This window comes from Oryza brachyantha, chromosome 2 (genome assembly GCF_000231095.2).
Source record: "Oryza brachyantha chromosome 2, ObraRS2, whole genome shotgun sequence".
Lineage (NCBI taxonomy): Eukaryota > Viridiplantae > Streptophyta > Magnoliopsida > Poales > Poaceae > Oryza > Oryza brachyantha.
In genome coordinates this window covers 11,545,205-11,617,293 of record NC_023164.2, presented here as the reverse complement: position 1 = coordinate 11,617,293, position 72,089 = coordinate 11,545,205, and the positions used below count along the sequence as shown (strand labels likewise).

Here is a 72,089-nt window from a genome sequence, read left to right as displayed (position 1 = left end):
AGAAGGGTGCCACTTGCCTTGCTTAGACCCACGAGGAACTTCGGCGACGACTTCGAGAACGAACGGCGCTGCGACGGGGTCAAAACCTACGACAAACAAGGCAAAACAAGAAAAACAGGCTAAAAAACTACTGAAACAGAGAAAGAAACTATTTTTAATGGATTCTTGGTATTTTTCTGGATTTAATGAAACTTGAATGGACCTAAACGGAGACTAGATGAATTACTTATGAATTTTAAAACTTTTCTGGGTTTTTTAACTAAACAGAAAAGTCCTAAATCAATTATTGCGCAATTAATGGGGCTGCTGACGCCAGCGAGGAGAGAGGAGCTGACGGCTGACAGGTGGGGAGTGGGAGAGAGGGGAAGTGGGCGGCTGACACGCGGGCCCGGGGAGGAGAGAGAGGAGGCGGGCGCGGGGACGACTGACAGGTGGGGCCCACTCGTTAGCAAGAGGGGAACAGAGAGGAGGGGAGCGCGCGGGCTCGGGCGGACGGCGGCGACCGGCGGGAGCGGCGGGCGACGCGGCGGCGGCGGCGCACGGCGACGGCGGCGCGACGGCGACGACCGGCGAGCGGCAACGGCGCGACGGCGACGACGGCCGGGGCGGCGACGCACGGGCGCAACCCGGCAGAACAGCGGCGACGGCGACCGGCGGGAGCGGCGGGCGACGCGGCACGCGCGGGCGCAAGCGACGGCGGCCAGACGTCGGCGACGCGGGGGCGACGATGACGACGGCGGCCGGCGGGAGGGGCGAGCTTCGCACTCGTCCGGCGACGGCGCGCGACTCGGCGGCGGTCGGCCGGGGGGGAGAGAGAGGGGAGGAGGATGCGGGTGCTCACCGGCGGCGGCGAGAGCGCGGGCGGGTCGGCGAGACCGAGGCGGAGGTGGCGACGTGGGCGGAAGCGGGAGATCGGCGGTGGCGGCGGAGATCGACGGGCGGTGGGAGGGAAAGACGGTGACGGACGCCGGCAGCGGGGCTTGGCGACCGTGCGACGATAGTGACGAAGGGCGGAGGTGCGACGGCGACGCAAAAATGACGATTGCGACGAAGTGGGGAACGGCGGCGTGGAGACACGGCCGAGAGGGAGAGGGATCGGGGCGGCGCGGCGGTGAGTCAGCCAGCAGCGCGGCGGGCGGAGGAGCTCAGCGACGGCGTCGCGAGGGAGAGGGGGATGGGATGCGGCGTTCAGCCGGGCAGGCGGCGACGGCGCAGCAACGACGGCGTCGGCGACGACGTCGGGCGGCGACAAGCGGGCGGCTGTTGGGCCGGCGCAAGCGGAGCGGCGGGATCGGCGGCGACCGTTGCGATCGACGGCGCGACGGCGGGAAAGCAGAGCGATGGTTGCGTGTGGGAGGAGGTGGCGCGGTTAGGTGGCAGGCGGCCGGGCGAACGGTGGTCGGCGACGTCGGCGCGACGGCAGCGGACGGCGGCGACGACCGACGGCGCGGCGAGGCGCGGTGCTAAGGATCGGCGGTTAGGCGGGGGCCGAGGAAGAGAGGAGGCACATGGCCGACGGCGCCAACGGCGCGGGACGGAGGCCGGCGGCCGGCAGCAGATGCGTCGCAGCGGCACGACGGGGACGCCGGGCAGCTCGGGGAGACAACGACGGCGCGACGAGCGCGGCGGTGCGGCGAATGGCGGGAACGGGCGGCAAGCGGAGGGGCGATGGCAACGCCCAAGGCACGCGCGCGCACGGCGGCGGCGGCGGCGGCCTCGGCTGCATCCTGCGGAGAGGAAAATGAGGGGAGGAGGGGAGTGGAGAGGCTCACCGGCAACGGCGAGGCGGAGGTGATGACGCGGGTGGGCGGCGACGTCCGATGACCGACGAGGAAATCGGCGGCTGACGGCGACGGAGGGGAGCTTCGGGCGGAGAGGGGAAAGTGGCGGCGGGGCGGAGGCGCGGGGATTTTATAGGGTGGCGGCGCCGGCTAGGGCGGAGCGGCCGGTGGAGACCGAGTCGACGACGCGGCGAACTCGGCGGCGGCGGTTGCGGCGGTGGTTGCAGCGGCGGTGCGGCGTCCGGAGGAGTCGGGCAGAGGCGGAGTCGGCTGGCGCGGCGCGGCGCGGGTGCGGACGCGTGAGCGGGCGAGCTGGGCCGAGGCGGCCCGGCCGGGAGGAGGCGCGCGCGTGCGCGGGGACGGAGCGGAAGGCCGGCTCGGCTGGGCCGGCCGGGCGGGGAAAGGTGAGCCGGCTCGGCTGGGCCGGCCCGGGAAGGAGGAGAGGAAAAAGAAAAAGGAAAAAGAAAAGGAAGGGGGGAAAATTGGACTTCGGCCCAATTTGAGAAGGAAGGGAAAAAGAAAGGAAAAAGGAGGGAAAAAGGAAAACCCAACTTTTGCCGAATTTTAAATTATTTTGTTTGGCCAAATTTTATACTTCTGCAATTTAAATTTAAATCCTGTTAGTCGATTTGCGAGCCTCGATTTAATTGTATTAATTCCTTTTAGAGGGATTTTTCGTGAGTTAATTAAGCCAATTGTTATTTACGAATTTCTTTTTACGATTTACGCTTGGGATAAAACTCCGGGCGTGACAAGTCTGCACATAATATACAATACTAAGGAAATTATTTTCATTATAAAAACAAACTATATCTACATTAAGCACTCAATTTGAGTATGCATATGTATATATATATGTGTGTGTGTAGGCTATGAGCATCACAATCACAATACTTAGCCAATAAGGTGTTTGACAATTTCTAGTGCCTGGTGAAAAAAATAGAACATATAACATAACTGACCACCGTAATTGCCCATAAGGAATGGATCCAACTGGTAGACATTTTGGTCCTGCCGAAGATCATATGATATATAAGGTAGAAATCTACGTAAAGAGAAAGAGAACTATTATTATTGGTAGTTACAAAATCAATAAAAGTATATAATCAACATTTTTAGCTTGGAGACATTTACTTGATGTCCATCCTTTCAAAAGACAACATAATGTTTTATAGCTTTACTCGATGAGAAACTTTTGATTGGAAACATGATATTATGTCTTCATTCGGAACTTGTAGAAAAAATTCCCGTTCAATAAATGTTACCAAGCAATCATTCAAGTATTGATCTCCCATTCTATTTCTTAACTTATTCTTCACATAGTTCATTGCTGAGAATACTCTTTCAACACTTGCAGTTGCTACTGGAAGGACTAACACCAATTTCAATAGCTTGTAGACAAGTGGGTAATTGATATGCTTGTTTGTGTCAACAAGCATGATAGAAAGTTCATCAATATTGTTCACTTTCCTAAACCTTTCATCTCGACTCATATCAATAATAAAGCGGTCAAGTTGAATACGTAGATGCATCATATTGTTGGCTAAGAAGTCATTTGGATAGATTTGCGCAAGTTTTACTAAGTTGTCCTTGTGAAAAGAACCAAATGAATTGGTTGGGTTAAATGAAGTCATGCAAACAAGTAAATTTGTGTTCACCTCATCAAATCTATCATCCAGTTCTCTAAGCTGCCTATCAATAACACTCAAAAACATCTCAATTTTAAAGCAATGATGATTATGCACTTTCCCAAAAAAAACCTTCCTAATCTTCTCACTAGCTTGTATGTGTCATCCATCTTAGGTACTTTTACTTTGTTCATACAAAAAGAGGTGACTTCTTTTAAAAAAAATCTCAACCATCATCTTGCCGCAACATATCCAATTGTAACTTTGTCAAATAGATGAGCTCAACAACATTCACAATATATTGATCCCTCCTTTACAAAGTTGCATTTAAGTCATCTGTGTATCCAAGAACAACATTCAATAAGTGTGCCATGAAAACAAACTCAAATTACTCAAATGATTGCAATGTAGTTTGAGACTTTATAGCTTTTGTGCTTTGTGAACGATCTTTTCCAACTTGCAATAGGACCTTCTAGATTGAGCGATACAAATTAAGAATATGTTGTATTGTCTAATAGTGAGATCCCCAATGTGTATCTCCTGGCCTATCTAAACCCATCTCTTGATTCAAACCCTACCCACTTTCAATGTCACCCAATTCCAATGCTTCTACAACCTCTTGAGCTTGAGCTACCCGAAGCATTTGATGTTTTTTTACAAGAAATCCCAATAGCATTCAATAAATACCCAAGTTGCTCAAAGAACCAAACACAGTCACCATTTTCCCTAGCAACCTCCAAAAGAGTTAACTGTAGTTGATGTGCAAAGCAATGGATATAATAAGTAGAAGGAGACTCATTCATAATCAACTTCTTCAAACCATTAACCTCACCTTTCCTGTTACTAGCCCCATGATATACTTGACCACGAACTCTAGGCAAGTTTAGTGATTGTTGCATGAGTAAATTTTGGATAGCGTCTTTAAGTGTCAAAGCCGTAGTATTCTCAATATGCACAACACCGAGAAAGTGTTCAACAACCCTCCCTTTCTTATCAACGTAATGTAAACAAAGAGCCAACTTTTCTCATTTCGGTACACATTACTTGATTCATCGACATGAATTGCAAAAATGTCATCCCCAAGATCTTCCTTGATAAGTTTAGTAGTTTCTTTAGCACAACATTCAATAAGTTGTTTTTTATTTTAGGGGATATCATCTTACAATTCTCGGGAGCATTCTTTAGAACAACATTGTTGACATCTTCACAATTTTTAGCCAACCAATTTAAGAGCTCAAGAAAATTTCCCCATATTTTGGGATTCTATACTTTCATCATGTCCACGACAAGCCAACCCTTGTCGTAGAAGAAATCTCAAGCACTTAAGTGAATAAGTCAAGTGAGCCTTATAAACAAGCTTATCATGTTTGCTTCGCTTATGCATATTCTCTCCAATTGATACATTTAGCCTAATGAACATATCATATTTTTCTTGAGCTAAATTATGTGCAATATTAACAGAACCAACATGTTTGTCAAATCTAACCAAATGGATCCATTGTCTAAAATCTTCATTCACAAAACTAGCCAATCATCCTCTTCAGAATCTGAACTTGCAAGTTGAGGTTCTGATACTTCTATACTTTCATCTCTAACTTGAGTTTATATTTTTGCAATAACAACTTCACATGCTTTGTTAAAACCAATCTCTTCATGATCAAGTGCAAGAGCATGTATAGATTCAAGATCTTTGCTTGTAGCTTGATGCTCCAAAGGATTATTGTTGTCAACAATAGACTTCTGTTTTTTCTCAGCTCTAACCCAAATAGATTTCAAATCCATGAACTTCTTTTTTTAAGGATCTACCACCTAAATCACAAATTCATATGTAAAATTAATCAATGAACCAATTAATTCACCCATTTCTAATATTTCGAATCAATTAATCATCGCAATGAATTAATGAAACCACTGTAAACTGACCTTCATCTTCCCTTTGCCCTTCTGAGATGCCTGGTCCATCTACATCGTTGATTCCGGCCTTGCCCCTTCCCTTGCACCTGCAGTCGACCCATCCGCTATGTCGGCTGTGGTCGCCATGACCAGGACAACTCCAGCTCCCCGATTGTTGCCGGCGATTTGAATCTGTGACTGCGAAAGGCATGGGAGATGGAGCGGCCTCCCGCAGAGGCGAAGGAGCCAAGTCAGCGTCTCGGTGCGGTTCGCTCGGAGATGGAGAGACCTCCTGCACCGGTGCTACTACAACCACCGCATGTAGATCTAGCGGATGCGCTCGTGCCATCGCCTCCGGATTTTTTCCCCATGCCATCAATGTTGTTGTGGCTTTTCCCTCGATCCTATGTTGTCGTACATAGCTGCCTGGTGAGTGCGTTACTGCATAATGAGGTTGTTGGCTGGGCCAATGGTGGGTTGACGGGAAGTCTAGGAAATTAGCAAATTTAGTAGTGGGCTGGTTTTTTGAAGGCCTATTAGATCTTTTGGCCCAATTATTTATATACATATTTAATATACATACATATAGTTTTTTTAAAAAAATTAGGGTACAACTGTACTCCCATGTTCAATGGTGGATCCACAAGGCATAGTCAATAGACTAACCCTAGTGCAATAGCACCGGGTGCAATACCAACAAGTGATTTTTACCCAAGTGCAATATCACCGAGTGGTTTTTACCTTAAAACACTTGTGTCAAATTGTTGCAAATCATAACCCAAAGATTACTAGTCATAGGTGCTAGAAGGCATAGTCAATAGACTAACCCTGAATAAGTCAAATCATCTTCCATTCTCAAGTGTTGTAGATTGAGTGCATCTTATCCTAGTGGCTTTTTATGCAGGTGGTTTTATCCCTCGTGGGGCATAGCAAAGTTGAGACTTTGAGTGTAGGAGATAAGCTTATGAACATGAATTCCTATTATGCATATGTTGATCGAGACCATGCAGTGTAAACGGGTAGGGTGAATAGCATTAATATATTAACTTGGGGAAAAACTAATTAAAACAACTTTAAAAGCTAGTCAAGCAATTTGTATCTTTTGTCATTGCTCCATTATTTACTTAGCACCTCGTGTTATATGTCCATCCTATCAGAGCCTTATAACATAGCCTACCAGCGAAGATGAAGCAGCCCATGTCCCTAATGTTGTCATCTTCTAGCAGGTTAGTCCTATGGTCTGCCAGGGAAGATGAATCGTCGCATCGGTGCCAATATAACCCACTCCCTTGGCCATGTCGCCTCATCTCTTATTCTTTCTCTCTCTCTCCCTCGCTTCTCTCTTCTACCACCATGATTATTAGGAGTGGCCGAGGGTACTCGTTCAACCCAAAGGCCATGGCACGGGCGGCACGAGGGGCATAAGCCGTACATGTGGAGCAAGTCTAGTCATGTCGGCACGTGCAGCCACCATGTAACATGTCAAGTTTTCCCTAAGCCAAATAAATTGATATCTAAAAAGGAATTAAAGAAATCATGTTGTTAAGTTAAGAGTTAATTAAGTAAATGAAATTATTTAATTAATTTGACCCAAAGGCCATGAATACGCATGTCATTTTCATCATGTCAAAATTGACTAACTGAACATACAGTTGAAATCTTAGAAAAATCAGCTTGAAGTTTCAACAAATAAAAGTCGTTCAAAGTTTAATTGTAGGTCAGCAACCCATTCTTTTCCTTTTCTTTTTAGCTTGAGGTCTTCCTTTCCCGTGGACCAAAAGCGTGCTTTGCATGCCATGGGTCTAGCCCAAGCCAGCCAGCACCGCCGCCCCTTTCCCTCCCTGGGCATAGCCGATCTCCCCATCTTTCTTTTTTCTAGTCATGTATGATTCCTTTCTCATGCTCTTCCACCACTATTTCAATTGGATTAGTGGAAGGATTTGAAGTAGCCGTTGTTGTCGCCACCTTCTTTTTTGCATCCTTCTGAAAAAGAGATGCAATGTCCCAACTTCTCTTCATAACTATATAAAAAATACAAAGAACATAATGCAAAACAATTAAAAAAATTATGCTTGCATGATTGAAATATCACATGCGATTATGTAAACACTCACATGATACGTGTACTCAACAACAAATCAATCGATCGACTCTAAAAGTCTAAAGTGGGGACAAGTCCTCAACCTCATTGCGTCTGTGTGATGGATGAATGTATGATGTTAGCGTTTATCAAATATTCCCTCTGTTCCATATTATAAGACTTTCTGGTCTTGTCTAGATTCATATGTGTGCTAATAAATCTAGACACATATACAAAATATATAGATTGATACATGGATGAATCTAAGCAAACCCAGAAAGTCTTATAATATGAAACAGAGAGAATAGCAACTAAACTAGACATGATTTTTTTATGAAAAGATGAAGAACAAAGATTTAAATCTCACCTTAATTCTTAATTTTCAATATGCATAACTGTGATTTTTTCCGTGCCACTGCGCTGCCCGCTAATGCGGTTACGGGATCATGGCCTAGCCTTCGATATGATTATACCGTTGTTGTCATCTGGCATCAAGATTCGTAGGGCACCGACCGGCTAACGAAGCAAGTTCATGTTCGGCCATCCCTTGCTCTCCCCTCCCCCATAGCTGATCTCCCCTTCGCGTATGATCCCATTCCTTCATACGACTCCCTCTTTCTTTTATCTTTATCCTTTCTTTTTCATAGGGATTGGACTTTTGAAGCTTCTAGGTTTCCCCCTATAAATAGAGTCGACCTCGCCTCTTTTCCACCCCCACTTCCGTCTCTACTCCTTCCCCACGCAAGCGCCCTGCCCCTGCCCTGGCCATTGTGCACAGCCGTCGCTATCATCGCCACTCGCCGCTGCTACTTGCCCTTGTCGTCGGTCACCTATCACCACTACTGAGTGTTGCCGCTACCGTTGCTGCTTGCCCCTGCCAGGAGCTGCTATTTAGCCACGTGCAAAGTCACTGCCCTAGTCGTAGCCAAGTTTAGCAAGTTATTGTTGGGTCACTGCTAGGTTCAGCACGAGTTGTTAATGAATCATTGACCTACCGTGCGGATTCTTCATTTCATACGCGTAAGTTGATTATTCGTTAAGCTATTTTACCGAGTAAATAAATTCTATTTTAGCTGGTCATTAATTCTATTTAAAAGTGAAAGTGCATCTAATGCGAAAGGTTCAAGTGCACCTAAAGCGGGTTTTGGATGATTAATGACAATCCTAGTCAAAGCATGTGTGAGCTAACGGTTTGTGATTGCAGAGAAGTAAAGCGAAGCTTAACTTGCACTCTAATGCGAAAGGTTCAAGTTAAACTAGAAGTGACCCGAAAGACAAAAAGCGAACGGATTTGAAGCTTAAGAAAGGAGTTTTTCTTTTTCGCTTTGAGTCATAGGATAATTCGTACTATTAAGAGGGGTCACCTAGTCAACGCATGCATCCGTGAGTGATTTTAATAAGTGTTAGAGGCTAGGAAAGGAAATTTCCAGAGAGCCTGGACCGGATAGTCCGGTCAGGACCGGGCAGTCTGGCCCCTGGCAGCTTCCAGAACCCAAGTGTGGGCCCGACGGTCCGGTCCCTAGGCCCGGACTGTCTGGCCCATGTAACTTTATCCAACGGCTAGCTGACGTTTGACAGCACTATATAACCCACCTCGGGATTCTAGCCGTTGGTGAGGCTTCCAGTTCAAATCATAGGGTTCCTAGGTTGGTTCTAGCCCTCTCCAAGCCTCCCCCACCAATCCCAACACCTACTAGAGTGATTAAAGACAGAATCTAGCCTAGGTTGTGTTGAGGGATTAGTAAGTGACATTGAGAGTTGTTGAGCCTTCAAGAGAGTGATCAAGTGATCTTGAGCGACCAAATGGATGCACGTGGAGACGTGGAGGCCTATTACTCTTAGAGCTTGCGCTTCTAGATGGATAGGCGTCGCCTACAAGCCTCCAAGCTTTGTGGATTGCCTGGGATCAAGTTTGTGAAGGTTGGCGCCTAACCTCCGCAAGGAAAAAGGCAAGTTGTCTAGTGGATTCTTGTGCTTCTTCTTAGAAGGTTGCAGGGTAGAGCGAATTGCATCCAAGGACTAGGCAAGAGGTTGATCTTGACCTCGGTGGTCGATCAAGGACTTGCTAGTGCCTAGGAGTGAATTTGGAGACCCGTGTCATTCTAGTGTGAAGAAGCCAAGAAAGGAAAAGGATCGAGAGAGATCCTGCTCAGTGGAGCGCCTCAACAGAGAGTAGGATCGAAGGATCCGAACTTCGGGTAAAAATCTCTCGTGTTCTTATTTGTGTCTTCACTTCGTTTTTAGTTGTTCCTGTGTTCTTCCTGAGTTCATTTTCAACACACATACACTACACGTTTGCAGGAACTCCACCAAGAAAGGAGGACTGAAAAGTCCTGTCTTTCACTAACCGGACGGTCTGATGTTCATACCCGGACAGTCCGGCCAGAGCTCTCGGGGCAACCCGAGAGCGCCGACATGATGGTCTGGCCCCTAAGCCCGGATGGTCCGACCCTACTAACCGCTGCATTTCGAAATATTTTTCAGGTCGCCTATTCACCCCCCTCTAGGCTATTTCCCTGGGATTTCAAAAAGGTTGTTAAATTATGTTTTTAGTTAGTCATTAATCTTGTCTCTAATCCTATCATGTTTTTTTGATTGTTTCACAACCCATGTTTCAGTGTAGTTTTGTCATGCGAATCTTCGATTTGTGTGCGCTCCGTCCTACCATGCGATGTCAAGTTTCGTTCAAATTTTAGTTTGGCCGTTAACAGGTTTGTATCTAGGATTCGTACGGGAGTCGTTAACGAGTCATTTGTTCAAGTAAGGTTATGTGTGTCCATTCATTTACTATTTCATTCAGGTTGCCGTTAAAACGACTTTAACTCGCTTTTTAGGTTTAGCGAGAAAACATCAGAACCTCTAAAATTCATAACCAATTAATCCAAATTCTATTTAAGCCCATTCAAATTAGAGTGGGTCAATAATTTTGTCAAGTATCATTTAAAAATAGTTTATTTTCCTTTTTAGTAGCTCTTTGTATTATTTTGAGTGTTTTTAAGTGTTTACTTTGGATGGCAAAACCCAAGATCTGGCCTATTACAAGGTGATATCTCTAGCCGTTTCTGAGTCCCAAGGCAAGTCACATTGCTAATCCTTGAAGCATATTGATCCTAGCATTTAAAGTTATTTTCGCATGGTTAGTTTATCAACATGTATCTTTTCACAATTATATATATGCTTATGGGAATTGCCTATGCTTCACTATTAAGTCCTTATGTTGTATTTGTCCTATTTACCTTGTAAACTGGGTTTTTCTTTTTGTTTAAGCTGATATGCTTAGGCATGCTTAATTCTCTACCTCACTTAATTTTGGTTGGGACTTTATCTCACAATGGAAGTTGTTGTGTTTAGGGGGTTTTCACTAAATAACTAAAACATGACTAATGGTGGACTGTGAGTGCATGGTTTTGATGAAAGTGCTAATGGAAATTATGTATCAGTTCACGGGAAACCCTTGGGAGAGTTATTTGTAATTACCGCAAGCCATCATGGGCTACGCCTGGGCTTTACATATAGCTTTATCCTCTCATGGACACCTAGGTAAGGGAAGACGTAAAAGAGTTGGGTCAGTCCGGGAATGGATTGATCGGCTACCAAATCTACCGTGGCACAAGGATGGTAGTCTACCTAACCTAGGTGAGGTTGTGGGGGTGGCAACCATAGTATGGTGCGAATGGTTAGGAGTTGGTTATGTGAATGGTCTTGTCACATGCTATTCACGGAATATCATGGTGACATGCTGACATACGGATACATACATGGGGTTGTGTCTTGTGTGTAAAGTTGTACACCTCTGATCAGAGTAAAACTATTTAAACAGTCATGCCCACGGTCATGGGAGATCGAATGGGATTCATCGTGATTACTTTCACAGTTTCATAATTAAATGAATTCGGTAATTGCTAAGATAGATATGTTAAACTGGTACTATGTGGTTTAGCATGGTATTAATGCCACTGGTATTGTGTGGTTTATCACAATAATAGTGTTGCTTGGGTCTGGTTCAGTGTGGTTTAGTATTAACTAGTGGTTAGTTTTATATTGTTCTCTAATTGTTCAATTGTCTTTTTTCTATATAATTGCTTTGTAAATATTGTGTGCAAAAGTTACCCATGAGCCTTTATTTCCATTGTACACCGCTATGCATCTATTCTATTGCATTTGTTGGTGGTGTGGCTTGTTGAGTACGATAGTTGTACTTAGCCTTGCTCCCCTCTTTCCCCAGATGTCGAAGCTGTGTCCGACGAAGAGTTGTTTCAATATTAGGAGAGTTGGTACGCTCAGGTGTTGCGTGTGGGTTTGTGCCACGGCTATTGCTTCTCTTAGTTACATTAGAGTTTTTCTTTCTCTGTTGTGTTGTTAAGTCTTTGTTTATTTTTGTTTAATTAAGACGATGGATTCATATTAATTCTTCATAGTGTGTACTCGGGCCGGTTCTAGACCAAGATTCAATGCATGTTATTTTTTAGAAATTGGTGTAAGTTATGGGTGTGACACATGGCCACATGGGCCTTGTGGGCCTCACTCGCGGCCTGCCTTTTGTCTCGCCGCATGGTGCTACTTGTACTCATGTATTCTGGTGAATTTTTTTCTTGTTTTGGAATACGTATATATACTGATAGCTTCCTTCCAAATCTACAGGATATGCCAAGGCATACCAGGTATATCTTGTAGCTCTTCCTCTAGCAATCATAAAGATGATTGTATCACATATTATGCATACATATTTATCATGCATTGTTCACTGAGATGGATAACTTATTATTGATTAATGGATATGTAATTTGTTCATGAGACTCTTTATTTGTGTGTTACTATTTCTTGAAAGGATCCTAGATCAAATATCACATATGAAACAAATGTGATTATATAATCAACACATGCATTTATGGATGTTCATATCTCATGAATCATGGTGTGGGCATACCAAATCAATAATGTGGAACCATGTTGGAAAACACGATATTGGATAGATCTAACATGAGACACTACGAGAGTTATACGTGATATGGCATTAGTGTCACGCCCAGAAATTCCTCACACGAATTTCTGAACTTAATTGTGTATTAAAATCCCTGTCTAGGACCAGTCAGGGTACACAAAAAGACAATGTTGATTACATAACCATCGTTCTTAGAAACAACTAAAAATAACACTTATTCTAACGAAAATGCAGCGGAAAGAAAGATAGACTAGCTCCAGCGGGTACGGCTCCAGTCCACAGGCAAAGCTTCAACGGTAGACCAGCTTACTCCTGAGAGTCACCTCCATCGGACTCAACTTCTAGCTCTAGAGGTGGAAATTGAGTAAGGCTGAGTACAAACCACCGTACTCAACAAGTAACACGGAAAAGAGGGTAATACATGATACATAAGGATCATCAAGGACAGGCTTAGGGTTAGTTGCAATAAAGCAGCACTTAAATAAATAACAGAGAATAAACCAAATAAAGGTAATTAAATACATTAAAGGATAAGTAAATAACAGTTATAAAATACCACAACACTGTCCAACGTTACACCACGTTGCAACAGGCCCAACCACTACTCAATGTTACACCACATTGCAGTAGTCCCAAGTGAAAACCAGTTTACCCAAGTTATTAAAGGTTCACTAATCACAGTGAAGCTAGGAATTCGCCCTTAACCGTGGGCACGGCTATTCGAATAGGTTATACTCTGATCAGAGGTGTACTACTGTACCCACAAGACACGACTCCATTACACTTGAACATGTGCTGACATACCACCATGGCATACCGAAAAGGAGACCGTGATAGGACCCGTCACATAACCCTCCCTATTTAATCGCACCGCACTTCAGGTTTCACCCCCTCCTTTACACCAAGTCGGGCAGTCCCCTCTTGTGCCTTGGTAGATCCGAAAGCAGCAGAGGCTTTCGTTACACCACGATTGCCCGTCCATACTCCATCACGCCTACCCTTGCCTTGGTACGTCAAATAGTTTGAAGCCATGCTTCAAATCCCACCTTACCCATTTCGGCATGTGGTTAGCACTAAATTACTTCCACGGTTTTCCGTGAACCGGTCCTTAATTGCCATGGGTGCGACTCTCAAAACCATGCACCCACAGCCCACCATTAGCAATATTTTAGTTGACATTAGCCCGAACCGGGTAATGAATCATTATTACAGCTATTCAGAACTGAGCATGATTAAATGTGATCTCATGAGCTACTTGTTCTAAGCACGGCTAAACATTAACCTAGGCCTAACTCTAATCAAGTTACCCGTGGTCTAGCATGAATAAAGTTGGATAATCAACGGCATAATAATAAGGATTACCCGAAAAATAAATACAGTAAATACTTTAATTAAAACAATGCATATTTGAATAATTAAAGCGGGGAATTTGCAATAATGGGTTCAATATGATCAAAGATGAGTGTCACTTGCCTTGCTCTGGCCCCTGGGGTACTTCGGCGACGATCTCGAAGTAAACCGGCTCTTCGGTGGGGTCCGAATCTAAGCGACAAAGCACAAAAACAAATAAAACAGGCACCAACTCTACTGCAACAGTAAAAGAAAGTATTTTTAATGGATTCTTGATAATTTTATGAATTTAATGAAATTTGAATGGGCCTAAACGGAGACTAGATGAATTAGTTATGAATTTTAGAAGTTTTCTGGGTTTTTAACTAAACAGGAAAGTCCTAAATCAATTATTGTGCAATTAATGGGGCTGCTGATGTCAGCGAGGAGAGAGGGGGCGCTGACGGCTGACAGGTGGGGTCCACATGTCGGTGAGGGAGAGAGGGGAGGAGGGGCTGACAGCTGGGCCCGGGAGGAGAGAGGGAGGGGACCGGCTGACGCGCGGGACCCGCGGGGAGGAGAGAGGGGCGAGAGGGGCGGCCGACGACTGACAAGCGGGACCCACTCATCAGCGGCCCAAAGCAGAGGACGAGGGGGAGGCGGCCTCGACCGGGAGGGGAAGACGGCGCCGACGGCGAGTGAGCGGCGACGGCGAGGACCGATGGCACAAGGGCGACGGCATCGGCCGGCAACCGGAGGGCAATGACGGCGACGGCGGCGGCCGGCGCAAGGCGATGGGCGGCGGCGCACGGTGTCGGGGCGATGGCGATGGCGCACGGGAGGTGGAGGCGGGCGCCGGCAGCGGCGGCACGGCGACCGCGTGGCAATGGCGAGGAGGCGGGGCACGATGCCTGGCGATGGCGCGAGTGGCCCGGCGGTGATGCCGTGGACGAACGAGAGGAGGAGAGTGAGGTGGGGACGCTCACCAGCGACGGCGATGGTGGTGGCGAGTCGGCGAGGACCGGGAACGTGTGATGGCGCAGCTCCGCGGTGGCGAACGGCGACGACGCGAGGAAACGGACGTGGCGGCGAGACGGGCAGGTGCGGCGGCGAAGGGGACGGAGAGGCGACGAAGGGCGCGGGGTGCCCACCGGCGGCGATGAAGGCCGGAGGAGGGTTGGCGACGTCGAGGCGGAGGCGACGACGTGGCTGGACGGCGACGACGGGCGGCAGAGGGCGAGATCGCACGTCGGCGGCGAACGGCGGGGCACGGCGGCGGCTCGGTGGCGGAGGGGAAAACAGCGGCAGTGCGGCGGCGAGGAGGGGATTTTATAGGGGGGTGGCGCGGCTAGGGCGGCGAGGTATTGGAGACCGAGTCGGTGACGCGGCGGACTCGGCGGCGGCCGTTGCGGCGGTGGCGCGGCGTCCGGAGGAGTCGGGACGGAGGCGGACTCGGCCGATGACCGGGCTCGGTCGCTGATAGGCGGGGCCCGCTTGTCAGCGGCGCAAGGGAGGAGGGAGGTGGCGGCGGACTTCGCGGGCGCGGACGCGGCGCGGCGCGCTGGGCCGAGGCAGCGGCCCAGGAAGGAGGGAGGAGGGCGCGTGCGCGGAGGGGAGTGGCCGGCTTAGCTAGGCCGGCCGAGCGGGGAGAAGGCCGGCTCGGCTGGGCCAGCCCAGGAAGGAAGAGGAGAAAAAAAAATGAGAGAGGAGGAAAATTGGACTTCGGCCCAATTTGAGAAGGAAGGGAAAAAGAAAGGAAAAAGGAGGGGAGAAAGAAAAGCCCCACTTTTGCCGAGTTTTAAATTAATTTGCTTGGCCAAATTTTATACTTCTTCAATTTGAGTTTAAATCCAGTTAATCGATTTGCGAAGCTCGATTTAATTAAATTAATTTCTTTTAGAGGGATTTTTCCTAAGTTAATTAAGCCAATTATTATTTACGAATTTCTTTTACAAATTTAGGCTTGGGACAAAACTCCAGGTATGACAATTAGTGTTCTCATTGTGAGTGTTGATGTATAAACCGTAGACTTAAGATTATCACAGTTCCCAACATATGTAGTGGATTGCTTAGGTACTTCTAAATGCTACTTTGTGATTGGGTAGTTTGTAAAAGTACTCTTTGGGCATACTATGAAACATGAAGTGGGGTGGGATTTTCCACTTCATTAGAGAGATATCTCTAGTCCCCTCAATGTTATAGATTATGGAAGTGCATGGTCGATGATTAAGGAGTCAATCACAAATTTATTAATCTATTATAGGAGTAAAGTGAATGATTGAGCTATTGAAAAGATGACACATATCTAGCCTTGAGCTTAATTGATATCGTGAGAGAAAGGAACTAATACAAAGATACACTATAGGTTCAGCCGATGTGATCTTTATGTTTGCCCAGCGGGTCAATATGTTCTACTAGAAGTTGTGGTCGACACATGGACCGAAAAGGAGTTTTTAGGTTATAATCTAGTATGCATATGAACCAATGGGCACAAACTTGATGGGCTTGAACAAGGGAATTGAATGGTCATCCAATAGAGCCTCAATTCGGATAGGGATTGATGTGGAACTCATGTGGCCTTGGTGGCTCACTTGTGGATCCTATAAATTGATGAGCGAGGAGGCTAATCTCAAGAAAGGAAAACCCTAGTTGTCCTCCTCCTAGCAGCAAGCAGACACTAGCACTTTTGCGTACAGCGTTCCTTACCTAAACATGTGGATACCAGCAGAGGCGCTGCTAGATTGCGGTACTGATCGGCACAGTTACATGGCGAGGTGAATGTTTGTGGAGGAGGATTGGGCTGTTGCAATTGACTATTTCATATAATTCGATGCACACTATATCGCTAACATTTCTTTAGTTTTTTAGCACTTTATTCCGCTACACAACATGTTGAATGGTAATGATCTATAATCTTTTGCTTACATGGTTCCTTGTTTCATGATAGAAAAGTTTTGTTTTATGCCTACATGTATCTCTTCGAACACATGTTACCACGGACTATCTAGATAGTTTTGATCAATTCATTCAAATAAACCCCTAGCCTCACTAGAGTACTACCATGACAGCACACCATACGCAAACACAGACAATTAGGCGATATCACTTCAGGTTTGTTTGCTTCAAAGACCAACGGCCATACAATTAAATGAGTAAAACTAGTGAGCTAGTCTATTCTAAACTGGTGGTTTTTCAATATTCGGGAATTCGGCCAGCATATTGGGATGGTCCACTTTGCTGGCTGAGAACAACTTGAGTATAGCCTCTAAACAAAACCCTTAAATAATTTTTAGAATACAAGACAAACAAATCTTACTTGCAAGGTCTCTAATGAAGCCCACAAAATTATATGGCCCCTAAATTTTGTAGGATCAAAACAGAGTTAAACAAACCTACCAGAGGAGGGTGAATGGTAGAGAAAACCAAAACCCAAAAATCTTTCGCGGAATAAAAGATTACCTCTGTCGAAAAATATCTTGATCGCCTCACTCCTATGCCACCGCTACCTTGATCGTGCCGCTCCTGTGCCGCCGATCAGATCGTTAGATCCTCACCACTCCTATGCCGTCGATCAGATCGTCGAAATCCAGAAAAACACTAGTAGATGAAAGTCGAAGACGTAGATCGAATGAACTTGACTTTATTGCATCAACTAGAATTTACAAAGCGCACCAACAACGCTCCTCTCAAAATTATTGATCTAGAGCCAACAACTATTCAACTCAAATTTTCTACTTCTAAATCTCACAAAAAGCACACCGGGGGCATACCCCTCGGTACCTATTTATATCAACAGAATCTTTCTCTGACTAGTAATCAGACTCCTTATCCTAGTAGGACTCATCTCCAAAATTATCTCCAATTAGAACCCAAAACCAAATCTCGGTGCTACAGTAACGCGGCCGCTACAGTATCCCGATTTGCTACAGTATTCCGGGTCCGCTACAGTAACCCGATCCGGTTCGCTACAGTGCCCGAACCCGTTTGCTACAGTACCGCGCTACTGTAGCGATCCGATTCATGTAGCAACTTCCTCTTTTTTCTTATCCGATTTACTTCGCGATTTTCTGGGGCTTACACAAGCAACATGTGAAGCCCGTTACGATTCCACCTTACACGGTGTTCCTCCACCATGTGTCACCTCGTATTCAACATCGTCACCCGGCATTCTCGATCGTTCGGACCTCAGCTCCTCCCTGAGCTTAGTCACGATCCCACCGCTGTTGACCGATATTACTTCCGAGAATCACGACTCCAGTCCAACTATATCACATGGCATCCCGACCATCCAGACCTCGGTTCCTCCCTGAACCTAGTCATGGTCCTTAATAGCCATTGACCACAGTTGACTTCAAGTCACCTGCACACATAGAGACAAACCAACCGCTTCCGGGCACAGATATCGCAACCTGACCCACATTACACACTCACACAACACCATACCCGTTTCTAGACCAAATTCTGTCACTTTACAAACCAATTGTTCATCACAATATATAGATCATGACTATGATCTTACAATCTCCCCCTTGATGAACACATTGGCAACAACTCCAAAATGCAACTCCAAAATATAAATTTGTTTTTGAAAAATAAAAACAAATAAATATGTCAAAAAGCTTAAAATCGACTATTATAAAATCGAAGCAAATTTTTATTTCTCCCCCTTTCAAGATGCATTTTGTATATTTCTCCCCCTTTCACTGCAAGAAGAACCCCTCTCTACCAATACATGCTTAGCAACAAATTAATCAAACGTTGCAAACCTCAACCTTAGCAATGCTTATTTGGGGCTAGGCCTAGTTTGCAATAGATAATATGTGTTGCACTGTATGCGTTGCAAATTACATGTGCAATTTTATTTAGAACAAGAGATAATAATACATATAGTGTGCAATGTATTGTTAGACTGAGTTGAGCTACTCCAGTGAGACGCATCTAAAAAAAGATTAATAGATGCACCAAATGAGAGCCAAACTTGTTTGCTCCAGCAATACACAACTGATACACGCCACTGCCTAACCATCTGAGCACTTCGCTTATTTGCTACCAACCGTATCTATTATACCTTTTTATATTATTAGACTAGCACTTCATGACCTACAAGGAGCTCGGCCCAACAACATATTAGCCCATCCATCGTCACGCACACAGTCAACCCTAGTTGAAGCATCTCCTTGCTGGCCGCTGGCAACCCTAGCCCCCAGGTGCCGTCACGATCGACCCAGCACGTCGTCATCGATATAGCGTGCCATCATTTTCCTCACTCATTCGCCGTCGTGTCGTCGGCCTATCCCAGACCACGATCCCATTGCTGATTACCAACACAGGTAAGCACTCTACTCCGTTTTTCACACTACCGGCAAGGGAGCAGTAGAGCTGGAGCTCTGTTGGTGGCCTCGCCTCCCTCCTGTGTTGCCATGCCTCTGTCCATTGTGTTGGTCACACAATATTTTTACTTTTTCAAAGAAAACAGGAACACAGGAATCGTAAAACTTATGACTATGCAATTTGATGAATTTGCTTTCAAATAGCTATCAAATTTATGGGCAGTTGTTGCTGAAATTCTATGCGTTTTGTAGCTGAAATTGATGTCTATTGATTCATGGTGTTTTGTTGTTAAGAATTCTACCAATTGGATGCTGATACTTTTGTTAGATTGTTTGAGAGCTAAGCTGTCAGTACTATAGTTATATTATGAAATTTTCTGTGATATTGCTGCAGAATACTTTCTACACCTTTTCCCTGAATTTTTAACTGTTCTTGATTTTTCTTGATATTTGCTCAAAATCTGCCAAATCTGATCAAACGTTTTCAAACTCTCGTTGAGATTGACTAAGATTTACAGTGAGCTAACTATCTCGGAGATGAACGATATTTCTGAAAAAAAAATGAGAAAGTGATCCCTGATATGTACTGCATGTTTTAGAATAGATATTAAAGAACTTATTTGTCCTGCCTAGATGTCTAATTGACTTAGTAACCTAGGTAACTCGACTTAGTAACCTAGGTAACTCAACTTGTCTCTACTATATCTGATTATGTACACCATATAATGTCACTTGCATATGTATCTTGTTCATCCCAACAAAAATTTGTAATATAGGTCTTGAACGTCATGTGATTTTGGACAATAATTATCTCTACCTTAGCTAGAGAGTAGTTATAGTTAATTAACTTAGAGACTACAACTTTGACATTAGATGCCTAGATATTTTCTTTCATGCCTATTTAGAACTTGATTGAACTCTTCTCTATTTTACAAAGTAATAGCTTTAGTTACTGGTACATTTTTAGTTGCCTTGTTGCCACATTCACATTCTCATTTTGTTTCAACTTTCCTAAGACAATATTGCGTGATTGTTATTGTGTATAAGACATTAAATATTTTTTTTATTGTTATACAGGTTAGAATGGATTTAGAAGGCATTAAGATTCTTTTGAGTTGTCCTAGAGGTTCTATGGAGTACTTAGCTGGAGTAGATGGATTTCTTAAATTTGCATATAGAGATAAGTCAGAAGATACCAAGATTCATTGCCCATGTGAGATATGTGTACACACTATGCTATTGTCAAAGAATGATGTTTATGATCATTTGGTGTGCAACGGAATGCTTCAAAGTTATATAGAGTGGGATTTTCATGGTGAATCTTCAGAGGGGCATACTCGGAATCAACAACCACAACCTCACAATGAAGAAAGGAGCACTAATATGCATGAACTAATTAATGACGCACTCAGAAGTGTGTATGATGACATGCCTATGAGTGATGATCCAAATTTGTCAAGTTTAGGCACCGATGGGCCAAATTTAGAAGCTCAAGAATTTTATAAGCTGGTCAAAGATTCAGAGAAGCCTTTGCGGGATGGATGTGAATTATCGCATCTATCTCTACTAGTGCTTTTGTTCAACATGAAATCCATGAACAAATGGAGTGACAAATCATTTGGAAATTTACTTGATATTCTTCATATGGCAATTCCAAATGGAAATGAATTGCCAAAAAACTTCTATGAGGCTAAGAAGATTGTTTCAAAATTTGGCCTAGATTATCAACAGATTCATGCATGTCCAAACAATTGCCAGCTATTTTGGAAAGACAAGGTAAATGATGATTTTTGCTCAACTTGTAAGGCATCTAGGTGGAAAGATAGAAAACCAGAAACCAAGTTAACAAAGAAAGAAAAAAAGAAAGCAACACCAAGCAAAGTTTTACGATACTCCCCAATAAAGGACAGACTGAAAAGATTGTTCATGTGTAGAGAAACAGCATCACTCCCACGATGGCATGATGAAGAGCGCTTAAAGGATGGTGCTCTTCGGCATCCAGCTGATTCTCTAGCTTGGAAAAGTTTTGATGAAAGATTTCCACCATTTTCATCGGATTGTCATCATATTCGATTTGGGTTGGCTACTGATGGGTTTAATCCATATGGTATGTTGAGCTCTACTTATAGTTGTTGGCCAGTTGTTTTAGTAATATATAATCTGCCACCATGGCTTTGCATGAAGGAACCATATCTGTTTTTGTCATTAATTATTCCTGGGCCCAAAACTCCTGGAGATAATATTCATGTTTTCCTTCAACCTCTTTTAGATGATTTGAAAGACATATTTGTGAATGGCATTCCCACATATGATGCATCTAGAAATGAAACTTTTAATCTAAGAGCAGCTGTGCTATGGACTATAAATGACTTACCAGCTTTAGGAATGCTAGCTTCACATATGGTGCACGGAGAATTTGCATGTCCACCTTGTGGTCAAAATGTATGGTCCAAACGTTTGAAACATGGGAAGAAATCTTGTTTTATGGGTCATCGTCGACTCCTACCACCTGATCATGAATTTCGTTTTGATAAAAATTCTTTTGATGGAACCATAGAGACTAGTACAGAACCTATAACTTACTATGGACGTCCAGTACTGGGTGAAATAAATGCTATTGATGATTTTAAGAAGTCAAAAACTTATAAAGCAGTAAGTAGTCTATTCACATTACCTTATTGGGACGGCAATCTTCTTCGACACAATCTTGATGTGATGCACATAGAAAAAAATGTGTGCGACAATATTTATGGAACTCTTCTAAATTTAGAAGGTAAGTCAAAGGATAATCTCCAAGCTCGTCTCAATCTCAAAGAAATGAACATTAGAGCAGAGCTCCATCCACAACAAACAGCATCAGGCAAGTTTTACTTACCACCAGGAAGCTTTACTATGTCCAAAAGTGAGAAGCAATTATTCTGTAAAAATATTCGAGGTATAAAAGTTCCCGATGGGTATTCTGGAAATATATCTAGATCAGTGAATTGTGATGAAGGAAAAATTCATGGGCTCAAGACACATGATTGTCATGTTCTAATGCAACAATTCATGCTAACTGCTGTGAGGGGTATTCTTCCAGATGATGTCACATCAGTCCTATTTGACTTGTTTGCTTACTTCCGTGGGATATGTGCAAAAGTTCTTTGCGAAGTTCCTTGATATTGGAAGTCCCTTGATGAAAATTGTTTAGGGCTGTCCAAATCTCATTCGCAGTTTCAAGATGAGAAACACGATCAAAATCAGAACGAGATATTCCATTAAGTAAAATATTACGAGTTTTGCAATTATTTTCAAATTGAGTTTTTCGAGCAGCAGTATTAATCTGATCAGGAATTTCATAGGGATTTTCAACTTTTAACCAAATATCATAATCCTCAGCCATAATATAAGATTTCATCTTTTTACACCAATAGGGAAAATCAGTACCATCGAACACATGTGGCTTAGTTGAAAATTTATTAGCCATAGCAACTCAAGATCAAATAAAAATCAGAAAAGATACAAACGAGGCTCTGATACCACTTGTAGGATTGAAACAGAGTTAAACAGACTTACCAGAGGGGGGTGAATGGTAGAGAAGACCAAAACCCAAAAATCTTTCGCGGAATAAAAGATTACCTCTGTCGAAGAATATCTTGATCGCCTCACTCCTATGCCACCGCTACCTTGATCGTGCCGCTCCTGTGCCGCCGATCAGATCGTCAGATCGCACCACTCCTATGCCGCCGATCAGATCGTCGAAATCCAGAAAATCACTAGTAGATGAAAGTCGAAGACGTAGATCGAATGAACTTGACTTTATTGCATCAACTAGAATTTACAAAGCGCACCAACAACGCTCCTCGCAAAATTGTTGATCTAGAACCAACAACTATTCAACTCAAATTTTCTAATTCTAAATCTCACAAAAAGCACACCGGGGGCATACTCCTCAGTACCTATTTATATCAAAAAAATCTTTCTCTGACTAGGAATCAGACTCCTTATCCTAGTAGGACTCATCTCCAAAATTATCTCCAATTAGAACCCAAAACCAAATCTCGGTGCTACAGTAACGCGGCCGCTACAGTATCCCGATTTGCTACGGTTTTCTGGGTCCGCTATAGTAATCCGATCCGATTAGCTACAGTGCCCGAACCCGTTTGCTACAGTACCGCGCTACTGTAGCGATCCGATTCATGTAGCAACTTCCTCTTTTTCCTTATCCGATTTACTTCGCGGTTTTCCGACGCTTACACAAGCAACATGTGAAGCCCGTTACGATTCCACCTTACACGGTGTTCCTCCACCATGTGTCACCTCGTATTCAACATCGTCACCCGGCATTCTCGATCGTCCGGACCTCAGCTCCTCCTGAGCTTAGTCACGATCCCACCGCCGTTGACCGATATTGACTTCTGAGAATCACGACTCCAGTCCAACCATGTCACATGGCATCCCGACCATCCAGACCTCGGTTCCTCCCTGAACCTAGTCATGGTCCTTAATAGCCATTGACCACAGTTGACTTCAAGTCACCTGCACACATAGAGACAAACCAACCGCTTTCGGGCACAGATATTGCAACCTGACCCACATTAGTTACACACACTCACACAACACCATACCCGTTTCTAGACCAAATTCTGTCACTTTACAAGCCAATTGTTCATCACAATATATAGATCATGACTATGATCTTACAAATTTCACCGACCCCCCCTCCCCACCCCTGTTTTCTCTCGTGGGAGAACTTCTTGGGGAACACGTTTGTTGTGCTTGTATGTTGCATAAGAAAAAGAGAAAGAGAAAAAGAAGTTGGTACGTTAGTTTATGGTCTCCAATTTAGGTCCTGTTTGGAGAACTTGAGAAACCAACTTCTCAAAACGTGAAAGAGCTGGTTTTCCAACTTCTTATTTCAACTTCATTTTCTAGATTTTATATCTACACATTCTCAAAAGAGTTATTGACTTATGAAGATTTTATTAGAAGCCGTAATTGTCAGAAACTCTCTCAAGCACGGCCTTAATCTAGTCAGTGTATGCTAAAAAAAAGAAAGAGAAATTTAGGGATGAGAAATATAGGGTTGGATTTTGATATACGCACCCTCACCTTTTGGCTTCTGCTTATGATTATAAGCCAAATTTTAAATTTTTAAACTGATTTTGAGATTTTTCACTAAAGTTTATTTTATAGTCTTGGCTTTTAGATCGCTATAAACACATATATAAAAGTTTTATTCGTAAATTATTTTCCTTCTATAAATCTGTTGTTTTACTTTTCTTTTAAAAACCCAAAAAAACGATACAACGTAGTTTTAGAATCTTAAAATTAAAGCATCCCCTATTTAACATTTGGGGCTTTGAAATAAGGCCTATTGTTAGAGATGCTCTGAACGCACGAGAGGATCAAACCTATGTGTGGTTTGGAAGTTGTAACTCATCAATTTACCATCCAGCCAACTTGGGCACCTTGTCTAAAGAGGAAATATGCATAGTGAATAAATATTCGAATTCAGCAATTTTACCAACCAAACCGGCCATCCAATTTCACCTACTGTAGTACTATTTTTTTTCTTACTATGGTTTCGATGTTGATCTTAATTTTGGAAGTTAAACTGTTGATTTGTGGAGGACTGGAGACTATCCTTTTTTCAATATGCACCCTTTGATCTGTTTCTGCAGAAGACACTGTTTTGTTATGCCGGCGTCGATCACAATGCAGAGTTCGCTAGCATTGTTCTGCTTTTATTGATCACAGTGCGAAGTTGTGTTGGGGGAGGGGTCTATGTACTTTGCAATCGTTTTCTGTTGCTGTAGATCAATCAGCGATATCACAGATTATTTTCCTGATTTCTGTTGAATCAATATGAAATCAACAAGGTTGTTGGCATTGTGCATTTCGGTTTTCTGTTTCAGAATGGTTATCGTTGCCGGTGGTGATACTTGGGTATCATTGCCGGGTACTCACTGCCGATTTGAAAAGTTTGCAGTGAAAGCCAGTTATGTAAAAATGTTGCAGTGAAAGCCAGTTATGTATAAACAGGTATTGCTGTTTCTCTACTGATGATGCATGCGGCATGCCATTTGATAAGTAAAATGTACAGTCAGTCAATAAGCCAAAATGGCATCTACTTGACAAGTAAAATGTACAGTACTAAGCCAAAATGTCATTGATTTCAGGTGACTTAGAAAGTGAGAATTAGCAAACTATAAAAAAAGTGACGTTTATTAAGACGAGTATGTACAACATAGTGTACAGAGAGGTGATAATGGACCTAACTATTTTATCTATAAACTTTAAAGGTCAGGTTGAAAATAAAATTATATAGAACTTTGAGCTATTTTTTTAAAAAAATTAAATAAGGTTATGAAAAAACCTACGGGCCTTAGCTCATTCCCACCCCTAAGTGTACATGATGGAGAGCCTCTAGAATTTGGATACTTTCCCTTTTGTACGTGTAAGGGTAGGGAATGAATAAAAACATTGAAACGTATATAATTACGACTCTGTATATCTTGTCATGAGCCTACGATAGTAAAATGAGCACTCCAAAGTAAAGAATAAATACTCAATTACACAGAATAACAGCAGGTTATCTTTAAAAAATGTAGAAAAGTGGTATGGTTTTTATTTGAAAACTTATGTTTACGTGGTTAATAGCATATTGATCCTAATTGCTGTTTCGCCAAACATATAACATCACTGTTGCGTGGCATGCTGTGGTACAGACAATTATTGATCTCAAACAGAATACCAATTCCACTATAGTTCAGGCATCCTGGTTTCTGTTCATAATCATATATACCAACCAATGAGAAAATCTGGGACAATAATGAAAAGGACAGTTTAAAGAGTGGTTCATAATAAACCAAAAACAGTAAGAGGATACATACAAGTGTAAAAGACATTCTAAACAAGAGACTTTACAAGGTTTCAGCCGTGAGGTCTTCTAGGACGTTCTCCATTTCAATTCCAATTGGATGCGGCCATTTTTCGAGTCAATCAGATGGAATTTCTCATTGATCCTCTTATTGTTTATAACATCTGCAAGACTGATGACAACATATCCAAGATTTTCCTAAAAAGAAGCAGCATAGAAGGGCAGAAGGATCAATTGAAAAATAGAACATGAATATAAAGCAATGAATCAGTGACCAATAAGGTTGTAAGTATTTAAGGAGACATCTGCTATAGCATCCAGATGTTATGATGCATTCTTCAAATTTCATAACTTTCAAGTGGATATGAACTTCACAATCAACCCTAAGAAAACCATCTCTAGTCAGGTTAACAAATCTTAAGCCAAACATTATTCGGATGGTTATTTTGGATCAACAGTATTATTGGCGTTTCCTTCCACATCAAAAAGTAACTCATCACTGAAAACTCTATTCAATGCATCCAGTGATGGTTGCTTACTAGTTGTGTCTAATACCAAATAGTTAGCTTTCTATGCCTGTAGGTCACTATTTGGTGTCTAATACCAAATAGTAACATATCTTTGTTCTAGGCTTCTAGCCCATGACAGCTTAAGGGGATTGAGATCTTCTGCAGTCAAAGTCACCGTACCTTTGCCACTGACATGTGGGCCCAAGGCCACTAGGCCCACGTGTCAGTGGCAAAGTCACGTGACTTCGACTGCAGATGAACCTGATCCAGCCTAAGGGGCCCTTAGGCTATCTTCAAATTCTTGATTAGTGGCAGTACTTACACATATCAGCATAGCAGAATGCATACGCCCAACCACCAAACAAGACATTGATAAGCAGCTAGCAACAGCATATGCAATGAGGAAATTAGGAAGATTTAACAAATTGAAAATATCGGAACTCGGAAGCGCTAAGTAGGCCCTCTACTCTAGGCTTCCATGACTGTAAATGCTAAGTGCCCCTCCTGGGCAACTGTAAACACATTCCTACGAAATAGTAAATGAACCCCTACAAAGCAGTAAATGTATCACATGCTGTAAATACATTCCCATCACAGTAAATACATTCCTCAAGGTAGCAAATTCAAATCTTGGTTGTGCCCCTTAATGTTAATGAAACAGTCTGTTCCATTAAAAACAACTCAATCTTACAGGTCAAAAGAATTTGGTAACTTCATATCAATAATAACAATTAGACGCTGAAAACTGCATTTTCCACCAAGTTTCCTAAGGGTTCTCTCCTTACTGTTTACTAGATGGATACCTCACGCGTTGCTGCGAGAAAAATGTATGATAATATAGTAGATATGAATTCTAAAAAAAATTCTTCCCTACCATACGATTTTTTTCATGTGTTTATATATTTTTGTGCCTTTATCAATTATCCATAAATTATAATAGTTGGGTTGTATGGTAAATTATAATAGTTGGGTTGTATGGTGTGCCTTTTGGGGGAAGAGATGTAATTTACACTCTTCATGAATCATCCAAATGCTAAAAACAATTGAAGTGATATGAAGAGATACAATTTACACTCTTGATATATCATCCTAAGACTAAAAAGAATTAAGATGTTGTGACTTAATTTATACCCTTGATGTATCATAGTAAGGCTAAAAACAATTGAGATGATATGGCTTAATTGACACCTTTAATGTATCATCTTAAGGCTAAAAACAATTTAGATGATGTGGCTTCATGAGAGAAGAGAGAATGGCATTAACTTTATAGAAAGTAGGGATTAGAATTGCAGCTAGAATTGTCAGACACTCCCTCTATTTCATATTATAAGTCATTTTGGGTTTGTCCTAAGACAAACCCTTTCAAGTTTAAGCTTATAGATATGTTGCTATATTTTTCTATGAATTTGATGCAACTTGAAGAGGTTTGACTTAGGACAAAACCAAAGTGACTTAAAATGTAATAATATGAAATAGAGGAAGTAGAGCTTTATTTTCCCTGAGCAGCTGCTGTTCTACAGTGGAAACTGGAAAGCATGTGTCTAGCAACAATGTTCAGTATTTATAGCTTGACTCTTTTCCAATAGAATCACACAGTGACCAAAGTACAAATTTCCATGAATTTTTTATCACTATATGTCGATGTCACAAAATAAATAGAGATGATCAGATGGCAGAATGTATACCTTGGAATGTATACCGATGCTTGGTGGTCTGCTAATGACTTCAATTTGCATTTTATCATTTATGGGTGGTTCCTCGCAGACAAACTGAAATTCTTGCTCCCAACGTGGGTCGCGATTCTTCTTAATATGCTGCATAAACAAGATTACAAGATCAAACATTATATTTTGTAATGTGGTGACTAAAACTATCAACAGATTTTAATATTTGCTACAATAAATGCCAATGGTGAAAGTTTATTACACATGTAAACCTGTTATGCGTACCTTGGTCTTCCTTTCTTCACCTCTAAACCCAATTCTTACATATGGATTAGTATGGTGCTTTCCTTCAACATCTTGCGCTTCATGAACGATAACTACCAGCAAACCACCACCTTCAGGTGTGCCTTCAGGGGCTTTTTCAATGATACCAGACTCATCACTTGTATCAACATCAGAATCACCCTCCTTGAAAGGTCTATATGTTACATCAACTGTGAGTTGCCCCCGGAACTTGTCATTTGCTGGGTCATTAGCATCCATAGTCTTGTGCAAGTCAAGTGTAAGTGACTTTGTTTCATCAGGAATAAGGTCCTTCAACGGGATAACATTCATTCCAATCTTGTCGTGCTTCCCAACCTGACAAGAAAGATATATATTGGATTGAAAGCATAGTGCTGGTTTAAACAGCTGAGGGGGATGTTTAAAATTATTAACCATTACCTGCTCCCAATCATAAACAGTAAGCTCAAGAGCCTGAGATTCTGGGTCTTTGACAACTAATTTGAAATTTTCATTCCATTCAGGGTTCAAGTTGCTTCGCTTCACTGAAGTTTTCTTTGATGGGAGTTTGTCCTCTGTTAACTTTAACTTCACATATGGATCTGACTTTCCCAGAAAATCCTTCTTGGTGAGCTTCACAGCCCGTACGATGTTAACATCCAAAATTCCAACAGGCTTCTTTTGTGCTCTTCAATATGTTATAAAAAGAAGATAACAAATTAGCATCCAAAAGGACATGTCTCGCAAAGCAATTAAACAAATTATATCCTGCATTACTTTTCTGGGTCCATGATTGGCACCTCAAGTACTTTTGGCCACAAGTACATGTTTGCAACCTGAGTCTTGATAATCTCCTGCAATGTGGGGAAGAGTCAACAGTTGCAGACATGTCATGAGTATTTGTGAAGAAAAAAGACCACATATTAACTTAGTGGACAGTTCAAAATTTAGACTAAAATGTAGTAGTTGAATAATCAAAGAAAACCAGATTGCTGAGTGCTTAGGCCGAAAACTGTGAATTGTTTACTACAAGAGTAGCAGCGCTATATGAACAGTACGGTGTGGTTATAATAGCTTTTGTGCAGTACCACTGTCACATCTGTTTAGCTGGACTTATTTTCTAGCAACACTTTCACGCATATTTGTCAGCTGTCACTTCTGACCTTTTCATGTGTTTACAAATACTTGTCACCCATGTTTCCCGATGCATATTTTTCTACTCCCCCCTTAGTAATTTTCTTCATCCTAGTCTCTCCAGCACAAATTTTCCTACACCAACCAACAGAATGTTCCTACTTCCTCATTAGTTTGGAGGGCAATGTGATCATTGCATACCCAGGCAAATGATTGGCTAGATATGAGTGCTATGATCAAAAGCGACAAGTAAACATGATTGGAGGGAGTATTTCTGAGTTATATATCTATCTATTAATTCAAAGGTCGCCAAACATTGTCTTGTTAAGACCTTCTCTATATAAGGGATATGTCAGATCATTCATTATTCTACAAATTCATTAACACCAGAAATTTAATTGAGATAAATGAAATATAATCCTATTGGCTATATTCTAAGAACTCAACAAGGAAGCTCTGTTACCTGAACAAATACATAAAGACCCGGTATTGCCATGAGATCTGCTCCTATGAGTTTCAGACCAAAATCAACATGTGGCTGCAAAGAAGAATTTATGAATTGATGATTCCATCAGAAATGGCTAGACTGAATATATGCTTCAGGATTTACCTTCTCCATGAGTGAAACCGCTATCTTAGCAAAACAAGGAAAGTTAGGCACCAAGGGCTTCAACGTTATGCGTGGTAGGGCAAAAACTTGCAAATCAATAACCTACAACATTAGATATATAATACTGGATCAGCATAACTTATGAATGGAATTTTAAATCTGTAAATTAGCTTGATACCATGGAGACAAGAGTCTACAAAAATTATATGTGCTACATTCTCATGAATTGCTGTACCTGTGCAGTTGCTTTTAGCCCGAATGCTTTGACTACAACAGTGATATTTGGATTTCCAGCCCACTTGACGGAAGGTTCCATTATAAGTTCTTGCTCATCTGTAGTGTAAACCTTCATCCCTATATCAAGGTTATGCAAATATGGTATCACCTCATCATATGAAAATCGGAAAAAAAAAACACGCCATACGCAATTACAATATCTAGTTGCATAAGAGATTCTATAAAATCAGGTTACGTATAACAGGAGCCATCAAAGTCAACAATGTGCTGTATATCAGCTTATTTATAGATTGGCACATACTGGATTGGATTTTAAATTACATGGCAGGTGTTGCGGCAGAAAAATGTTTTGAGAACATTTTCAGGCTGGAATGCAGATGTTGAATGCATTAAAGCATTTCTTTTTCTTTCATAAAAGATATAACATAAAGTGGTGACTTATCAATCTAACAAGTTTGCACTCCCTCCCTCCCTCCCCCCCTCCCTCCCTCCCTCCCTCTCTCTCTCTCTCTCTCTCCCTCCCTCTCTCTCTCTCTCCCCATCCCCGCTTTACCGGGAACAAAGTTTCCAACTCTGTTTAAATTATTAGCTTTCACTACAACTGGCCATGCATAAACTTCTTTACCATTAATGAAATTATGTTTCTTTCTTGAAAATGGTAGAGCTCAAAACAAAAGCAATATCAGAACCAAGGGGAGTGGAACTATCAGAGTGGAAACATGCTGGTATAGACTATAGCTCGGCAATTCATATTAGAAATACCAAAGAGCAGAACCATTCATGATTGCAACATACTACATGCAGAATACCTAGTAATGTTGCTCCTGAGGTAATATTTGCTTTTTACTTCTCTTTTTTATTCTTTAGCCACAAATGAGTTTCTCCTGTAGTAAACATATTTCTGTGTAGGTTATTGAAGATAAGGGCTAAGATGGTGCTCTTGGTCATGTGCAGTAAGCTAGTAATTCCTTTTGTGCTGCTTGCAGGATACCTGCCATTTGATGATGAAAATATTATCTCCCTCTATAATAAGGTAATTTTTAGAAGGTTAACCAAATCTTAAACACCAATATACCAGGTTATGATACATTCTTTTGTTTTCATTCTGCCTGGAGATTTCTGGAGCTCAGATTACTTGTCCCTCTTGCCTTTCTGCTGAAGCTAAGGCTAATTGTTAGAATTCTGGATCAGAATCCTGCTACTGGATCTCAATGGAGATTAGAGCTTCAAAAGGTATCATCTATCAATGGTGTTACTCTTATTATGGTCAACTGATGATTTTCTGTTTGTTTGGATTAGAAAATATTACTATGTAGGGATGAAAACGGTACGGAAATTTACCGGCAATACCAATACTGTTTCCGAAAATAATAATATAAAAATGATATATTGCCGACCATTACCATTTTTAAAATTTAACATTTTCAGTTTCTGTCTGAACTTTATTGAATTTCGCACTAGTAGTGCAATTCATAAATTTTCATAAATATGGAAATTTCCCGACTGAACCGATACCGGTTCCGACCATTTTCATCCCTATTACTATGAACAGTTCTACCAAAAACTCTCAATGCAGCCAAAGGATGTTTGGGAATGTGAAGATGCAGCTGAGTCCATGAGCTAAGCAGCATGAGGTTCTCTGCAGACTAGCTTTCAGAGCTTAGTGCTAGATTTCTCAGTTTCCTCTCCTACCATCACATGACCAATGTACTGAACTAAGAGACTAAGTGGCAGATTTAGATAATCATTCTCAGCATGTTTCCCCAAACTTGATCTTGGGGGGAATTAGGTTATATATGCTGATGATCAATCACCATATTTTTATGCAGGTCTTTGCAACCAAAAAAATGGATTGGGTTCAAGAAATATATTAAACAAACTTCAATGCTTTCCTATAGATTTTATGTAAGAAGTTATCAAGTTATAGGCCCGCTTCAACATGGAACCTTGAGTCACACTGTACATGTGAAGATTTACAAGTTCAATGCCGTACAAGGCTGATCAAAATCTACATAACCTTTTGGGTGCAATATTCAATCACTGATCCTACTTGGCTTATATTTGTATAACTCGGCTAACATACAATTTACCTTTTAAGCTAGGCCATAGAAGGAGCTATATCATAAAACAGGTTAAATGGCACCATAATCCGACATGTTTTATAGGGGTGGGGGAAAAATACCGAAAGACGAACCAACCCAAACTGGAGGTTTTTTGGGTCGCCGGTTTTTCCTTTGGTTTTATTTTTCCGCTTGTTCAGTCTTCGGTATTTCTCAAAAACTGACGGCGCCGAAAAGCAAAAGTGTGTACGTGCACTGCTACCCATCTCATGACATAGTCCCTTTCGAAAGTAAAATCTCAATGCCCATTTAAATCAACTAGGCCAAAGCCCATTAACCCAACATTGCTCCCCGTGGGCTTGGATGGGTGCTCACTTGTGGCTGTCCCAATGACCCCAGGAACTTGTGCTAGTTGAGTTCTTCGGTCTTCCAGGTAAACCGAGTAACCGAACCAAAGACACTCCATTTAATTTGTGTGTTCTATGTTTTTTGAGAAAATAGTTTGATTGGCATTTATAAGAAACCAAACTTATAGATAACCGTGCAAACCGAACCAATTTAACCAGAAAAACCGAATGCACAGCCCTAATGATTCGCACAACAAGTGAAAGTGAGTGTTCAAAATATGTTTGGATTTATTTATATTATATGATTATTAAGTCTAGCCAGACAGTTACTTATTGCTGGTTTTATCTTTTTCGTGATGATTGATAATCCCATATCCAGATAATAACTGGTTAAATGACTTAATGTACTTTTATATGAAGGTCAAACATTTCCCTAGGAAGTACTTCAGTGAGATTAAATTGATCTGAAACGTCTGTAACCAAAACTTCAGAGTAGAACTAACCTTGAAATGTCGGTGGTAATGAACCTAACGTTAATGTCTCAAATTCAACTGAATCAATCTTATACTTGGCAGTGTTCTCAGCGATAATTGGCTTAGTGATTTCCTTTGCAGTTTTACATATTGCCTGTAAAAGACAATATTTACAAAACAGCAAAAATAAAAACTTGGACAAACAGTATTGCGCACATATGAACCTACCTTGTCAAGATAGGGCCACATGGTCTCGACAAACTTGTTTAGCCAATCAATCTTTATCAACAAAAAGGGAAAATTTGCAATGTTAAACAATAGGCTTATTAACACAGAAACATATGGAATGGCAAGAGAATATAAGTTACATGTTCACCAAAGAGTAAGCATACCCGGTCAAAGTCTGGATTCTTCACCCAATGAGGAACCTCAGGAAGCATACTTTCCAGAAGTTTTATATCAAGTTCAACAAGTGGCCGCACTACAGGTTTCTGTCCAATTACCATTCAAGCAGGAAGTGGTGAGATGGTTAAGGGTAATTCAAGGTTGAATCATGCTATCATCATGACAGTGACAGAAGATACTGATTGATCAATCTCAAGCCGGAATATCAAATAATGGTTAATATATCTAAGAGAGTTCAAACCAATCTTTGGACCTCCAAGTGTGCTAATAAATTTATACATTTTATATGCAGTAAGTATGTACAATCTGTCCGGTTTTATTGTATTTCTCTATTAAAAAAGTTCAACATCAAAAAGTGCACAGTAGTAACCCAAAAATACAATGTGGCTGTTGTTTAGGACATACAAGCATAAAACAAAAATTAAGTCTGTCATCTGAAACCACTCCACGAGACGAAGAATTTCTGTGAAATTTGTAGTTAGGTGTTTTCTATTTGCCAAGTCAATTTATCTAAACCATTGGAACAAAGGAAGAATATTCAATCTGAAAAGGGAAGAGAAGTATAGCACCCATGAACAGATTTTTTTTTTAGACCAAAGGGCGAAGCCATGCTTCTATAGAAAACAGAGTACTAGACAGACCTTTATGAGATCGCTACAAAAGGCATACAAGCCATAGTTTAAAAGAAAAGGCCACCTCCATTTATAAAGTTGCTCTAGCAGATAGCAAGAGCATTTGGTTTGCTGTGATTCAAAACAAAGCCCTTTATTCACCCCAACTGTGCATAAAGAAAGATCGTTTATTGGCTATTGCAAACTGATTTTTTCTCATAGAACAACAACAATAGAGATACAGGGAATGCAGCTAAATCGGAGCATCCAATTAGACCAACCATCCTTACACACAAAAGCTAACTGCAGCTACACTAGACAAAAGGCCCAGACTAAACCATGAGTCTTTCAGAACTGCATGTCACTCTATCATCTCTACACGGACTTCAGAACCTCCCGAAACCATCACATTTCTCGCTTCCAGTTCCAGGCATTCACCCCGACGAGGGCAAACCACACGGAAGCATAGCATCCAAAGAAGAGGGAAGGCGAATCGTACCTTGACGTCGGTGGGCTGGAAGTAGATGAAGAGGTAGTACCCAATCACAAGCCCCATGGCGAGTCCCACCCCAAACCCGAAGAATCCCAGCACAGTGCTGAAAAACCCCATCTCCGCCGACGACAGCAGCAACAACAACAACAACAAGCAGAAGGAGAGGAGGAGGAGCAAGATATACAGGGCCTCAGCTCAGATCACATGAGGAGACCGGAAGGAAGCAGGAGCGGCAATGTCAACCCGAGGAAGAAGAGGACGGGATCTGGGAGAGACGGAGCCGGAGAGGAGGCGTTGCAGCGGCGCACAGTAACAGCCAGGATGGCATTGATGATAGCAAATCCCTCTCTCCCTCGCCCTCGCTAGTGGTAGGGAAGGGGACATGATTACTTATTAGTATCATCCTAATAATGGTGGCGCAAATGGGGCACCGGGGCCAAACGGGAAGCGAATCAAGATCAAGGAATGAAATGGTGGGGTTTATTGTATTATTATTTTCTGCCCAATTGGTCACGCAGAATAGATGGAGACGGAAGATGTTGAGGTGAGAGGAGAGGAGACGAGACGAGACGAAGGAAGGACGAGGTCGCCGGCTGGTGGTGTCGGCAGTGGAGCAACGCTCCCTCCTCCCGCATGTAGCGGCACAAACGAGTGATTATTTTTCAGGTAGGCTATTTATCCATCGTTTTAGAAATTTTTAATATACTAATCATTTTTTATTTATTATATTGCTTGAAGATGTGTATCGGTTGTCCATGTATTTGGTTTCCTTGATTATTGTTCGATTTAATCTAACTTCTTGTGAGTTTTTTTTTTATGAATGGATTGACTGATATATATGGTCCCTTTATTTTTAAGTCCGCTTCTCGTGGGTGTTTTTTTCGTTTCTAGGATGCGAGTCCTGTCTCTTTCGACCAACCTTTTGTGATTATTTTTTGGTCGCTTTCCGGTAGAGCACTGTGAGGGTGAGGTCCACGAGCTCTTTATACTTTCCCGTTCATCCACCGTTGTTATTTTACTGATATTTTAACAAGTTGACTCGGAATGAGTTTCTCGTGAGTAATCAAAAAAGTCATATAGCTGAGTTATTAGCGTTAGCGTAATATTGCTTAGAAAGAAAGGTCATGCTTGAAACAAAGGGCGCCTTCACCTAGTTTATCTAATTAGCGTACTTAAAACCAAAAAAGATATTAGTGTATGATTAATTAAATATTAGTTACTATATACCTAAAAATTAATCTATTTTTTTAAAGTAAATAAAAACAAGTTTTCTAAATCATTTTATAAAAAGATACATCGTTTATCCATTCAAATATGGACAGGAGAAAAGAGAGAAAATTAGTCCTATTTGTATCTGCGAACATGGTCAAAACAGACAAATGGTGAGTGTCGTGAACCACATTTGTGTTCAGTTAAAGGGATACACACGTCATGATATCCCAGTGCACGGTAAGAACTCTACGGTCCTTTGTGTTTGCCAGAGAGCAGATATTAGGGCAGATTGTCGTACTTAGTTCGTCTACCGTTTAGACACACGCTCCTAATTTATATACAATCTTTTTCTAGTAAAATACTTTATCCATTGGTTACATACAACAAATATAAATATAAAAAGATAAAGTATTAAATATGCTACATAAGTTGTCTATTTAGTTGTTTTTATATATTAAATAGACAGCAAATATATACTGTGGTACATGTCCTTAGTATAATAAGTGTTTGCTTGGGACTTGGGAGTTGGAATTATTTTTTCACGTGCAAAATATACTACAACAGTAATTGTGTGTGGCCAAAGTTACTGGTGAATGAAAATCTAACCAGCATTCGCTAACTGAAATATTGCAGAGCACAAAATATAAACATGGGGAGCTAGAATCAAAATCAGTTGGAAAAACAAGTGTGGAATCTGAAATAATGCACCCAAATGTCACACCAAATATCCAGATGGGACTAGAATCAGTAGAAACTCGGCGTACGGCACGGCGCCGGCGCTCGACGCGCCCGCCGCGCGCAGCCTCGTCCACGCCTCCTCCATCTGCGTGGCGCACATCACCTTCCGCGCCTCCGCCACCGTCAGCCCCGCCGCCGTCGATGGCGGCGGCTCCTCCCTCACCACCGGCAAATGCTGCAACGGCGCCGAGCCTGGTTGGATGCGCGGGAATGCCGGGTGGCAAGGAGGGAAGAGAGCGGTCGACGCAGGGCGCGGCCGACGGACGGCGGGGAGCGGCGACGGACGGCGCAGGGCGGGGTGTGGGAGGAGGAGATTGGCTAGGCGTGCGGCGCCGGGCCTGGTTGGATGCGCGGGAACGCCGGGCGGCGAGGAGGCAAGAGAGCGGCCGGCACAGGGCGCGGCTGGCGGACGGCAGGGCGCGGCGGCGGGCGGCGCAGGGGGGTTGGGGGGGAGGAGATCGACGAGGAGAGGAGATCGGATGGGCGTGCGTCGTTCCAGCGTTTTCTCGTTCTTGCGTTTTTTTATTCGGATAGCACGGCGTAGTTGGGGATAGCGCGGCGTCGTCGGCTGAGGATGAACACGGGGTGAAAATCTAGACTGTAATCGGACGACTCTGATTTAACGATGACATGATCTTCTAAAAATCTGTCTATGTGGGTTACCTATATAGGAAGAGAGGATCGGCAGGAAGAGAGGATCGGCAGTAAAATCTAAATATAAAATCAAACATACAAGTAGAGAATTAATGAAGCATACAAAACCTGTGTTGTACTTAAACGCTTGTGAACCAAGTTAAATGTGCACATTGTATCCACCACCACTCCCTATGCCACAACACCACCAAGCAACATTCTCTTGCACGTAGCTTAGGTATTCAGAATACTCCTACATGCTATAAGTGGTCTTGTCGGTCCATATAGAATAACTACTATTGTTAAAAATTATTGGCTTCATAAATATCCTTGTGTTTTAGTATGAGTTTCTTCCTGGTAAACAATGGGGGATGGATGGTTCATGTACCTTGAAAGGTATAAGCCCACTAAATTTTCTGTTTTTAAAGCCTAATAGGCCCAATAGACCAGTTATTATAGTATCATATATAAACCCTCCAATCTCAGCTAAACATAGTTTCTCCTATTTTCCCCTCTTCCTCAACTCGCTACCACCATCATTCCTCGACCTTGGCTCCACGTGCGCTCCTTGCTCACCCTTCTGCGCCCATCACATGCCCTTGCCTCTGCATGTCGTCCACCCGCGGGGCCCTGATATGGGACAAGGGCTCAACATGAGTCCATGATCGGGGCCATTCTTGACAACCTGGTTCCGATGCACCCTGTTGCCAACCCGAAGGGGGAGACCACTTAGTGTGAGGAGAGACCCAGCGTGTGATCCCTATCTCAAGCCATTTGGCATCATTTTTATTTCATGTGTATATTTTTTGTTTTTTCACTTTGTTTTCTAAATTTTAGTTAAAATTTATACGGATATAGTTTATACGCACACAACTTATATTATATATATATAGGTAATTTGTGCAAAATTATTATGTGTTATTTAATTTTGGATTTGTTCAAAATCTATGCCTATAGAGTTTGTATCAACGAACTTTATGTATGCATACGTATAAAATATTTACTCCATCCGGTTTTTTATACCATGCAGCTAGCTTTTGGATCTTTTACCGTTTGTCTTATTTAATATTTTTTGCAAATATGAAAAAATATAAGTCTTGCTAAAAGTGTTTTTAGTAATAAATCAAATCACCATAAATAATTATTCATTATGTAATTTTTCTAAATAAGAAAAATTGTCAAACGTAAGCACAAGGGAGTACATATATAAAGCTTGTATGTACAATATTTTTATGCATAATTTGTTTTAGACCCGATTAACATGTTATTAATATATTTTTAATTTATAGGTAGAAACATTATATATACAATTCTTTTAGACGTAAATTTTTCATGCACAAAGTACCTATGTATTAAATTTGATGTATAAGTTTTTATGTGTATTGTATCACATATATATTTTTATCTTTGCTACTAAAAATACAGTAACCCATTAGGCTTACTGTAGCGCGCATCATGGTACATCAGCCCAATTTGGCCCAGCAAGGTGTCTGGCCTTTGTGGGCCGCTTTGCCCCGCCAACCTGCTTGGCCGTCTCATCTTTGCATGTAGTTTTGGCATGTGCCGCTGGATGTGGGAAGATGGGGCTTATCTTTGCTGACCCATGAAGGTGTATTGAAGGATAAAGTAACTTATTTTCGGCACGAAAAATATAGTAATAGATTAGTATATGATTAATTAATTATTAATTATTAAAAAATATATAATGAATTAATATGATTTTTTAAAACAACTTTCCTATAGAAAATTTTTGTAAAAAATACACCGTTTAGCCATTCAGGAAACGTGCACACAGAAAACGAGAAAGATAAGATGACTAAAGGAGCTGTCGAACGCAGCCGAATATATATACACCGCGTCAAGTACTGTATTCCTTTGCATATACGCGTAATTACCTTCACTAACTACACATTGTTCAGGAAGACGTACGAAACTGTCACCCGCAAAGTAACGATGCCCGTGACAGGGACGACCAAAAGAGAAACAAATTTGGTCATGTACTTAATATCTGTATCTTAACTATTTAATAAATAAATAAATAATACAAAAATACGAACAGTCGCAGTCTCGGTATGTCATGGGCCCAGGGCCCAAATTCGTGTAATCGCTCATGGGCCTAGGCTCTCGTGTAATCGCTCATGGGCAATTCTAGAAGCCTAAAATAATGAGGGTGCGTGCGATGGAAGAAACACCGATGTGATGAAATATCAGAATTAGGAATCAGACTCGTGTATATGTGTGACTTGGAATCAAGCTCATGTAATCTCTCGTGGACAATCGCTGAAAGCATGTAACAATGAGGAAGTGCATGACAGATGACATAATCATCTTTGCTTTTTATAATATTAGTGGAATTTTATATAATAATTCTTTATAATCCTATAGCAAAGCACGGGCACTGTACTATGTACTAGTTCTATAAAACATGTAAACATGTGTATATTTTATTTGAACAGGGAAAACACGTTTGTTGGGCCTTGACGGTATGGCCCGTGTCGTAAGGCCCGAGGCAGGACGAATGACGGGGCTCGCGCGAGATAAAACGCAGGTGGAGAGATGGGTTGGCCTATAATTTGTCCAAGAAAAAACTGGCCACGATTTTTTTATTTCAGGATGGGCTCATGTGGGCTGGCCCTATAATTTGTCCAAGAAAAAAGGAATAAGTTCACTTTTGGTTCCTCAAGTTGTCACGAAGTATCAAAATCGTTTCTCAACTGCAATACCAGAAATGTTGGTCCTCGAAGTTACGAAAACCATTCAATTCAGATCCCTAGGCAGTATTGAAGGATGGTTTCGCTGACGTGGCATCCCAATCAGCAAAAAATAGATTAAAAAAATTTATGGGGCCTACCTGTCAGCCTAATAAGAACACAAAAAACCCCACTCTCCCCTCTCCATCGAGGCCGGTGGCCGGGCATCGGCGAGCTCGGGTGTGGGCGCGGGGAGGCGATGACACTAGGCGCGAACTTGGGGCGGTGACGGCAGTGGAACGGCGGTGGCGACAGCGGGCACAGGCTTGGCCGCTTGAGGCGGATGCGCCGGCGAGCTTGACTCCGTCGCGGCGCCCGAACAGCCTTCCCTGTCCTTACTGCAATCGGCAACGACACGCCCGTCCCCGTCTCCGCCGTTGCCCGGGCACCGACACCGCCCGCCGTCTCCTCGCCCCACGCCCGCGCCTAGCTCCTCCCGGCCGGCTGCCGAGTCGCCCCGTCGGGCTCTCGTGCGCCACCTAGCCGCCGAGCCGCCGCAGCAGTCCCGCGCTGCCGGCTGCCGGGCGTCGTTGAGCCCCAGCCACGCCGCTCGGTCGCCGAGCCACCGCCGCTGCTGCGCAGCCGCTCCCGCCGACGTGCCGCCGTGCGCCAACTAGCCGCTGAGCCACCGTCGCACCACCCTGCGCTGCCGCTGCCACCGGGCGTCATCGAGCCCCAGTCGCCCCACAGCGCCGCGCCACCCGGTCACCGAGCCGCCGCCACCGCGCGGCCGCTCCCGCTATCATGTCATCGTGCTCCCGTGCGCCACCTAGTCGCCGAGCCACCGTCGTCGCCGTGCGGCTGCTCCCACTATTGTGCTGCCGCTCCCGTCGTCGCATCCCCAGGCTCCCGTGTGCCACCCGGCCGCCAAGCCACCCGCCGTCGCGTCACCGGGCTCCCGTGCGCAACCCGGCCGCCAAGCCATTGCCGCGCCGCCCCGCGCTTCCGCTGCCGCCGGGCGTCGTCGAGCCTCGGCCGCGCCGCCCGACCGCCGAGCCACCCCCGCCGTCACGCCGCCGGGCTCCCGCGCGACTCCTGGCCACCAGGCTGCCCCAGCCGCCACCGCCGCATGTGCTCTGTGAGGGAGAGAGGAGGAGAAAAGGGAGAGGAGAGAGTAAAAGATTAAAAAAAATCTGACATGTGGGACCCACCGGCCGCCACGTCAGTAAAACCGGTTAAAAATATGTCAATACTGTCGAGGGACCTTTTGTGAACGGATTTGGTGAGTTTAGGGGTACATATTTATGGTATTGCGACTAAAGGATGAAAAATAAACTCGCAGTTAAGTTTAGGGACGAAAAAACTGGCCACGATTTTCGAGCCGAGGAAAAAATTATGGACCTATTTCTTCGTCCTCATCTAGCACCTCTCCAAGGTCCAAACGCGCGGATTGCCCTAAAATTGCACGCTTTTGGGCCACAATATTAGGCCTGGATCCTACCGGGAGTATTTAGCGACCCAGAGAAGAATTCACATTAGCCGCATAATTTCACACGAAACGAACACGTGGGCATAAATTGTGGAAAACACCTAATTTACAATCGGGGTCAGATAAGGACCAACAAACACACGCGATGAACGAACCTCACCGTCCTGTATCGAACTTCCCTACATGCTACTACTGTTTAATGGTCTGCTCTGCTTGGAAGAAATTGCCTAACCAAAGACAAGTCTTAAAATCTCAAAGCAGAAAAAAAAGCCTTTTCCTAACCCTTTTGTTTTCCTATTACACTTCTCATAATCCACAATATAGTCAGCTGGCGTTAAAAGGAGCTGACATCTGGTAAACCTCTAGTACGGTGTTTCACCTATCATCCTCTCCAAGGTAAATAATCTGAAGAAAGATCGTGCACCAGTGAGAAATCTTGAGCTAGACCTAAGTATAGTGCCACATGCACCATACCGGTTTACTGATACTATGGTTTGTACCATACTATGACTACTATAACTAGTAAGCTGCTACTTGGATGCTTACCAAGCCATCCACAGGGTCAGGTCATGTACAATTACAGGTTAGTAGCCTCCAAATCCTTTTTGTCACCCTGCCAATTTTATCTAGCTTCTTGATGACAATGGCAAACAACTGGTCATGATTTAGAGCAACAATCTGTTGTCCTCCAAAGCTCTGTGCAAATTCACCACTAATCAAATTTATATCAGATTCTTCACTCTGGAGGTAAATCCTGTTATATCCATCATTCTTGTGTAGGTAGAAATTTCTGCCTCCCACGTCTCCAATCTTATCATTTTTGTCCAAACCTGCCAGCAAAAGATTCAACTGTTACTTCTATAATCAGACCACTCAACTATGTAGTGGAAATGGACCATAATGGATGACAAAATAAAGCTGAAAATTTTTACTTAGGCCGCGTTAGGCAACACCATATTATCAAACTATATTCCTTCTTTTTCCGTGCGCATGCTTCTTGAACTGTTAAGTGATATATTTTTTTGAAAAAAAAGCTATATATGAAAGTTGCTTTAAAAATTCAGATTAATCCATTTTCCAAGTTTTTTTATAATTCTAATCATATATCAATCCATTGGTACATTTTCCGTGCCGGTTAACAAACCTACTAAAGAACATGGCCTTAATAGTGAGTAACCTGGGGTAAATGAAAACATTTTTTAATAGTCACTTTTGTTTATATCTTTTGCTCCATAGAAGATACAACCATATGTCGATATAATTTGTAGAGAATTCATCATAGAAAACCCATTGCAAACTTTGTAGACCTATTAACTTATTTATCACGATTTACCTAGATTCATATATACCCCACCAGATTGGTGAAACAGGTAACCATCTGTCATATTGGTCTGAGAATCTTAAACAGTTTTTTATTTACATGCGACCAAATATTCAATGTCCCATTAAAATGCTTCCATAAAAAGCAACGGAAGTAGATTAGATTTTGAAATATCAGTACTCCACATTATGACAGGTGGCAGAAAAATGAATTAGCTCTGGCAGGTGGTGGAAAAATGAATTAGCAACAGTCCATCAATCACGATGCACTTATTTTCTAGAACCAAAATGTGTGCCCATACATCAAGCTGGGCCCAGAAAAAAATAACTTCAATTTTGCATTCTGAACTGAGGTCATGATGTCAATGTATATTCTAAAGCATAAACGCAACCTGCCCAAGCTCATTGAATAGGTCTACTAACATTTATAGACTAACAAGATGATAGAACCTGTTGGTTTCATCATGGTGGGCTTGAATTGCTATGGCAAAACTAATGATGCAATGAATTGATGTCCTGCTACTTTCTTTATCTGAATAGAAAGCTCAGAGAAGATTCGTCTGAACATTCATGTTTAAGTATGTAACCAGTAATTTATATGGTCCAATGTGCGACATAATAGGACTCGGTATATTCGGTACACATAAAAATCTGCAACCTCCTTAATTAACTACATTCGCAGTCCCCATCAGTATAAATTTACCAATTATGAGTTCAAAGTTGAAAGTTCATACTACTCATCATTTTACTGTGTTCAGAAGTACCTGAATCAAATTTTCACTAATAATAGTAGGTAATCAAACTATCATGCCTTCAGTATTTAAACTCAAAATAATGGTACAACTCTTTTGAGTGCAATTCTTACTAGATTCAATTTGTTCCTTAGTCACGAAAGTGCAATTCGACATGTATTAAGCAACGAATGAGAAGGCTCATGTTGAAAAAGTCATACTCTGGAGGCAGAAATGGGAGTGATGGAGCTGGAAGGCCTCGGCGGCAGCCGGATCCAAACGTGGGCTTCTCCCCTCCTTCGCGTACCTCTCTACCACGGCGGCGATCGCCTCCCCGACGCTCCCGTCCAGCCGAACCATCGCCTTCACCGGCCCAACGCTGCCTTCGACAGTGACACTCACGACCACCTTCGCCTCCTGCACCAAACCAATCCCAGCCAATTACCTCCAGTGAACCGCGCGGCTAGCTAGAGTGGAAGAGCTCATCAGCGAGTTCACCGTACCTGCCAGGGGTTGCAGTTGAACAGGGAGGCGGCGGAGGCGGAGCGGCCGAAGGGGGAGTCCGGGGCGAAGACGTCGAAGCAGGTGTGTGGACGCTCCAGCGGCGGCGGTGGCGGAGACGGCGGGGAGAGCCCCCGCGGCTCTGGGTGGACGCGCGATGCGGCTGCGCCGCCCAACCAGAGCGCCGGCGCGGACGCGGAGCGCGCGAGGGCCCTTCCCTCCCGCGGCCGCGGCCGCGAGCGCGACGCCGCCGCGTGGCGCAACGCCAGCCGAACCCTCCGACCTCCGCTCCCGCTCCCGCGCCTTCGCGACGGCGACGAGGAGGGCCCCGCCGGCGACCGCCCCAGCCGGACGCCAGCGAGCCGCGACCGAGCCTTCTTCCTCTCCGGCATCCACTTCGGAATCGAAATCACCGGTTCGATCCTGTACGCGCGCGGCGTGGAGATTGCAGAGGATCAGATGGCCGCGGAGCTCGATGTGTTTGGTCGGTCGGCGATGTCGTCGGCGCAACGTTTACTTTGGCGTCGCCATTACGGAGCGCCCTTTTCTATGCTTTACTCAACAGAGGGTGAGAGGGGGAGGAAGCTTCACCGTGGGAATCCTCGCCCGTGGAACCGGTCCAGTGAACGCTACCCCAGCCGTGGGGATGCATGGCCCACCCAGTCAGTCGGCAAAGCCACGTACGCCGGGAGCAGACGTGGGAGAGCGGGAGCTGTTTCGGCCAGAAACCGGAGGGGGGAACTGAATTCTCTGTGGCGTGGTGGTGCGGAGTTACGTCACCGGGCACTTGTGCACCGGTAGAATGACGATTGTGCCACGGGGTGTTTTGAAGAAACTACAGGGGCTGGGGGGCCGGTGGAGGGTAGAACAGGGAGCTGTTGGCGCGCTTTGAAATCTTCCAGGAGGATCCCTGCAACCGTGCAACGAGAAGATTTGTCGTTGGTCGGGGAGCAGTTGTCTTGTTTTCTTCAGGCGAAATTTTGTACTTTCAAACTTTTCAAAATAACATTTTATTACAGGAAATTCCAGGAGGAAAAAACTCTAGCATTTAGAGGGTACTTAGTTGGAGAAATGAAAATTTTTGGTGTTAAACGTTTCACCGGATATCGAAAAGTGTTTTCGGACATATATGAAAAAACGAATTTCACGGCTCACCCTAGAAATGGCGAGACGAATCTTTTGAGCCTAATTACTTTGTCACTAGCGCATGTGGGTTACTGTAGAACTTATGGCCAATCATAGACTAATTAGACTCAAAAGATTCATCTCACGATGTCTCACATAACCGTGCAATTAGTTTATTATTTTATCTATATTTAATGCTCTATTTAGGTGTCCAAAGATTCGATGTGATGTTTTTGGTGAAAATTTTTGGAAACTAAACAGGGCTAAAATTTATTGTAAAATATAAGTTAGGTTGTGTTCTTTGAACTAAATTATTTCTCCTCTCTTGCCCGCGCTTGAACTGGTATATTTTTTCAAAATGTTTCTATATATAAGCTCATCTCACTTTCGTGGAGTAGATTTTCAATGTTATAGTAATTAGTTTCACTATTTATACTATTAAATTACTACCAGAAAGATTAGATAATATTTATCTTTCATCAATCAAAAGAACACAATTTGGTTTTGTTCTTTTCTGCTTTTAGACGAAGATCAAATACTATTTGATTTTTATGATAGCTATTTAATTATGTAATCGATCAAATTAAATGTTACAAAGCTAAACATCTATTTTGAAAAGATAAGATAACAAACTTCCCTATAAAAACCTTTTTAAAAAATACAGTCTTAGTAGTTCGGGAAGCATAGTGTAAAAACCAAGGAAAAATATGAGAAAAATCTAGTTTAAAGAAGCAATCAAGTATACCCCTATATTTTCCTTTTGAACCAATCACAAACGTTCATCTGTTATATAAGAGACCTTATCTTTTGTCTTGTGCTTATAAACCAAAATTTAAATTTTCAACCTTAAATCTAGAGTTTATTTTTAACCAATCACAAACGTTCATCTGTATATAAGAGACCTTATCTTTTGTCTTGTGCTTATAAACCAAAATTTAAATTTTCAACCTTAAATCTAGAGTTGATTTTGAAGTTTTTCATCATATTTTATTTTTAGCCTTTGTTTTTGGATTGCTAATAGCACATATATAAAAGTTTTATTTAAAAATTATTTTTTATTTACAAATATGATGCTTAAAAGCCAAACAATGGGGTGAAGGCTTTCAACCTATGTAGCTTTAACAACCAATCATAACATTTCCCTATTTAACTACTCGTATACACGTGCTACACAATGACAACTTTTGCTAATGCAACTAAGATACTGTAAACTCTTTTAAACACAATCCAATAAACCAAACATTCGAATTCAAAGCTTTTTGTCTATCTAGGATTTGTTACTTTGATTGTCTAAACAAATTTTGATAAACAAGCATTAAACCATCCGTTAATAGTGACTATTAAAGCCTTGTAAAACTAACTGTAGGTTAGCACATATTGCAAGTACAAGTATCCAAGTTTGAGCAACAAGATCAAGTTTGTACACAAATTTCAAAAGTACTGCAACAATATGTTCAAAGACTAATTCAGAATCAATGCAAAATCAAGTTCACACGTTATAATGATAATTTTAATTAAATAGTTTATTTATATTATCTTGCCTGTGGAAAGATAACGCTAAAAGTACAATCCAAAAATGGACCGAGTGGTTATGATCCCGAGTAGCATGGGCCCACTCAAATCAAGCACATACTTAACAATATATCGTGCTAATGGCATGTCCATCCAGCATCTACATTCTCAAAAGGAAACCAGCTGATGACCCTTTTTAAGAGCATACCGTTGGTACCCTAATTAGGAAATCATGATTTCCATGTTACCATTAAGGCAAATCATAAAAACCACAATGTTCCGCTTGACATGGTATAAACTGCCCCATCACCGTGCAAAAGCAATAAGTCGCTCAGCCCAAAAGGGACGCATTTACACATAGTCAAATTGGACCACACCAGTGTGCACATTTTTTAGCCTATGAAGTTTCCATGGAGTACATTGACTGGTTCAAACTATGTGTGTAGGAAATAAGCTTGTCAATGATATGGGCCCGGGGTATCCCTGCAACTGTGGCGCGTGGCAGTTGTGGTCCCAAGAATCCCTGGGAAGGGGGTCGGGCCCCAAGAGACATGTGCCCCTGCGACGGACCCCTGAGTTAGCTGCCGGATCAAGGGGTCGGGGTCGGGCTGCCTCGACCCCCGGCATGTCTCTGGACTGCTGCAAGGCCCACGTGTCAAGGAGGGGGGGGCGCGCCCATGGGATTCAACCTTTGAATTTAATGCGATGGGAAAGGACCTTGAGTACACGTCACCCGCGTGACAGAGAAAGACGTGTGTCTACCCTGCACTTAATGCGGGGCAGGCACGCATGCGCCCCTGGTGGCGCCTTCCGTAAAAAAGAGGCAAAAAGTGGGCAAATACCTCTGGCAAGGCAGACATACCACAGCTGTGTCAGGGTGCCAACCCCGGCTCCATCACAGTCGCATTTAATGCAATTGACAAACAGTAGAAGGGAAGAGGGCTACTGCGTTGCTTGAAACGTCGCCCACCCCTAGGATGGGACACTGACCGATGGGACCAAGCAGGGGAAGCGTGGCCGTCCCCTCCGCCAACCCTCTGACTGATGGGACCGAGCAAGGACAGTGTGGCTGACATGCCCACCTATCCTCTGACAGACTAAGGACGACAGGACAACGGTGGGTTGCCGTGACCATGACCTGGCCAGGCGGTGAACTAGCTGCCATAGCATCATGATGACCTACTCGCCAGTAGGAGGTAGAACTGAGGCAACTGTGGTGACCCCCTACTACTATAAAAGGAGGTCCTGCCCCACTTACGAAAGGGATCCAGAGATCGACTCTGACTGATCCGGAGATCAACTCTCACTCAATCAGAGAAAAACCTTCCAAAAGAAGGCTTGTACTCACTTGTCATATAGTGACCAAGCGACAGGAGTAGGGTATTACGTCTTCCGGCGACCCGAACGTGTATAACCTCTTTTGTGTTCCTTCCTTCTCAAGAATCTTGACCTAGCACCCCTGGGCCGAACCAAAAAAAGGGGTTCAACGAACTCTCGCTTGAGGAGCTTGCACTTCGACAAAGCTAAAGGCTATGAATTCAGACCATACAATATAGATAAGATGAATGATCATACGTGTGTTAAAATTTAATGACATCGTCTATTAAAATACGGAGAGAATACTATAAAGCTTAAAAATTGGCAGGCCAACGGTCGTGTAGCCTATGTGCACCAATTATCCTTTTGTTGTCTTGTGATGCATGCTTGCTGATTTTTCCTCACCTGGCCCATGAAAACACACAAATTTCAAATCTCAAACAGTAAAAATTCTGAACGATATTCCACGAGAAGTTTGCCAACTGATGTCCAGGAAAGTCAAAAAACATAGGCGAAATTGTTTAAGGAATTAGAATTCCTCCAATATAAATAGTAATTCATAAGGCCAAAATTTTCCGGCCTAGAACAGAAATTACTAACAAGAAAGAAGAAAAATCCACCATAGGCCCCTCATGTTGTCATCAAGTTCTGACAACATCCTTAAACCTCAAAACTAGATATAATACATCGTTGATCTTAAAAAAAACCTTTTAAAGGTGGTCCTTCGACGGTATTGATGCCTAGTTTCGTTGACGTGCCATCTGGTCAGCAAAAAAAATTGAAAAAAAATATGGGCCCACATGTAGGTGGGACACATTTCCTCCACCTCACACTCTCTCCTCTCTATCTCCTCCTTTTGCACGACCGATCCTCCAACATCGGCCTACTTGTCCTCCTCCTCCTCCTCTCCTCCTTTCCCACCGCACTCCTCCATGTGCTCATCCCGCCTGACTCTCCTATGTGCACATACGGAGGTGGAGGTGGATGACAAACCCAGCTCAAGCTGAAGCAAACCCCCGTGTGCACGTGAAGGGTAGTGGCATCGGTGACCAACGAGCACCATTTGAGCTTACCAGCACGGAGATAAACATGCAGGGAGACTGGCTATTTGGGCAACGGCAACTTGTTGTAGAAGGTGAATAAAATGGCATGTGGACGGATGAGGATGGCGCAAGTGGTGATGACATTGGCGATGCTTTCTCAAGCTTGAACTCTTCCACTCATGCATTTGAAGAAGCATCAGCAGTGGTGAGCCTCGATGCACAAGGAAGCTGCTGACCTCCAGATCCCGATGGCAACAGGCTCCTCCCTTTCCCCATAGGCAGCACGCCTATTCCCCTTTCCCTCTACGGAAATTGCACTGTCTCCTCCATTTCCTTGGTGGTGTTGCACCAACTCGTCTTTCCCACAATAGGATCCACACTAGCACCACCGCTGCTATGACCGCTCGAATTTTTCCTAGGTTAAATCGCAAGTAAAAAAGGAATAAAAATATTTTTCTTAAGTCAAGACTTAATTATGCAAAAATAAATTATTAAATAAGAGGATTGAAATTACATGAATATCTTTGTTGTATTTGTTGTGCCAAAATTGATTAACATGATTTTGAGTAGAATTTTTTTCAGATCAATCGCATTAAGTTTCAATGAAGAAAAGTCATTTGAAGTTAATTAAATAAAAGACGAGCATTTCCTCGTTTTCTTCCCTGGCCGTGGGCTTTCTCCTTTCCATGCGACAAAACCGGGTGAAGCCATGGTTGTGTGCTAGTCACACCTTGGCCGAACTCTTTTTTCGCCGTGTAATTTCTTTTTCCCTAAGAACTTCGACTTCCTTCTTTCCTCTTGGCCATGGTTTTCTTTTCCTTCTCTATCTCTTTCTTTTCATTCCTTTCGTGTGGGATGAGGGGTACCTGTTGGATTTTTTTTGCCCCCTTGGATTTCCAATTGAATATTGGTTTCGTGTGCTACACAAACGATCTCACAGGAGCAATTTTCGGATGATTTCTAGCTGGGCGACTGCCCATCCTGTGCTCCCAACCATGCGTGACCTCCTTGCTCTGGTGCACCATCACCTGTCACCACTGCCAGCCACTGGTCGAGCCACTTGTCTGATCTTTTGAAAGATTCTAATAACAATCGATTTGGTGGAGTCATGACACAAGTCAATCTGACTTCTGAACGAATACGCTCTTTATCCCTGCAATCGCAGCACCACATCTCCTCTTGTTATCAACCTAGTCAAAAATCGGTTGACCTCACCAAGAAGGCTAATCCTGCTTGCGACTCGAAGAACACAAACAAGAACAAGAAAAATTATAGCTAATTACATATCAATGATTAATCTTATAGGTTGGGGTCTCACAAACCAAAGGATCAGTGAAGCTGTTCTTGATAGTTTAATCTAAGCAAAACCCAAACCCTAACTATGGCGGTGGATACTGATATATGGAGTTCAGGGTCATGCAAACACAACTTGATGCAACCTTACTGGGCTCCAACATGATACACGGCCGGAAGGCCAAAATTTAGCGATGCAACATTGAGATAGATTTTGGACATCAACTTGTTCGTTCAGTTACCAATGACTCGTAATGAATTTGTACATGGGACTAGAACCATTGGAAAGGTTATTTTCTTAGATTTCCATACATATAAAAAATGCACCAATCCAAGTACGTATGCGATCTGGGGGTCCGTTTTAGTGCAAACTGGTCCTAAACTCCAAACCGTACTCGATGTCGACTTGGTTTGTACCTCTATATTGAGTTGGTGGTGTGGAGAAGAGTTCCTGATCTTCTGAAAGGTTACGATAATCACTCAATCCAGGGGAACCGTGAAACAACTCGATCAGGCTTTGAATGAGCACACACTTTGTCCCGTAATCATAGCACTACGTGTCCTCTGGTTATCAACCGTGTCAAAACCCAATTGATCTCGCCAAGAAGGCTAATCCCTACTTGTGAATCAAAAACACAAACAAGAACATGATAGATTTTAACCAAATTACAAATGAATGATCAAACTCACAAGTCGGGGGTCTCAAAAACCGAACGAACGATGAAACCATTCTAGACAGATTAGTCTAAGAAAAACCCAAGCCCTAACTATGGCAGCGACTACTAATATATATTTCAGGGCCGTGCAAACACTCCTTGATGCAACTCTAATGTACTCCAATACGATACACGACCCAAAGGCAAAAAATTTGGCGATGCAACACCAGGACAGATTTAGAACATCAACTTGTTTGGATGATTTCTGTTGACTCATAATGAATTTGTACATGGGACCTAAACCGTTGGAAGGTTATCTTCTTAGCTTTCCATCCATATAAATAACACCCCAATCCGAGCTTCTATGTGATCTCGGTGCCCGTTTTTAGTGCATACTGGTCCTGGATTCAGAATCATACTTGAATTCGACTTGGTTTGGGCCTCCATCTTGATTTGGACACCCCTGTTAGTCCTCCACGCCTATAAGTCCATCCCTAAGTGTCTCCTTGTTCTCTCCATTGTTCCTAATGATGATATAATCATTAGGTAACAATCTATTCTCAAAATCATATAAGAAGAACTTTGAAATGACCTCACCTGTAAATTCAATTGCCATGGATGTTGAATGTCACGAATTGTCGTGGACCTTGAATGACACGAAGGATTATTGTGTATATCCGAAAGAGTGATGTCTTCATCACTTGGACACATTTGCTGATCCTTCACACCTCTAAGTCCCTCCCTAAGCATCTACATGTCCTCTCCATTGGTCCTAATCATAATACAATCATTATGTTGCAATCTATTCTCAAAATCGTATAAAGATGAACTTATGAATGAGCTCACACGACACCATGACTTATTGTTTATAGCAATACAATTGCCCTTAAAAATAGTTTGTATGACAATTCATCTGCCACTAAAAGGCTTTCCTGGCACTTGCTAACTGCCCTACAAAGTCCTGTAGGGAATACCCTTTGCTGGCAGACAGGAAGTTCCCACAAAGCCCTGTAGGAAATACCCTTTGCCGGCAAATAGGAAGTTCCCGGCAGTTAACTGTCCTAGTTGCAGTTTGGATTCCTTGGCAGATGTTGAAACTACCAGCAGTTAATTGCCTTAAATGTTTGAAACATCCTCGGCACATCATTCAAGCATCCCTGGCAGTTGTAGATTTGCTGGTACATGATTGTTTCACAAGCCATGCATGCACTAAATCAATTGTATGGTTTGTAAAAGATAACAATAAATTTAGATTCCACAGGCATTCACCATGCATTGAATATTTCAGGTTAAACATATATACATCAATACTGTAGAATCCATACCGAGATAACAAATTAATGTGCAACAATTATGTTTCATCTAGGATAGCAATATATACATGCGTCTACATAGAGCCTATGCATATAAGAGTACAGATAATTCTTATCATTCATCAAATTTAAGGCATAACTTCTCAACAAAAGTTCATCGAATTGTATTGAACGACATCTTCAATTGACAAAATTGATTGCAACCCACATCAGTAGACAAAATTTCAATGGACAAGTGACATCTTTAGCAGGTCTTCATTTATAGGACGAATGATCTCTTTAGCAGATCATCCTTCAAAGATAACTTCAGCAAAAGAATCTTCAATGGACAATTTCTAGGACAAGTGACATCTTTAGCGGAACAATTTCAGTAGCCCTTCCGGTTATGACCTAAAAATAATGATTTGGAATCTATGAGCAATCTTGCATATAGAATATAGAGAACTATGTTTTCATCTATCATAATATAAATTCTTTGACCCCTTGTATGTATTCAGATGTGTGCCTATAGTTTTTTTAATGAAAGTTTAGAGAGATGAGTGAATGAAAAAACACATTACGCCAAATTAATTATCAGGAAGAATTGTACTAGGAAATTCCATCCATCTCTTATCCATAGCTGATATTGACAATCAAATTTCAAAGGTCACATAAATTATTCTGTGTTTCAATGGTGTTTTGTGCACGTCAAGTACAAACCATTGTGCTCAAGGGAAAAAGTATAAAAACACATTGCACAAGACAAACATAATACATAGATATAACATTTCAACATTTAAGCATAGTAGTGATGGCAAGCTAGATGATACTGACTGTGGTAAAATGTTTTTTTAGATCTCCTATTGGGTAGATGCTTAGCAACGTAGGTTGATTCCAGCAAAATTGATAGTGGACCACTAAATTGGACCATAAAGCAAAATAGTTCACATTTAGATACAAATTATAATGTTGACTTAAAATTAAATACTTACGTTAGTAATTTCAAGAAAATCCCAAGATATCAATCTAGGTACAGAGTGCTAGAACATTTAAGGGGCTGCCCATTTCAAGTATTTTGCACTAATGCTTCCGGAGTCATTTCTGCCATGATGCACATATTTAGGGAGTGAAGATGAATTCTCAAAATTCTAAAGGTCTCGGAATTTAGGTGAAGACTTAATAACATAGATGGCTCTAAAAAAATTCACGTGAAATCTTTGTATTATTGTATCTCTGAATTATGTTCATGTATGTAGATACATATTCAGACCAAGAAGTTGCCAAAGAGCATCCCATGGTTCACTGTTTCGTATCAAGACATGTGGTAAAATTAGTGAGATGCAACCCAATCTGACCGGTGCTAAAATTAGTGATGTGGTAACATGCAGACTAATTCAGGTTAATCATAGGCCAACCAGACTTGTCAGTCAACAAGTATGTAATATGACATGTCAAAAAACATGCAGTGTTAAGGGATTACTGTTTATCATCTCAAACAACAACATGGTTACCTCTTTGATTTAAGATTCATGGTTACCTCCCTTGTCTCTCCCAATTCTAACACTCTAAACACTCTCTGATTACAATCAGTGCAGAATTTGTTGAAGTACAGAACAAGCAAGTTTCATGGTCACTTAGTTACCCTAGACTTCTAAGTAATAATTAATGGCTACAAATTCCCCTCCAAATCCATCACACAAGCACCAATATGCAGAATTGTAAAAAGAAAAAAAACACACATGTATAACCAGGAGATTGATTCTTACAAGGGGACTTGAAGAGGAGGCAGAGGTAGGCCAGCCGATCTGTGGAGGCGTGTGGAGGTGGCACATATGCGTGGAGGAGGCTAGGCGTAGATCAGTGCAGGCAGCGCGAATGGGTGGAGGTGGCATGGATGGGTGGAGGCAGTGCAGACGGTGGGAGGAGGGCGCAGATCGGTGGGAGGCGGCACAGATCGGCAGGAGGAGGGCGCAACGGAGGAGGACCTTGGCGGCTTATTTTCAACGGATCAATTATTCTCAGCACAGATCGGCAAATTATTTTCAATGCAGGAGGACCTTGGCGCCTTTCTCGGCCCGCCAATATTTTCAGCCCACCAAAATTCCCGGTAACAAAATTCCTGGCAGATTACATGTTCTGTTAAATTATCTTTGGCAGATCAATTGACCTGTTATATTAGTTCATTGCTAGCACTTAATTTGCTACCCTATTTTTTAATTCTAGGCAGATGAGATGACGTCCAAGATTATTTCCGGCACTTGATATATTCATGGCAAATTAAGTGCCACTAACTTTATTTTATTGCCAGCAGTTAAGTACCATGAATACTAGGTCATGGTGTAGTGTCACCTCTAAATTCAATTGTGATGCGCGAGCGTGATTGAACTTGAATGACTATGGGGATTGTTGTGTATATTCAAAATAGTGATGTCCTTATCACTTTCTGCCACTTCTTGCTACCGAACCCTATTGTCGTTGTCTAGCCACCGTACGAACCTCGCGTTCTCACATGTGAACCACTACTGTCGTGTCATGTTTGCCATGTTGTGCGTGAATGTCTTGCTTAAGTCGCTGTTTGTCTGCACGAACTCGTCATTCGTGCTATAGATCAGACCGTTTGTCTAAATCTGTAATTTGTACGTCGTTTTGTTCAATCGTGCGAATTCGTATTTTGCGTGAATTTCTGCCGCTGATCGCTACTGATCGTGTGAGCCTTTAGCGGTGTTTTCATGTGAATCTGGTATTCATAGATGATTCTGCTGTTGTGTTCTGCCGATAGTCGTTTTCATCCCTTGTTGGACGTTTTGCCTCCGTCGTCGAGATTCGTACAACGGCTACCGTGAATTGTGTTTTCCGGCAGAGTCGTTAACATGTTTTCCCGTAGTAAAGATAATGTCTCTTTTTCCTTCCATCTCCTTGTTTCATTCAATGCTGGACATGCTCGTGAATCCTGTCTGTGATTCCGGGTTTTGTTTGCATCGCCGCACAATAAATTTTTTATTTGTTTTCAGGTTTATATAAGAAAACAACAAAACTTCTAAAATTCACAACTAATTCATTCGATGTCTGTTGATGTCCATTCAAATTTCAATGAATCAATAACTTATATCAAAAAATCTATTGAAAATAGTTTCTTTTCCTGTTCGTACTGTCCAATATACTGTTTTGAGTGCTTTTAATTGATCATTCTATATTTCGATGTTTCATATGCTCCCATTTACGATGATGTTGTAGCCTAGGCTAGTTTAGAGCCTTAAGGCAAGTCTCACTATATTTTTGACCATTTTATCACTTTTTGTAAAATTATTTTCACATATTTAAAGTAGTTATGTATTGTTTTGCAATTACATGCGTTATGGGTTAATCGTATGCTTATGCTATTAAGACATTACGTTGTATTTCCCTTTAACTCGTCACTTTGGATTAGCTTAATTATATGTTGATTCGAAGGGAACACTATTCAACTTATTCACCTTTGAACCGCGAGCTCATAAGAAATGTAGATGGAAAGTGTTTTATTAGACAACTAAAAGATGCCTTAATGGTGGACTATTGGTGCATTGTTTTGCAAGCGGTGCCCATAGAAATTAAGGACATGTTCACCGAAAATTCAAGTGAGAATAACTTTTCTTGCCACAAGCCAGCGTGAGTGTCACCCCCTGAGTTTTACCCTAGCAAAAATAATATAAAATATATTGAAAACAAATTTTTTAATTAAGTTCAGGACAGAAACCCAATGCAAATAATTAAATTAAATTGAAGCCTTTTGGAATAGTTTAAAATGTCCGAAAGCATTTCAAAGTATTAACATGATTTAAATTTAAATTACAGTGTAAAATTTACTTAAATAAATTTAATAAAAATCGACAAAATTGGAGGCAAATCTTTCTTTCTTTTCCCTTTTTCCTTCCTCCATTTCCCCCTCTCTTTTCCCTTCCTTCTTTCCCTCTTTTTCCCTCCTCATTTCTTTCTTCATCTTTCCCAGCCGAGTGGGTCAGCCACCCACTCATCCCCTCTCCTCCCGGCCCACTCCTCCTATCTCCCCACCGGCCTGCCATTTCCCCTCCCCCTTTTCCGCTCTGGGCCGGCCAAAGGCCACGGCCCAGACACCACCCCGCGTGTGCCCAAAGTCCGTAGCACCCCTCCTCCCCAAGACGCTGATAGGCCTAGGCCGGCACCACGCTGCACCGTCGCCGTGTCCGTCGCCTGCACGACAGCACCCCAATTGTCATCCGCGCCCTCGCCATCGACCGTAACCATGTTCGTCGCCTGCACGACAACGCCCCGATTGTCGTCCGTGCCATCGCCGTCGACCATCGCCAACAGCCGTCATTGCCAGTCCCGCCACCCCCACGCGTCTCTTCCTTGCCGAGTCCGCCCCGCGTGCCGCTGCTCTACTCCACGCCGCGTCCCCACCGCACCACGCCCGCGCCATCGCCTCGCCACTACCTCGTGCCGTGTCCCCCCATCCTCACCCACCACCGCTTGCTTAGCGTGCCCCCAATGGCCACCGCTTGCAACCGTTGGTGCTTGTCCCATACCGCGTCCTGCCCACGATCGCCAAGCACCACCCCGCCCTTCGTGCGCTGCCGCCACGCCCGCCTCCCCTATAAATCCCCCTCCCCGCCAACGCGGACACCCTTCGCCTCTCCCTCGTGCTCGACCCCTTCCGCCACATCCTTGCCGTCATCGTCGCCACCGCCCACGTTGTCTTCACCGGGTTGTCCGCCACCGGTGAGTCCACGGCTCTCCTTCCTCCTCCCGCCCTCCCTCTCGCTCGCTGCCGTGCCACCGTACCGCTTGGCCACCGCTTGACTAAGGCCGCCGCCTCTTCCCCCTCCCCTGTCCTCTCCCCTCTCCTGTGTTGTTGCTGCCGTCTAGTCCTGTTAATGCCAGAGTTTGGTAAATTGACGTTATGAGTTGAAATCACGGTTGAAGACCGAATCGGAATAGAGGGGGTGAATCGGCTGGAGGCAAGAATTCAGAAGCGGCAAAGTTGCAGCCGATGGAGTTCGAATCAGACAAGGGGTGAAGTCCGATTAGGAGAAAAGCTTAGAGATAGATTTGGTTTTAATTATGTGTCTGTGTAAGATAATTAGGTTTTTCTTAGATTGTGGTTGGGATTCTTTTATCCGATTAGAGTCCGAGCCCTGTAAGTTAGTTAATAGCGGATTATTATCTGGTTAGGTTAGTTAATTCCCGGGGCTATAAATATAAGTGCCCGGGGTCCTTGTAATTATCTCCAGATCAATCTAACTTGGCGCATCGCCTCAAATCTTTGACTTGCTTGAGCTTTCAGCGCGGGGTTTGTCAGCTTTGCAATGTAAGTTCTAGTTCGTCAAAACCCATCGATCAACTAAGATAGAACTGTCTCGGTTAAATCCGATCTTCTGCTTGGTCGATCGGCGCGCTGAGTTCTACTGCTGCTTTGATTTACTTTAAATTTGGAGTAGTATTAGTGCTCGTTCAAGTCTCTGTGAATTCTTCTTTTCAATCTGATGACGTTGTTCCAGTTGGCCTGGTTCTGTCTCGGTTTAGTCCGATCAATCTGGTTTACTGCGTCTGTGTTGTCGGATCGGGTTGGGGATTCGTAGAGGCTTATCGCTGGAGTTTTAGCTAGCACTATCCTGGGTAATTCACTGAGTAGTTGGTTAAAACTCACTGATCTTCATATTTCTATGGTTATATCATGTGAAACTATGTAATGTCTCGGTTAGGTCTGATCAATGTATGTTTGGTATGATCTGTCCATAGAAGTCTGTCTGATCAGCTGAGTTTAATGGATTAATTGATGGATTACGTTGGTTTGCTGTCTCGTTATTTGCATGCTATAATATTCCGCTGCTGTCATATATGATTGTGCCTAGATCTGTACTGTCTCGATTAGATTCGATCTTCTAGGTCTGGTATAAGTATGCATGTTATTAGTCGTTATTGTTTCATGTTAATAATTAATATAGCATCCTAGTTTATATCCGATTCCACGTCTAGTCCTGTATCGGCAGTTGATCTCATGTGAGATAAGCTCTGCGATGGTCCGATTGGTCAATTAATCTTAAGACTGTCTCGGTTCGGTTCGATCTTTTAAGATTAGTCGATTGATTGGGTTGCTCGGTGTTTATCCTATTTCTGACCCAGCCGATTGGGCATATTTATGATTATTATAACAAAATTCCTAAGAAGCCGATCGTCTAGTCTATCGGCTAGGGTCCTAGAACGGTATCGGCTATCCGGCCGATAGCGATTTCAGGGTTAAGTATTTTCCATGTTATATCTTGTCAGTTATTGGATCAAACTGACTGGCACGCCCAGTGCTTCTAAGAATTAGGTCCTACACTGGAATAGTCTAAAATTAGTTCCCAGGCCTACGTGTGTGACCGTTGATTGTCATTTTCAGCGTCAACTCATTTCTGGCACGCCTAGTGGGACGCGTGTCAAGAACCTAGCCCAACCACAAGCCAGTCAAGCGTTCATCAGGACAAGACAGCAGCAATGGCCGCGAAGGAAGTCAGCGCTGAAAACATTCTCCCTATCACCTAGGAGAGCCTCACCGAGGAGCAACGAGCCCAGGTACATAGACACATGGACAAATTCCAAAAGTTGTGCCTTGAGTCCTCCAGCATGACTCGGAGCGGTCCGATGCAGAAATCTCGGCTTCCAATGCCGAGCTTGGAGCAAGGAAAAGGGGGTGACGCAGGAAAGGGTAGCGATCCACCCCTTGAGAACCAGTCGAATCTACAGGACATGGTAGATTCGGTAGTACACCATGCACTCATCAACCAATCGGGGGTGCTGGTGAATACCTTGTCGGGACTGATTCGGCAGGTGGCCGATGGAACTCTTGAGGGAGAATCGCACTAGAGGGGGCCTAGGTACTTCCTAGATGGGGAAAGGCCCAAGTATCGGCAGTATAGGGACGAGAGAGAACCAAGGGATGAAGTGCCGATACCGTATAATCCACGGGTATAGTTGGAGGAGATCCCAGAGAGACCAAGACAGCCCTACCAGGAGAGGACCCTTCCCAGGAATGCTTGTGTCACACCTGGAGTTTCGTCCTAAGCCTAAATCGTAAAAAGAAATTCGTAAGCAACAATTGGCTTAATTAACTCAGGAAAAATCCCTCTAAAAGGAATTAATTCAATTAAATCGAGGCTCGCAAATCGACTAACTGGATTTAAATTCAAATTGCAGAAGTATAAAATTTGGCCAAACAAATTAATTTAAAACTCGGTAAAAGTGGGGTATTCCTTTTTCCCTCCTTTTTCCTTTCTTTTTCCCTTCCTTCTCAAATTGGGCCGAAGTCCAATTTTCCTCCCTCTCTCTTTTTCCTTTTCTTTTTCTTTTTCTTTTTCTTTTTTCTTCCCGGGCCGGCCCAGCCGAGCCGGCCCACTCCTCCTCGGCCAGCCCAGCCGCGCCGGCCGCTCCCCTCCGCCCGCGCGGGCCCCGCCTGGGCCGTTGCTCGGCCCAGCTCGCCGCGTCGTCCGCGAGTCCGCGCCACCTCCCTCCTCCCCTCGCGCCACTGACAGGTGGGGCCCACCTGTCAGTGACCGTTTCGCCCGCCCGCGCCCGCGCCGCGCCGGCCGAGTCCGAGTCCGCCGCCGCACTGCAACCGCCGCCGCCGCAACGGCCGCCGCCGAGACCGCGTCATCGCCGACTCGGTCTCCAACCTCCGCCCGCCCTAGCCGGTACCGTCACCCTATAAATCCCCACCGCCGCCGCGCCATCGCCCACTTTCCGCCGTCGCTCGTGTCGCCGCCGCGCTGCTGCCTCTTGCCGCCTCCGCGCAACTTCGCCGTCGGACGCCTTCGCCGCTGTCCAGCCGCGTCATCACCTCCGCGCCGTTGTCGCCGACCGGTCGCCATCCTCGTCGTCGCCGGTGAACGTCCCCGCGCCGCGCATTCCTCCGTCGCGTCGTCGCCATCGCGCCCGGTCGCCTCGCCGCCGCCAATCGATCTCCGCCGCCACCGCCGATCTCCCGCTCCCGCCCGCGTTGTCACCTCCGCCTCGGTCTCGTCGACCCGTGCGCGCCCTCGCCGCCGCCGGTGAGCACCCGCACCCTCCTCCCCTCTCTCTCCCCCGTTCTGGCCGACCGCCGCCGAGTCGCGCGCCGTCGCCGGACGAGTGTGAAGCTCGCCGCTCCCGCCAGCCGCCGTGGTCGTCGTCGCCTCCGCGTCGCCGACGTCTGGCTACCGTTGCTTGCGCCCGCGCGTGCCGTGCCGTCACCGCTCGCCAGTCGCCGTTGCCGCTGTTCTGCCGGGTTGCGCCCGTGCGTCGCCGCCTCGGCCGTCGTCGTCGTCGCGCCGTCGCCGCTCGCCGGTCGTCGCCGTCGCGCCGCCGTCGCCGTCGCGCCGTCGCCGTCGCGCCGCCATCGCTGTGCGCCGCCGCCGCCGCTGTGCGCCGCCGCCGCCGCGTCGCCCGCCGCTCCCGCCGGTCGTCGCCGTCCGCCCGAGCCCGTGCGCTCTGCTCCTCTCTGTTCCCCTCCCGCTGACCGGTGGGTCCCACCCGTCAGTCGTCCCCGCGCCCGCCTCCTCTCTCTCTCCCCTCCCCGGGCCCGCGTGTCAGTCTCTCCCTCTCCCCTTCTCTCACCGACAGGTGGTCCCCACCTGTCAGCCGTCAGTTTCCTCTCTCCTCGCTGACGTCAGCAGCCCTATTAATTGCGCAATAATTGATTTAGGACTTTTCTGTTTAGCTAAAAAACCAAGAAAACTTCTAAAATTCATAAGTAATTCATCTAGTCTCCGTTTAGGTCCATTCAAATTTCATTAAATTCATAAAATTGTCAAGAATCCATTAAAAATAGTTTCTTTTGCTGTTTCAGTAGAGTTTATGCCTGTTTTATTTATTTTTGTGCTTTGTCGCTTAGATTCGGACCCCGCCGAAGAGCCGGTTTACTTCGAGATCGTTGCCGAAGTTCCCCAAGTGCCAGAGCAAGGCAAGTGACACTCATCCTTGAACATATTGAACCCATTATTGCAAATTCCCCGCTTATTTATTTCAAATATGCATTGTTTTAATTAAAGTACTTACCTTATGCTATTTTCGGGTAAACCTTATTATTATGCCGTTGTTTATCCAACTTTATTTATTGCTGGACTAGGGGTAACTTGATTAGAGTCAGGCCTAGGTTAATGCTTAGCCTTGCTTAGAACAAATAGCTCATGGGATCACATGTAAGCATGCTTAGTTCTGTTTAGCTGAGACATTGATTCACTACCCGGTTCGGGTTAATGTCAACTAAAATATTGATAATGGTGGGCTGTGGGTGCATGGTTTTGAGAGTCGCACCCATGGCGATTAAGGACCGGTTCACGGGAAACCCTGGAAGTAAATAAGTGCTAACCACATGCCGAAATGGGTAAGGTGGGATTTGGAGCATGACTTCGAACTATTTGACGTACCCAGGCAAGGGTAGGCGTGATGGAGTAGGGACGGGCAATCGTGGTGTAACGAAAGCTTCTCCTGCTTCCGGATCTACCAAGGCACAAGAGGGGACTGCCCGACTTGGTGTAAAGGAGGGGGTGAAACCTGAAGTGTGGTGCGATTAAATAGGGAGGGTTGTGTAACGGGTCCTATCACGGTCTCCTTTCCGGTATGCCGTGGTGGTATGTCGGCGCACGTTCAAGTGTAGTGGAGTCGTGTCTTGTGGGTACAGTAGTACACCTCTGATCAGAGTATAAACTATTCGAATAAGCGTGCCCACGGTTACGGGCGAACTCCCAGCTTCACTCTGATTAGTGAACCCTAATAACTTGAGTAAATTGGTTATCTCTCGGGACTACTGCAACGTGGTGTAACGTTGAGTAGTGGTTGGGCCTGTTGCAACGTGGTGTAACGTTGGACAGTGTTGTGGTACTTTACAACTGCTTATTTTATTTATGCTTTACTGTTCTTAAGTACCTTTATTCTTTAAGCTCTGTTATTTATTTAAACTGCTGCTTTATCGCAACTAACCCTAGCCTGTCCTTGTAAATCCCGTTGCATCATTTATTTTCCCCTTGTCCGTGTTACTTGTTGAGTACGGTGGTTTGTACTCAGCCTTGCTTAACTTTCCCAACCCAGAGCTAGAAGCAGAGTCCGATGGAGGTGCCTCTCAGGAGTGAGCTGTTCCGCCGTCGAAGTGTTGCCTGTGGACTGGAGCCGTACCCGCTGGAGCTAGTCTACCCCTTTGTTTTTCTTTCCGCTGCAGTTCCGCTAGAATAAGTGTAATTTTTAGTTGTTTCTAAGAACGATGGTTATGTAATCAACATTGTCTTTTTGTGTACCCTGGCTGGTCCTGGACAGGGATTTAATACAGAATTAAGTTCAGAAATTCGTGTGAGGAATTTCTGGGCGTGACAGCTCGGCACGCTGATCCATACTACCGGGACAACCAACAATACCAGCCACCTCCTGCATGAACACATCGGCCAGACCGATGTATGAAAATCAGGTCCGTTAGCCCGACCCAATCCCTAGAGGGCAGTTTAAAGATGAAGATTGGATGGACCGGATTGCAGAGGTCATGCAGGAACATTTCGGCCTAAGACCGAGGGAACAAACAACCATGTATCAACACCCATACCCGGAGTGGTTTGAGAGGGTGCCGTTACCACACCGGTACAGGGTACCGGATTTCTCCAAATTCTCGGGCAAGACGGCACATCAACTATCAAGCATGTCAGCCGATTCCTAGCGTAGTGTGGTGAAGCATCGGCTGAAGATGCACTGAAAGTGCGTTTTTTCCCACTTTCATTATCTGGATCGACCTTCACTTGGTTCTCATCCCTGCCACCCAATTCAGTCAGGAGCTAGGCCGATCTTGAGAAGCAGTTCCATAAATACTTCTTCGTAGGGGTACAGGAGATGACGTTGACCGATCTCACTACGGTTAGACATAAAATAGATGAATCGGTCCAAGATTACGTCCAGAGATTCCGCAACATGAGAAGTCAATGCTATCGACTAAACTTGAGCGACCAACAACTAGCTGAGCTAGCCTTCTAGGGCTTGCTCGGCCAAATCAGGGAGAAATTCTCGACCCAAGAATTCGAGAGTTTGGCCCATCTCGTGCAAAAACTGTCAGCCCATGAGGTCCGCTACCATGAAGCTAGGAAGGATAAGTTCCAACGCTGCGTCGCCTATCTAGCTAAAGAGTCGTCGGACTCCGACGTTGAGGAATCCAACATAGGACTGGTAGAGTGGACCAGAAATAAAAAGCCGGTGAATTGTCCCTGGGTCAAGGGGGCAAAGGAGACAGAGAAGTTTGACTTCGATGTCAACAAAGCCGACAAGATCTTCAACGTCCTACTGCAAGAGAAGCACATCCAGCTGCCAGCAGGGCATGTGATACCATCGGCTGAAGAACTAAAAAAGAAGAAGTACTGCGAATGGCATAATTCTGTCTCTCACCGCATAAACGACTGCCTGATCTTCCGGCATAAAATTCAAGTGGCGGTCGAGCAAGGCCACATCAAGTTTTAAGAAACCAAGAAGCCGATAAAGATTGACGGACATCTTTTCCCCGTCAACATGGTCCAACTTGACATCGGCTATGGGTTGAGTAGCAGTTCGAGGAAACGTCCGGGTACAAACAACATCACCTCCACTTCAATGATGAACAGGTACCACCGGTGCTTTGAAAGGAGCCAGAGGAACGACGGGCCGTCCCAATACGATGACCATTGGGACTGCTCGTTCTTCCAATATTGCTGGTTGGAAAGGATACGACTGCTGTCCAAAAGAGACTGCCCGGAATGTAACCCCGAATAGCGGGATTACACCAGCCGACAATTGCGCCCTAGGACGTCAAGAACGCCACCACGACGCCACGTGCCAGTACATGACAGGCTGGGTCCTCGGGAGCAGGACTGTGAAGACTATGATGAAGAGGAGATCGGCCAGTACTGCGATGATCAAGAGCAGCCGTCGCCAATGAAGCCTAACCAATGGTGTCCCAGTGGCCTATTCACAAAAAATCAGAAAAGATGGCTGCAACGACTCCGCCAACGCGAACTCCAGCAGCAACAAGAAGAAGAGCAACCGCTGACACCCAAGAAAACACATAAAGAATGGCGCATCAACTCAGAAGTCCATAGACCATCGGCCAACGTAAACATGGTAGTTATTCTACTAGCAGAATTCAGGGCCGATTGGTCTGATGATGAAGTACAAGAGGCAACAACCCAGCTCGTACTGCCCTCACAACCAGCCGTCTTCGAGAAGCCGGCAGAGAATGACCATCGGCACCTTCGACCGCTCTATATCCAGGGTCACGTCGATGGAAAGCCGATGGCATAGATGCTAGTCGATGGCGGCGCAGCAGTGAACCTAATGCCGAACTCTACCTACAGAAAGCTAGGCAAGACCCCTGAAGATCTTATCAAGACTAACATGATGCTCAAGGACTTCAGGGGCAACTCTTCAGAAGCCAAGGGGTGTCTTAACGTTGAACTTACAGTCGGAAGCAAAGCCCTGCCGACTACGTTCTTCATCATCGACGGAAAAGGATCCTACAGACTGCTGCTTGGACAGGATTGGATCCACGCCAACTGCTGTATCCCCTCTACCATGCACCAAAGTCTGATACAATGGCATGGGGATCAAGTGAAAGTGGTCGCAACCGACCGATTGGTGAACATAGCCACAACAGACCTTCCCATGTGGGAAGCAGAAGGCTATGAATGCATCTCCAGGAAGCCCTGGTCGAGGGAATTCCTGAGCGTATCGGACACTAGGATCCAGCCGATACGTGATCAGGAGTCCTAGTGAATACCCTAACAGGAGCAGTTGATGACTTAGACGGGAAGCTAGGTCAAGGATTTATGTCGGCCGATAAGTTAGAAGAGATAGACATAGGACCTGGAGACAGGCCAAGGCCGACATACATAAGTGCAAACTTGATCCCGGGATTCCGGGAAGAATTAATAAAATTATTGAGAGAGTACGTGGATTGTTTTGCATGGGAATATCACGAGATGCCAGGTCTAAGCCGATCGATCGTCGAACATCGGCTGCCGATTAAACCAGGTTATCGGCCCTTCAAACAACCACCGAGAAGATTTAAACCCGACATGTATGAACGATCAACGTAGAAATTACTAGGCTATACGACGCCAAATTCATCCGCCCTTGTCGATACGTAGAATTGGTGTCCAACATTGTCCCAGTACTCAAGAAAAACGGCAAGCTACGGGTTTGCGTGGATTTCGGAGATCTAAACAAGGCAACTCCGAAGCATGAATACCTAGTGCCAGTAGCCGACCAGTTGGTAGACGCGGCCTCAGGGCACAAGATGATATGCTTCATGGATGGCAACGCCAGTTACAACCAGATATTCAAGGTGGAAGAAGACATCCACAAGACGGCTTTCAAATGCCCAGGGGCAATCGGCTTGTTCGAGTGGGTCGTTATGACGTTCGGACTCAAGAGCGCTGGAGCAACCTACCAGAGAGCAATGAACTATATCTTCCATGACCTGATCGGCTCCCTGGTGGAAATCTACATAGACGATGTGGTGATCAAATCCGGAACAGTGGAAGAACACCTCGGTAACCTTCGGCGTGTGCTAGAGAGAACAAGGCAATACGGACTAAAGATGAATCCAACCAAGTGTGCCTTTGCTGTATCGGCCGGAGAATTCTTAGGGTTCATGGTGCACGAGAAAGGAATCGAAATAACCTAGGGATGTCTCCATGGGATAAACGACACTCAACCCCCAGAAGACATGACAAAATTACAATCCTTGATCGGTGTGGGATACCTATGCCGGGGGTATCCGGAGACTATACAAATACGTACGGTCAATGGGGTACCGAATAGGAAGGAGAATATATCTGTACGGTGTTGGTTAGGAGTTTGGTACGTAGCCATAACCAAATTAGGATAGATCTTAGTCTTATTAGATTAGGACTCTATCATATCTGTAACCCTTCCCCCACTATATAAGGAGCACGTGGTACCCCTTGAGGGCAACAGAGATCCATCTGCGCAATACAACAGCCAAGCAGGAGTAAGGTATTATCTCGCCACGTCGAGAGCCTGAACCTAGGTAAATCGTCCCCCTCTTCATCATTAACCATCGAATTCCGAGCTCGGCAGTCACCCTATAAGTTTATTGCCGACCCTAATCGTCGACAGTTGGCGCGCTAGGTAGGGGTGCGCTATCTTTCTTTTTCTATCTAAAGCTCTTTTCAGCGAAGTTCGATGGACTTCAACTCGAACATCATGAAGAGGAAGTTCCCGCCGGGCTCGACCTTCAAGTTCGGCGGCATCAGGCTTTAGACCGACCAGTTCGGCGCATTGTCGTACACTGACTCAAGCTCCTCCGACTTGGACGAAGAAGTTTGCCGGTTCAAACCTAACAAGGAGGCATCGGGTCAGACTCAGATCCAATCTGGCTCGCACGACACCGAGATGCTTTCTCTGAGCTCAGACCGACAGGTAAGTCAGGGCGCGACCCCGATAGAGGTCAAAGACAATCTCAAGGCGGCACCGACTCCTATAGTTTTGTGCCACCCCTAGAGGTCTTTGTCGCCAGCAAGCCGACGTCGCCTTCTTTTGCATCCAAGCGGCAAGAGGAGGAGGTGGCCCGACTAGCAGAAGAGTGCCGACTTGAGGAAGAGAAGGAGCGTCAGGAGCGAGAGGAAAGGGAATGGCAAGCGACGCAATCTCACGCCACGCTGCGACTCCAATCTCGGAAGATGCAGCGCGATCTGCTCCAAACACAAGTCGACGGGCATGACGTCTTCAAGACGCCCCAGCAAAACGTCCGTGCGCCCGCCGATCTACTCGGCGACATCATCCAGCAACTCCCATAGCCAGATCTACCCGTGGTAGAAACCATAAACAAGGTCAGGGCCATGGCGACCACTGCTGCGATCCAGCACTCCCTTCAGTGTACAGCAGGTACCCCAGCCGCTCGTCCGGAGGCTCAGTCATCCAGATCTCCTAGGTCTCGGGCGAACGTCTCCCGGCAACCGACTAGGTCCCGACCGCATAGCAAAAGCAGAGCGCACCGGCACTCTCCTGACTTGGCGCGGAGGAGAGAGACTCTGTCGAGAGGCAACGCCGCATCGATGACGAGATTCGCCGACTGGATCGGCAACGCCAGGAGCTCAGGGTGGAGAAGCAGCGCCTCAATCAAGAAAACTCCGCCGACCTCTGCCACAAGCTCGAACACCGACGCTGGGATGACCGTCGCCACGACCGGGACCACTGAAGTCACAGCCAGGCATCTAGGCATCGGTCACCCGAGAGCTCCGACACTGACATGACAGATGGCGTCCCGGCCTTCACCAAGAACTTAAGTCAATTGACTTGGCCGACTAGTTTCAAGCCCACTGGCATTAAGAAATGTGACGGCTCCACCGAGCCGAAAGCGTGGCTTACGGTATACTCCATGGCCATCTAGGCGATAGGAGGCGATACCAAAGCCGTGGCCATCTACTTGCCGGTTGCCTTGGACGATTCGGCCGGACATTGGCTGCGGAGCTCCCCAAACGGTCCATTCACTCATGGGTAGAGCTCCGTGAAAGGCCAAGGATGAAGTACGATCTGTACCAAGTCCAGCAAAGGAAAGGCGGGTCTCTGTGGGCCTATATCAAAAGGTTCTCACTTATAGCTGTTGTTTTTGATTAATTACCCGGTGAGGGTTAATGTTAACTAAAATATTGCTTAATGGCAGGCTGTGGATGTATGGTTTTAAGAGTCACACCATGGAAATTAAGGATCGGATCTTGAAAAACCCTAGAAGTCTTACATGTACTAACCATAAGGCAGAGTAGGCAACAGTGAGACTCGTAGCTAGCTTGTCCCTGTTCAACGTACCCAGGCAAGGGTGGGCGTGATGGAGTATGGATGGACCCACGACAGTCTATGCTGCTTCTGGATTCACCTAGGCACAAGAGGGGGCTGCTCGACTTGGTGTAAAGAAGGGGACGAAATCTGAAGTATGGTGCGATTGTCTAGGGAGGGTTAGGTGAAAGGTCTTATTATGGTTTCTGACTAAGGTATCATGTTGATGCGTTGGTGCATGGTAACATGTTATGGGAGCCATATATTATGGGTAAAGTTGTACACCTCTAATCAGATTAAAACTATTTGAATAGCCATGCCCACGGTTACAGGGGCGAATTGACATATTTGCAGGGATTAGTCAAACCTTTAATAACCTGATGAATTTGGAATTTGGTTTGAGGCCGCAATGTGGTGTAACATTGGGCAATGGTTCCGGTCTGTCGTAACGTGGTGTAACGTTGGATAGAGGGTTGACCCTGTCGCTACGTGGTGTAACGTTAGATAGCGATTTGGGCCTGTTGCAATGTGGTGCAACGTGGCACAGATGATTGTTTTAAGCAGTGGCGAGTCTAGAACAGAAATTACCGAGGATCCAATACGTACTAATTATCTGACTTTTATACTTATACACTAATTAATGTGATATAATATAGTAAAAATTAGATAATTTACCCGGGGTCCGAGGACCCTGTGAAGCTACACGTGGGTTCACCATTGATTTTAAGTATTTACTTTACGTTTTATTCATTCTATTTTAATTTATTGTGTTGCTAAATACTGTCGCTTTGTGCAAACTAGCCATAGCCCATCCTTGTTACCAATTGCATTCATTTATTCTCCTCTCTTGAGTGCTACTTGTTGAGTACTGTGTGGTTTGTGTTCAACCCTGCTTAATTTTCCTCCCGCCGGAGCAAGTCAGAAGGTGCTAGTTCACAAGAGTGAAGGTTTGTCCGCCGTCAAGAATGCCTGTGGAGTGTAGCCGTGTTCGTCAGCTGAAGATTAGATGGTTTTAGTTTGTTTCTTTTTTCACTGTATTTCAATTGACAATTGTTTTTATTTGTTTTTAAGTCATGGAACTGTATATTCGATTTGTCATAGTGTGTACTCGGGGATTCCTGGACTGAGATTTAATACATGCTATTGTTCGAAAATTGGTGTAAATTTCTGGGCGTGACAGTGAGCAACGACTGAATTTGAAGTATAACTTTCTCCTCTCAAAGGCACTTAGGTAAGGGTAGGCGGGATGAGTTGGTCGACCTAGTGATGGGTTATTCATCTACCGGATCCACCGTGGTGCATGATGGGTAGCTTACTCAATCGGGGTGTCAGTGTGAGGAAGTGCAACCTCAAGCGTGGTGTGACTGTGAATGGTTAGGGGAGGATTGGTTCTATTACAACCTCTTAGCAGGATGTCATGGTGACATACTGACGTACGGGTACGTACGTTGGGGCTATATTTTATGGGTAATGTTATACACCTCTGATTATAATAAAACTGTTTAAACACCTGTGTCCGCAGATATGGGCCATCGACTGAGCTTCACTATGATTAGTTTTATCTTTTTATAATAAATTTACTAATAATTTGCTAGCATAGATTGGTAAAGCTAGTACCATGTGGTTTAGCATGGTATTAGTTACACTGGTACTATGTGGTTTAGCATTGTATTAGTGTTGGTTTTAGCCTGGTGCATTGTGGTGTAATATTGGCCAGTGAGTGGTTCAATTTTGTTTAATAATTATAAATGTTTTGTCTTTACTAAATAAAATATTTTGAAAATTTCGTGTTGTGTAAAGTGTTCCTTAAGCCATTTGTTTTTACTCCCTATGCATCTATTATTATATTTTCGATATGACTTGTTGACTACGGTGGGTGCTACTTAGCCTTGCGTTTTCCGCCTTTTCTCTTGAAGCTGGCTACGAGTTGGAGGAAGTTGGTTAAGAAGATTTAAGTTTTTTCAACACTCAACGAGATGTTTATGGTTGCTGCCAAAGTTTTGTTCCACTGTATTTTTGTGAGACCCTTATTTTAGTTGTTTTGTAAGACAATGACTGCTGCAACTAAAATGTCGTAGTGTTTATTTAGGTTGTCTTAGACCGGGATTTAATAAAGACTATTATTCAGAAATGGGTTGAATTTTCAGGCGTGACACACACCACGGCGTTTCCATTTCTTGTGCCGCTCGAGCATATCCTGGCGCCACGCAAAAAGAAGAGTCGAGGTGTTGCTCAGTGACACCGTTGCTGTCATTCTGAAGTTCTCTCCCCCTGGCCACCGCCCTTCTTGTCTCCTGCCACTGCCATGGAAAGATGCGGAAGAGGGAGGAGACCGAGAGAGGTTGGAGGATGCCATGGGTAAAGAGATGTGCCCTAACATGTGGGTCCAAGTTGAGTCAGCTAGGTTGATCATAGTCAATTCGCCATGTCAACTGAAACTGGTTACAATACTGCCTGGGACCTCGGTTACACCGGTATTACAAGATTAGAGATGCATTATATCTTATTTTGGGGTTTAGGATCGTTTTTATAACTCTGATGCAATACGAGGGACATATGGTGGACTTTCTTCAACAAAAAATGTAGCGCAGCTACCTTACACATTAGGCCCAGCCCGATAGAAATGTTTTGGAATAAGTTTATCACTGAACGCCCTCTCGCCGCCTCCCCTGGGCTTCCACCCGAGCTTGTGGTTTCTTTTCTTGGAGCAGAGCATGTACAAGACGAATGTTGATTTTGGTCAAACAAATTCAACAAATCAATTCTGCCTCATGTGCTAACAATCAGAAATTCAGAACGTTCAAGAAAACAACGTCCGAAAGACCAAACCGAAAAAATCAAGCTATATATATACACATCATTGTGCTTTTTTTTTGCACGAACTGTATGATACCAAAATCTAGAACTAATCAGAACAAATCTTTGAGCTCTTTTTAAGACATGAATCATCGTCGGGGAGAAGAAAAGAGGCTACTCGGTGACAGAAGGAAATCGGCCGCTGGAGATGGAGGCTCCAAATAATAATGGTCGTCGCCAGTCGCCGTCGCGGCTGGCTGACGTTGCTGCCCAAGTGCGAGCACTAGCGCGTCGGCAGCAGCCACCTGATCAGTTGCCAATGTGAGCTTCTGCACGCCAGCCATGAACTCCTCCGGCCGGGCGTGAGCTTGTACACGATCACTGGTCCTGTGTTGCCACCGTCGCCGCTGACACGGGGTTTCTTGGGCGGCCGGCAGCCGGCTCACTTCTCCCTCAACTGCCGCTGCTGCCGCCGACATGATCAGCGGATGTGGCCTTGGGCCGTGGATGCTGTGACCTGGCCTCTTTGCCTTCGACGGCGATGGCGCCGACGACGAAGAAGACATGGTCCGATCGCTGTGTCCTCATGACATTGTTCTTATCGGATGTAGTTGTTGCTGCTGCGTGGTATAGATATGAACACAGAGTAAGCACATGGATGTTGTTGAGCTGGACGAGCGAAGGCGATAGGCTGCTGCAGAGCCGGTTGGCGCTGACGTAGATATGCATCAGCGTGGAGCAGCCCTAGACCGGCCAGCTGCCGCCGCCGCAAAGAGAGGAGAAGAGAGAGATAGGAGAGCATGAGAGAGAAAAGGAAGAGAAAGGAAAAAATAAAAAAAATCTGACATGTGGGGCCACCACACACCACGTCAGTAAAACCAGCTAAAAATGGAGTCAATACTGCTAGGGACCTTCATTGAATGGTTTGTGTAAGTTTAGGATACATTTCTGGTTTTGGGGTTAAAAGACCTTAGACAGATTCGTCGTTAAGTTAAGGGACCTTTAGCAAACTTATTCCAAATGTTTTACCTCTGTCATTCCACGGCCCACAACGAAGTGACCATTCTACCTTGGGCCGCCGCTTCGTCCGCGCAAACCCAAGGCGTCGGCCGCGTCGCCTCGTCTCGGTCTCGGCGCCTCCCCCCATCTCCTCCGCACGCGCGCAGACAGAGACGCTACCGCCGCCGCCCGCCGCGCGCGGCGGGGCAGCTGGCAGCCCTACCAGGCCGACAGAACGCGACCGCCTCCAAGCGCCGTCGCCTTCGACGGCCGGCCCGACGGGGGACTCCCCGTCCCTATC

General features: G+C 44.3%; 2 protein-coding genes across 2 annotated transcripts; both read right to left on the bottom strand.

Annotated features, from left to right (window-relative positions):
* Positions 1–25,689: 25,689 nt before the first annotated feature.
* LOC102700864 (synaptotagmin-2-like) lies at positions 25,690–35,859 on the bottom strand. Its single transcript, XM_006647177.3, has 12 exons — positions 34,677–35,859; positions 33,554–33,652; positions 33,390–33,440; positions 33,192–33,315; positions 30,280–30,398; positions 30,045–30,146; positions 29,898–29,972; positions 29,078–29,154; positions 28,742–28,988; positions 28,304–28,657; positions 28,040–28,168; positions 25,690–26,043 (listed from the first exon to the last, which is right to left on the bottom strand). The coding sequence occupies exons 1-12, from the start codon at positions 34,785–34,787 to the stop codon at positions 25,915–25,917; spliced, it is 1,617 nt and encodes a 538-aa protein (XP_006647240.1). The 5' UTR covers positions 34,788–35,859; the 3' UTR covers positions 25,690–25,914.
* A 5,631-nt stretch (positions 35,860–41,490) lies between these two features.
* Positions 41,491–44,488, bottom strand: LOC102701329 (uncharacterized protein At4g22758). Its single transcript, XM_040521022.1, has 3 exons — positions 43,987–44,488; positions 43,705–43,900; positions 41,491–42,262 (listed from the first exon to the last, which is right to left on the bottom strand). Exons 1-3 carry the CDS (start codon positions 44,374–44,376, stop codon positions 42,000–42,002), a joined length of 849 nt encoding a protein of 282 aa, XP_040376956.1. The 5' UTR covers positions 44,377–44,488; the 3' UTR covers positions 41,491–41,999.
* Between the last annotated feature and the right edge of the window lie 27,601 nt (positions 44,489–72,089).

Excerpts from the sequence above, each read along its gene's own strand:
- LOC102700864 (XM_006647177.3), bottom strand. The coding sequence starts at position 34,787 with ATGGGGTTTTTCAGCACTGTGCTGGGATTCTTCGGGTTTGGGGTGGGA. Across the intron at positions 30,147-30,279 it reads GGCTAAAAGCAACTGCACAG|GTTATTGATTTGCAAGTTTT; the intron begins GTACAGCAATTC and ends CTAATGTTGTAG. Across the intron at positions 28,658-28,741 it reads CTGTTTATGATTGGGAGCAG|GTTGGGAAGCACGACAAGAT; the intron begins GTAATGGTTAAT and ends CTTTCTTGTCAG.
- LOC102701329 (XM_040521022.1), bottom strand. The coding sequence starts at position 44,376 with ATGCCGGAGAGGAAGAAGGCTCGGTCGCGGCTCGCTGGCGTCCGGCTG. Across the intron at positions 43,901-43,986 it reads TCAACTGCAACCCCTGGCAG|GAGGCGAAGGTGGTCGTGAG; the intron begins GTACGGTGAACT and ends GGTTTGGTGCAG. Across the intron at positions 42,263-43,704 it reads CTCCCATTTCTGCCTCCAGA|GTTTGGACAAAAATGATAAG; the intron begins GTATGACTTTTT and ends TTTTGCTGGCAG.